Raw genomic sequence first — 72089 nt, forward strand, 5'->3', positions numbered from 1 at the left:
CATTGAAAATAAAATGTAAATCTTGTAAGTTACTGTTTAGGTACATCCCTATGATCTATGTACAATAGCAAACATTCATTTTTTAATTTCAGGCCCATTTTATGGCACTGTAAAGTGCACATAATATCAATGTATGGCATTTTAGCATTACTAAAGAGACATTTGAGTATGCCATAAAACAAACAATTTCAATAAAACATTATCTTAATAAAATTTCTATACATGGACTTTGTGATTTTATTTGACATTAATTAGTGTTTTTCTGGCAGTATACGTGCACGGTTCACATCACAAACAATCTTATAAAATATGGTATCTATATTCATTAATCTAGCGTAGAATATTTCACCGAGAAGAAATGAAAAATTCTGTATGTAAGCCTGCAGAGCAACGTACTCTGACTTTCACAGCAGCACCAGGAACTGCCTTCCACACATACCACAAAAAAATCTTGTAGTAATAGAGGTTAAAATCCACAACCGGAGAAACCTGTCTGTAGTAATTGTAATCTATAGCCATATGACCAACTTCAGAGGAGCAGAGACATGTAGAGACATCTAGAGCAGAGAATACGCAGACTGAAAAGCTGCCACTTCTGTGCACAGCTCCTAAATGTCTCGAGAATATGAGGTAGACCACCATTGTTGTATAATTTATTTTACAGAGAACACAAGGGCAGTGACTTCTCAATTCCCTCTAATGGCTGCTCTGGTGGGAAATGTTCTTTTTATGTCATTATGTGTATTTATTCCTACATTCACTTATCCAGCCAAGAAAGAGAACTACCTCTATCTAAATAAGCTATAAGTCAGGTTAAGGAAACAAGATGTCAAATTCGCCGTGCTATAATGCGATATTGTTTTATGGATTTGGACTTACATTTCGAGAAGTGTTAGGTTTAAAAAATAAAATCCTTTCACAGTAAAACGTTGCCAAAAAGCTAAAAATACTCTAATGCTGTAATTTTTATTCAAAGGGAAGCTGTAATGATTTAACGTTATGTTTAATTTTGTTTTTTTTTAAATGTTTAGTCACTTTTTATATCTTCTTTTTAACAAAATCTTTTTTTAATTAGCTTTTATATCCTATATCCCATCACTATTTTATAGTATATATATATATATATATATATATATATATATATATATATATATATATATATAAATAGTTTTTCTTTGCACCACTTGTTTTGGGGAATGCTCTAAAACTTTAGATTCTCATACACTTTTTTCTGGGTGACAAAAGTCACTGATCTAACCATTCCCCAATCTTTCAAAAACTAAAAAGAACATTTTTGCCTAGAGACACACTTCAAATTTTATCCCTATGTTGTTAACTTTGAAGATGATTTATTCCACAATTCCTTTAGCTATAGCGGTGAATGAGTGCTTGTGTGTCAGTGTGCTTTTACTGCTTGTTCAAAATATCTAAATACTTTACTTTGCATAGTTATGGGCATATAAAGGTATATTTTACATCCTTTGTCAGTGTCTCAATCTGTTGCTGATCATCTAGCAGGTCAACAGAACATTTGTGTAATATTCTAGGTCTGTATGCTCTCTGTTCATATTCACAAACACTTTCCATCTTCACCCAAATACTTCCATCTAAACCATCCATTTTTTTCTCTTTATTATCACACTTTATTTTGCTGTATAGTACTTTAGCTTTCTCAACAAATGCCCTGAAAAAGCCTGTAGGAAAAACGAGTCGGGACACAAGACGTTATACCTGCCTCTATTTAACTAATCAGGAATTCCATTGTTTAGATAAATGGTCTTACTTCCAACGAGGTTCATAATGGGAGTGACCAATCTATGAATGTATATCACAATGTGATGTGTGAATGTTAATGTATCACAAATGTATGCTTAAATGGACATCAAATACATTTTTGAATTGCCAGAACTAAAACTTTCTTATTTATAAATGTGATTGCTCTCTGTGCTTGCCTGTTAAATGTTTTAGCTGAAGGATTCCTATTGTGTGTAAATTCCCCCACCTACTAGATTGTAAGCTCTTCGGGGCATGGTCCTCTCCTCCTGTATCACTGTCTGTATTAGTCTGTCATTTGCAACAGCGCTGCGTAATATGTTGGCGCTATATAAATCCTGTTGATTATTAATAATATTAATATTAATAATAAAGGATTAGGAGCTCCAACTTTCACATACATGGCACAAAATCTAATCCCAAACAGAAAATTTCTGTGTTACCCAAAGAGGAAGACATTGCACCATAGCCAGCTGTAGAGAAGCAAGGCAGCTCAAAGGAGGTAATCTTAAACTGCCAGTTCTTTATATAGAATTCATCTGTAGATTTACACAAGAAAACAGCTGTGTGCACCAAAATATCTTACACCATAATCACAGATTAGCACATAATCTCATGTTTCCTAAACTTTTATACATTTGTATTTATCCCTAAATTTTCCTAAAAATGTTACTACTTAGGTAATTGAGGAATTGGTCCGTTTGCAGGGTATGCATTAAAAACTGCCTGGTCAAAAAAAGTCCTATACGCTAAAATCTTGTTGCAGTGTTTTTAGCTTTGATTACACATTGGCCATGATATCATTTCAATAAGCTTGCACAACATCACAACATTTTTTCTGACCAGAGCTGCATTACTTTACCAAGTAGAATCATACGGCTGCTTAAAGTCTCTTCCATAACATCCCAAAGGTTCTCAGTGGGGTTAAGGTCTGGACTCTTGCGGCCAATTCATGTGTGAAAATTATGTCTCATGCTCCCTGAACCACTCTTTCACAATTTTAGCCTGATGAATCTTGGCGTTGTTATCTTGGAATATACCCAACAATCCACTAATGGAAAAACCTGATCATTCTGTATATTCACATAGTTAGCCGACCTCATTGTTTGGCCACATAATGTTGCTGAACCTGACCAACTGAAGCCACCCCAGATCATAACATTGCCCCCAGGGGCTTGGGGACTTTTTGTGCCTAGGCAGTTTACATTTGAACTAATTATACATTTTTAGGCCTTGTTGGAAGTGACCAAAATTGATATATGTATGACTTGTATGTAAAGACAATTCTGCCTTCTTGGAAACAAACCTCATTATCTGTGGAGACAGATGCAGTCCCTCAAATATCAAAGGATTGCTTAACAGAGACAATGATTGATCTTCCATGAGTGGATGCCTGAGGATCATTAACACCTCGGCCAGTTTGACCATTTGGTGGCAGTTTCTGCCCAAACCAGTTCACTATACAACAATCCCAAGTCTGGGACAAGGACAATCTGTGTGACCTCTTGATCAAGGCTTCACCAAGGATGAAGCAACAATGTGATTTGCTCTGGACCTGGAGCGGGGTGTGGTTCAAGGAGAGAAAACCCTGGTGTGTATGGTTGTGCAAGAGATTGACCATGTGCTAGAGATAGAGCTAGACCCCTTTCCTTCCCCTTTCCTATATACCCCTTACCTTCTTCCCTTTTGTCTTGAAAATCATATGTAAATAATATCCTAAGCTGTAAATAAACCTTTCCCTTTTGTAAGATCTATTGGTCCTTCTTTAAATCCAAGGCACCCCAAACATAGCACATTCTACAGGCCTAGCACAGCCAAATTGACCACGTTCTTTTCTTCCTGTCCAGAAATCCTTTGGAAGAACACATTAAATGTCATCATGAGACTAACATATGAAAAGTGTGCTAAAAATGTTGTCCATGGAAAACAATCATCATCTGTCATTTCTGAAATGCTGAGTTCAAAATAAACCAAATATTCTGCACGATTGCTATGGACATTTACACTTTTTTTATATAATATGTGAAAAAAATCCATTTGCTTCCTTTTACTTCTGACAGCAGCTTTTGTAAAACTATAGACCACACAAAACTAGCAGCTTTTTATGTAATTCATTTGTTTTTAGTTGAGTTATATTTTGTTTGATATATTATAAACGTTTATGGATCTTCAGTACTTAAAGTGTAATTAAACTCAACATTTTTACTTTACATAGAAGGGTAGACAACCCTTCTATGTAAGGAAATAATGTTGGTGTTTTTTTCAGTGTAACACCCTTTTAAAAAAAAAAAAAAAAAGGGTGCAGAACTGCGCCCTTAAGTCTTGATCTTGATCTTAAGTCTTGAAGGGGAAATCATGCATGCCCAGTGAGATCGGCTCTCTTTTTTTTCACCCTCCACGGCGGCTACGTCGGGACTAAGAGGAATTCCAGCATGACACAGGACCCGATCGAGGAAAGGACCAGCGCCATCGAGGGACCTGTGGGATTAAAGGTAAGTGTGATTTTTTTGTTTTCAGTTTAGTTCCGCCTAAAGTTTGCATGAAAAGTCTGAATACTGCTGAGTTCATCAAAGTACATCTGTGACAGCTTCAGCAAACCCAGAAGGATATTTGAAGTATTTGTTTTTTTTCTCTATTACCTTATACAGTACACAGCCTATTTGTCTGACAGCTTTCCTGCAAGTCACTCCAAAATGTGTCATGTGAACATGTGATCTTCTCAGCTCTTTCACAATCAGTTTGTTTTTGCTGGAAGAGTCAGAGAGACGTCACATCCCCGCAGCATGGGGATCAGTAGAGTAACCAGCACTCAGGGAAAATGCTGCATAATACAAGGCACTGGTAGCAAGTTATAGGACAACTAACTAAACAAAAATCTTACTGGTGTCTCTTTCCACGTCATTTACAAATTATTCCTACAATTTGTTGTGTAACTGATGACATTAATAAAGTGAGAATTACAAGGCTATGATAAAGTAAGAACACAATGACATTCACATAAACATTCCTTAGATGAGAATCAATTTCTGCCAGTAAAAAAAAAACACACAGGAAGAGTCTCCTTTAAAGAAAGTTTCAGTGAATGTCAGATTCACAGCTTTATAAATGGCCCCTATGAACACTTTACTATACTTGTCTTCTGAGTTGTCAAATAATTTTAATCAATCCACTGTTTACTAACTACTTAACATTTCTTTTTTTTTGCACGTGTCAAAATGTACATTTTACGTGAAAATTTCTTGAAAATTCCTTATATTTTCTAAAAGCAGAGCAGGGTAGAATAGTGGTAGTTGTAGAATTTTCATCACACAATATTGGCATTACTGCTCATCCAATCCAAATGTTGAGATAACATACGTTTAAATGTGAGACATCAAACATGTCAAGCTTAAAAACTGTTTAAAACTGCAACAAACTATGATTCCCAATATTGTCCATAATTCTTTATAGCTCATTAGTTTTGGGTTAACCCTAAAAAATATCCTGGAAATGATTCTCCATTCAACATCCATTGTGCAATGGTCATTATCATACATTACAGGTGTTTGTATTTTTGTGTCTCCCCCTTGTCTTAAAAGATTGATAACATTTCTGTAATCTATATTATTAACTATATTACAAACTTTTTTTTTTTTACAGCTGTGGAAGTCTGTGGCTGCCATTACAAAACTTTCCTCTGGACTGCTAGTTCCCTGGCTGTCATTCTAATGCTTTAATTCAGTGCTATCTGATTTGCTGGCCTGGAACAAGTATGGTTGTTTTGAGACTCCTTTGCTGTCCAGATCCTGTCATTGCTGCGGGGGTGGAAGCCACCATATTCACCACGGGCTCCATGGAAGACTTAAACGGAGACAATGATCCCCCTCACTGACCGGTTGATGTGCATGTGCAGGAGTTACATTATCTCTGGCTGCAGGCTCAGCAACACTGCACACAAAGCTGAGCTCCAACAAAAAGACATCAGGAGCTAGGGAGTTAGTTATTTGACAAAGGAGACATTGCAAGTAACTCATCCTTTCAGTGTGGTACTAATACTATCAGGTTAAAATACAGAAACTGTTCTTCAATCAGAAAGTTTATCCAATTTACCCCCACTAGCACACACTTTTTCCTAAACTTTTTGTTATAAATTCCTAAAACCTGTCATCTGTCACTTCCAGATACTGCACACAAGTCCCTTGCTTCTGATACCCCATTCAGCCAAGTGAGTCACATACAGAGGAAGCATACTTCCTTTCCCATACCTCTTTCACTTCCACTATAAAGTCCTGTTGTGCCGTTTGTACAGTGACAGCAGGAAGAAATCTATAATCATTTCTCTTTTACTGTGAATTTGTTCTGTGGCAAATGTTATTAAGAACAAAAGTGTACAAGCCCTGATCATAACAAAAAGTATGGTGGAGGAATAGCAATCTTTATCATATGTGTCCAAACTATTCTATCAAAGTGGTCTCACAGCATCAAATGTAATAATAAGCCTTCTTACAGAAAACAAGTTTAAATGTGTATTTCTGTATGTGGACACTCCTCTTCCTCAGCCTGTCATTGCTAAATTTAACAAAGAAAACAAACTCAGTGTACAAGATGCAAAAAAGGCTTCCTATTTTATTTTTGTATCGCTCAAATTAACCTGCACTATCAATCTGCATGATATAATAAACAGGATGGACATAGACACAGGACTATAACACTGTTATACACAATGCATGGCCACCTGCACTGATGTCTGCTTTGACAACGACCCTATTTCATATATTGAATGGGCCAGCGCACAGAGACAGAATGTAATGTGCCACAGTGTGTTATAGCAAAGCAGATCACAGTAAAACATTTGGGGGAATGTTTTCTCTGCAATGTCTGAGGTTCCCGTACATCACACAGTATGAGAGGAGCACTGTGCCATGAATAAGGCCTTGTAGTCCATCAAGAGACCCAAACATGAGAAGTTTCCAAAGGCCAAGTTCAAACTAGTTTTTGCAATGTGTTTTTATTAGTTTTATGACTAATACCATCTCCAACTGAAATAATGTGGTGTTTGCAAACACTTAAAATTGTTTGTGCAAGTGTATTTTAAGAGCAACTATACTGAAAACTCAAAAAACAAAACAAAAACACACTTACCTTTAATCCCGCAGGGCAGTCCGATCACTTCGGGGGTGTCCGGCATCGGGTCCTGCGTCGTCTCGGCATCTGTCCCGGAGCTGGTGCTCCAGGCGCTCCCATCTTCGTCTTCCCTTCTGGGTTCTTTATCATACATCACCCGACCCATGCGCGAGATCGGATGACTTGGGATAAAAGAAAATTTGCAGATCCCACTGCGCATGCGTGAGATCAGCAAATTTCTCTCTTTTAGCAAAAAGGCTCCTTCTGCACATGCCCGAGATGCTCAGGTATGCTCAGAAGGAGCACCCAGGAGCCTCCCGGGATGCCTGACGTAGGTATCCCCGGAGGCTTTACGCTCTCATTCATTCTCAACTGCCTAGGCGGCCGAGAATTAGGGGGTGGTGCTGCGCCCTTTTTTGTTTTTAAAGACTTTAGATTTTAGGCATTTGCAAGCTTTTACAAGTTGTTACAATATAAAAATGAGTGTAAAAATGGAACCAATCTTCTAGGCTTTTGCAGGCATTTGCAAATGCATAATTAAACAAGAAGATAGCACTGTTACCACTACCCAGTGTTTGACAGTAGGTGCCTGAGGGTGGTAAATGTAATATTAAAATACCACTAGCCTGAACTTAGCCTAAGAGGACTGTGTGTACGTTCATGTTTCCTGTATATTGCACCTTTCTTATAACTTTTTTTTATAAAAAAATAATAAAGAACCAACACCTTCAAATATATGAACAACATAATAAGAATTTGGGTAGTATATGAGAATCCCAACTACTTTTTTAACATTCAGACAGCATGGACTAGTTAGTTAGAACCAACACTGCATGTGTAGGGCCCATTCACATATCCAGACTGTGCTGTGTGAATGACTGCACGTAGGTACATCATCATTCCTCATGCAGGAACTGAGAAGATTCACCATGGTTTATAGAAGAAGAACTGGCGACAAAGATGGTAGCTTTGGGGGTTTGCATGAAGTTAATATTTTTATGTGCATTATTGAGCACTGCTTTGAATTATTTATATGCAGCATGCCATAGCCCATTGATGTGCTGCAACACTTACCATGTTTGATGGTCCATTAGAATGGCAATCAAGAATATTGTTACATATTACTGCAATGCAATATTATTAGGTAGCCCCTTAGTGCTAAATATATTTCACCTGACTTTTTGTTCAGTGTTACTCCTGTCACAAAACATGATTCATATTCCAATAGTATGCTAGAAATATAAGTGCAGTGAAATAAACATTCATTGTGCACACATTTTTTTTATTTATTTCCTAGCCAAATATTTTCAGTTTTAAAAAGAATGATGAAAAAAAGTCAGTAGATAGTCGGAATCTGGTGATTGTAGACAAATCAAACAAGCTTACATTTCTAAATCAGTCCCATAGACACTATATCCTTCATTATTTTTAGTAGTCAGTGGAAAGCATATTGCTGAGTCCTGCACATGTTTTCCATGCTGCTGAGAAGTAAAGTGATCTTTTTTGAACGATCAAATTACACTGCATTCCACCATGTGGTAGAGTAACATAACCGCTGCATGAGGACTTGTTTGTGTTTCCAATTGTCCTCAATTCCTCTTAGAGCTCCTTGCATTAAAAAACCAGGCCTCCCCAATATAATAGTTTCATTAAAATGCATACACCTATTTATTTACATTACACTGTTTTCTGGTGATGGTAATTAAGGTTTTCCCATGTTGACTCCTGAGCAGACCATCACAAAGAAGATTTGCAAATGTGGCTGGTTTGAATTAACCCCTTGGCAAAGCGCCATATCCTTCTAAAATGTTCACTAACAGCTAGACTTTTATATGAGCCCATTGCTCTCAAGTCTTGCAAAGCTTTGAAAAGTGAGCTATCACTGGTTATGTATAAAAATAGTTTACCTGTTGCAAGCCACCAAGGGTTTTTACAGCTGTGCAGTCCTAAGACAAGAGGTCATGGGGGTCATTTTAAGTGGTTTTAGAAACCCATTTGTTTTTCTTTCTGTATGGATACTTGATTTACCATGCAGATGGAGAATGTAAAGGGCTGACAGGTCTGTCCTGCCCCAAGCAATCAATTAACACAGAACAATATCAGTGAATTCCTAGAGAACAAGTAAACAGAGTAATGCTATGTATACACTTTGCATTTTTTTCTCATGTTCAAGATGTACCATCCATTTGTTCAATAACTGATCGCTAGTAAAATAGGATTGCCAAAAATGCCCAATTAACATTCTACACAAATATTAATCCAAAATGATTGAAGAGTGATTCTTTTGATGGATTTTCATAATCAATTTAAAATTTTGTTTAGCTAGTATAAGATGTACAATGTACGCTGATATGACAAATCAGTACGTATATAAATATTACCAGCATAAATGTGCTCAACATGAAAAAATTCTAAACAAAAAGCAAATGCTAGAAGTAAAATATGCTTAGAAAATATATATTTACCCATAGACATGAGTTACCCATAGACATGGAGTGACAGTCTCCCAGTCCATTTGGTTTATGCTGAAGTGAATATTATTATTATTATTATTATTATTAATAAACAGGATTTATATAGCGCCAACATATTACGCAGCGCTGTACATTAAATTAAATATGGAATGCAAATGACAGACTAATACAGACAGTGATATAGGAGGAGAGGACCCTACCCCGAAGAGCTTACAATCTGAATAGCGATATCATGTCTATGAACGTTGCACAATGAATAACATTACATGGTGCCAGCAATCCTGCTACCCATGATGAACTATGGGCAATATTTGGTGTTAGATGTCAGATATTAGTTGTTCTAACTCTTCTGTAGTTTTACACTGGCTCATAACAATCTTTAGCATCATAAAAATCTTCCTGAAGCTTCTTCCAGCTTAAACCCCAGTTAAATACAAAATTAGTACTTGCACACTGGAATACAACTATTTCATTCCATCCTTTAGTTCTGCCAGAGGGAAAGTCAATTACATGTGACTACATGACACCCAAAGTAGGTAGAGCAGTAGACACCAGACTAGAGTTCCCAACCATATGGAAACCATATGGAGGTAAAACCTTTAGCTCACAAGAGGTAGATGGTAGGCAATTGTTTGTTAACAGAAAACTAAGAGGCAGGAGAGGTCCTGACTGTATAGATAGCTGAACAGATATACAATGGTTTTTGAATTTGAAAAGGTAATGCTTTTAAATTATACTATTCATCATGATCGGTGATAATGGTTTCACAACACCTGAAAACAGACAGTAAGAGCTCTAAAGACTGCTGTGGAATTTAGGTGAAATTCACACTTGTTTTGGCACTTAGGCGTTGTACCTAAATGTTTTTTCGTGGCATTCCGATGCCAAGATTGATTAATTGTGTTATTATGCATATTTTCTAAACAAAGAGCATGACCATATTCCATCCTGGACATCTGTGACTTCCCTAATGCTCATGTTCTTCCCATGAAATCTACATATAGTATATCTATTTCTTGTTAGAGCCGTATCATCCACAAGGCAACCAAGCAAGAGCCTAGGGCTCAGCAGGAGACGTCAAGGGAGGTTTGGGTCAACCAGGTTTTTCATTCCACTGTCATTAGAAATATTCACATAGGATTGTTTCCAGTGACATCAATTTCAAGTCTGTACACAGCTTTATGCGGTTGGTCTCATTGTCTGTTACTTTCTCCACCTCTTAGACTGTAAGCTCCTTTGGGCAGGGTCCACCCCTCCTCTTGTGTCATTGTTTCTGTCTGTCATTTGCAACCCCTGTATAGCACTGTGTAATATGTTGGTATTTTATAAATACAGTTTATTGATAATAATATTAATAATATTGGTCAAAGATGTGAATCAGCTTGGCCAGGGAGGATACATCTGGAGACAATTGGTATCTGTCCGGGCCTTGTCAGTATAGGCAACTGAAATTGGATATTTTTTCTGTGAGTATGACAGCCCTTGTTAATCAAAGAATGGGGCAAAACAGCTATCTTACATAGAGCCCCATGCTGCCTTAATCTGTCTCTGTTGTAGATTTTGGTAGTGAGCCATAATATAGTAAGTAGCTGGACACTTTCATGTCTATTTAATAACATTAACAATAACAAAGGTTCATTAGCAAAATGTGATATAAGAAAATGAATTTCATAAGATGACAAGTAATTTGAAAAGCATATTAAAAACCAGTAGCTCTCTCTCACTTTTTTCACTTATCTGACTACACTTAATTGCTAAAAGGTGAAATCTGGCTTCTTTTTTATTTCGATTATGTTAATGAAAGGAATCTGTTGTTTATTATGTTTGGGATTTATCTCTCAATGTCAATGCCTTAATGCAAAACTAGTCCTTTGTAAATCATATCCTAGGGCTACATTTTTTATTACTCTCTAACTCCTTTGTATACTTTCCTGAATCTGACCCTCTATGCACCCTCTTCTGGGATAGAACGAGGGCTATCCATTGCTGCTGTCCATGTCTGCCGGTCGAGATGACTAATAAACACCAGGTTTAGTATGGTCAACTTCACTGCTCGCAGTTATTATTATTACTACACAGTATTTATATCACGCCGGCATATTACGTATCACTTTGCAAAGTCCACAGTCATGACACTAGCTGTCCCTCAAGGGGGCTCACAATAAAATGTCCCTACCATAGTCATATGTCATTAACACAGTCTAAGGACAATTTTGGACATTTAACCTAACTACGTGTTTTTGGAATGTGGGAGGAAACCAGAGTACCTTAGAGGAAACCCACACAAACACGGGGAGAACCTGCAAACTCCATTCAGGACAAAGCGCGGCAAAGACTAACCTCTGAGCCACCATGATCCTCAGTTCAGAAGTTTCATGTGGAGACCCATGTCCTAAAGAAGCCATAACCCGATTGCTGTACAGGATGTGATTGCTGCCCATCTTTGCATGGTTGCATCTCTCATAATTATAAAGTGCAGAAGGGCTACATATTCTCCCGAAGAACAATCTCTGTGAAGAAAATTCCTGCATGTTCCTGTTGAACAGAGGAGTCTTCTCCTCGCTTAGGGACAGTGCAATTATCTTCCCTGAGGGAAATACTAAAAAGAAAAAAATTGAATGAATCAGCAGTTCACTATTTCACCTCCTGAATATGCAAATTAAATAAAGTTGTTCTTATTTTTAAACCTAAATTATGAAATGATTAATACTAATACTATTGTTTTCTGAATTTATCATAAATTGTATGTTAAGTTAAAAGGTAAGTGTGTAAGGTTTAAAGAATGTGTGCTTTCTGTTAAAGGATAATAAGCTTTTCTAGGTGAAAATATTAGAAGATTGTCCAAAAAAAAGAAGAATTTACCCATTTTTGTTGCATTGCAGATTTGCAAATACTGCAAAAAGTGTAAGAAGTGTTAGAGAAGCCAAAGGCTATAGGTGCGTACACACTTCCAATTTTTATCGTTCCAATCGAACGACGAACGATCGATTGGGCAAAAAATCGTTCGTAAAAAAGTAACCAACGACGCCGACGAACGAGGAAAGTCGCTGGAAACGAACGACCGGACCGGCGGATCGGATTGGACGACGATCGTTGAACATCGTTCGTGTGTACGGTCGTTCGTGTGTACGGTCGTTCGTTGATCGTCCATGTTCAGAGCATGCGTGATGAACGAACGTCCGTTCACTTTCCTGTCGTGCACATAGTTCCTCTATCGCTTAAACGATCGTATCTATTGTGTGTACAATATCTACGAACGATCGTGTCGTTACCTCTATGTGCAGGATCGGTGCTATACGATCGTTCGTGTATATCGTGCAGGAACGTTCGTCGTTCGTTTTCCGACGATAATAATTGGAAGTGTGTACGTAGCTTATGACTTCCCAATAATATTTTCCCTCTTTATCTGAATTACAGAATGTGCTTGTGGAAAAAATGGTGATTGTATAAAAAGTGACTTTTAGGTCAAACATTAACAAAATATATCTTTCTCCATTAGGTGTGTTGGTCTGAATCTCTTTAGTTTGATAAGATAAGATACTTCTGTCTTTCCTTGAGACAGGACTTGAGACAAGATTACATCTGGTGCTTTTGGAACCTTCCACTAGAAAGAATCAAATGAGGTGAAAAGAAAGGACAAAGCCTTTTTCCTCATTTTTGGAGCCCAACATTCTGAACATACTGCCTTCCAAGGATGATAAAACTGAGCAGATGAAAAGAGTGGACATGAAAAAGGGTCATAAACCTGTAAACATCATTCTCATTCCAGATAAACTCCTATTTGCTGAAGAAGTTGACTGTTCTTCTTTAGGGTCACAGGTCAAGGAACATTACTTTGTTACTATGTACACATGTGCAAACAATCGTGAAAGATCCTTTCCAAGGACAACTATTGCATGTGTGTACCCAGCTTTAGACCCTAAAGTAACATCCATTCTGACCCAAGATTTTTTTTTACTGTGGTGGAGGACAACTTGAGGTCTCTCAATGATTTTCTAGCACAGTAACTGCTTTTAAGCTTCTGACAAATGCCAGGACCAAATAAAGTGGAAGACTCAAAATGTGGTTATTCATGGGACTTTAGTTAAAAATCTGCAATTCCAGCAGAGGTACTCCAATTGACTGCAGGGAGCTTTATGAAGAACCAAAAACTTTTAGGTATATGGTCAGTAGCAATGTCACCTTCATGTTCTGCCCTAATAAAAAATATGGGGGCATGCAGCATCATAAATGTATTTCTCAAGGTTTGAACTACCAGATCCTCAAATCAAGATGAACACCGATAATGGAAAGACAGCCAGGGCCTATTTCAGGTACTAATATAGCTTGCATGTCTGAAATGTCCATTTCTCAAAGCAAAGTTGTCATCTTTAGCAAAAGGAGAACAGAATGCTAACTGGGCAAACGTAAACACTTTAGAGGACTTTAGAGAGTGTGTCAAATTCAGCAGCACATGTAGGAGGTTGCCACCTAGACCACCAGCTGGTGTGAAGTGTATGCCTGCCATAGGACAAAGCACAAGAACTGCAGTTTCCCTGATGCAATAAAACTTTAGTTTAACATATGTACTAAAAAAAAACATGTCATATATTGCTTTTATCCTAAAAAAATACATAATATTTTTTTTCCTAATCGGTATACATACAAGGCCTATTTGATGTACATTGCTGCGTAATATGTTGGCGCTATATAAATCCTGTTTAATAATAAATAATAATAATAGTTTTGTTCAGATTACTACATAAAAGCAATGTCTCTTGCAGTTACTATATTTGCATTCCTGCTAGACCAAAAATCAGACAAGTAGTAAAAGCTCCAAGTTCCCAATTAGGAGAATGGTGGGGGCCAAGAGGGGAGCAGATGCCCCTAACTATCATTGTATGCCCATGAAGTATCTTTCCTAGACATTAAAAAAGGATGACTTTTTATGCAATTCTTTCCACTCCTTAAATAGATGTATTACCAGTCCAAACATTTCTATATTTCTTTTACAACTTTTTCTTTTTATTTAAAGAGGGCTGTGAGGAGGAGGGAATTACTGGACATGTGTGTTTTATCCTTCTGTTCTCACCTGCTGGGTTTATGAGTCACTAGATTAGTCAAACCCAGAAACCAAATTCCCAGGCATAGCAGCGTGTCACCCTAGCAAACTGACAAAAAGCCACTGCTTTCAAATGAGTACTAGTCAGATGGGGAATGCATGGAAACTTTTTTTTTTTTTAAGTGTGTTCTCTTACATATAAATGTCATTACATGGAAAGTACAAAAAAAAAATTAGAATCAGAAAACTAAATTACAGTGTATTCTCTACATGTCACTGACATTATCACATGCATGCACCCAGTAGTAAAAATGTTACATTTATTTATAGACTTAATGTTTAAATGGATTTATTATTTGCCTTTTATAGGCAAAAAAAAAATATAGAAAAACAAAATAACAATTTAAAAAATGTACCAAGGCAGGAAGGGTTTATTCCTATTGTGGAAGTTATAATGGAAAACAGAGTTATTCTAAAAACATGTTTCAATGCAATGTTTTCATACATTCTTGATAGAACCCCATTGCACCTTACCAATGCACTGCAGTACAACATGCAGCAACACATGCATTGCACTGCATTTCTGTGTGATCTCATGGTTTGTCCAGCACATTCAAATGAATAGGTTGTCTGACACAGGTTGTTGAATACATTACAAGGCAATATGTTGTGTGTTTTAAAAAATATGGTGTACAACTGTAGTCAGAGGGATACTGTTTTTTTTTCTTTGTGTCACATTAGAAAGACAAGCCTTATAGGAAGAGTTCCCTTTCTATCAGCCTTTCAGCGCTGATACTTCTATGCACAGCGTACTATGGCCGGTTCAACTTTATGCTGTGTTAAGCTGCGTACACACTTCCAATTTTTATCGTTGGAAATGAACGACGAACGAACGATCGATTGGGCAAAAATCGTTCGTAAAAAAAGTAACCAACGACGCCGACGAACGAGAATAGTCGCTGGAAATGAACGACCGGACCGGCGGTTCGGATTGGACGACGATCGTTTACCATCTATCGTGTGTACGGTCGTTCATTGATCGTCCATGGTCTGAGCATGCGCGGTGAACGAACGTTCGCTCACTTCCTGTGGTGCACGTCACTTCCTGTATCGTTCTAACGATCGCATCTATTGTGTGTACAATATCTACGAACGATCGTGTCGTTATCTGTATGTACAGGATCGGTGCTATACGATCGTTCGCAGATATCGTGCAGGATCGTTGGTCGTTCGTTTACCAACGATAATTATTGGAAGTGTGTACGTAGCTTTAGTGGAGTAAATTGTGCAATTGCAAATAAAGAAGTCATTTGTTGTAGTTCTCAAGAAGCCAGAGTGAGGAAAGAAGGAGAAGTAAATATTAATGTAGCACATATCTAATGAAATCAGTGTAAGAGGATAGTTCTCCAGGGCACTGATAAAAGGGAATATCTCTCTATAGATAACAACACAATGGCCATGTCTCCTCTGACACAGATATATTAGGGGGCTCTCCACTGACACCAATATGAGGGGCCTCTTGCGAGCAATGTAAAGGGGGGGGGGGGTCCCTACTGACACCAATGTAGGGGGACATTCCTCCAACGACACCAATGTATGGGGGTGGGGGTTCTCCTTATTATTATTAATATTAAACAGGATTTATATAGCGCCAACATATTACGCAGCGCTGTACATTAAATAGGGATTGCAAATGACAGACTAATACAGACAGTGATACAGGAGGAGAGGACCCTGCCCCGAACAGCTTACAATCTAGTAGACACTACTGGGGGGGAGGGGCTTCTCCAATACTAGCAAGTTAGGGGGGATTTCTACAATAACACCAATGTAAGGGGGGTTCTCCATTGACACCAGTGTAGAGGGCATGTCTTGTATTTCTTTAATGGCATCAATGTAATGTTGGAATGTCTCCACTTATAACTGATGTAAGGAGATACTTTGTACAATATTATTATATATTTTGTGGGTTTCTGTGTGCTATGTAGTAAGCTCAGGTTTTAGTTATTTTAGCCCCATAATCCCTTCGTCCCGTCAGTGTGGCCGCACAGCTTCATAGTTCTTGTAGCACTCAGGATATCTCACTGCTTAGCAAAATCCCATTACATTGGACCGTGCGACCCATACTGCCCATCTGGTCCTCATTTTGGGGGACTGTCCCTCTCCCCTCCTCAGTTTTTGGTCTAATTTATGATGATGGACTTTGTACAACGCTGCGTTATATGATGGCGCTATATAATTTCTGTAGAATATGTGTCATCTGCCTACATATGGTTAGTGTTGTTGCAGATATCAGTTCGTTTTACCTCCATATGATTTGTTTTTCTTTTTACCAGTTTTCAAAGTATTTAAGTGGAATCAGGAATGAGCCCTGTTTCTTGAACTTTATTTTGCCAATGAACCCCTTCTGTATAAACAGATCTATCACATTGGTGCCCTGATATAACTTTGTGTCTGTGTTATCTCTGTATACAAACACATGACAAGAAGTCCTAATGATATAAAATGTAGGCTTCCCCTGTGTGTGAATGATTCACCCCCCTCCTTGTGTCTGGTGCAGGCTCTCCTCATGTGTTCAGTGAATAGAGCACGGGGGGGGGCTGGCTGGGAGGAATGGCTCACTTTTACAACCCTTGCAAGCTGCAGCTTGGCTGCTGAACAAAAGCAGTTTGTGTTATTCAGCTGCCAGTGAGCAAGTAAATGAGAGGAAGAGGCGGGAAACAGGCAGAATCAGGGCTCCCCTCCCCCGGCCATACGAGGTGCAATGAGTCAGCCCCCCTCCCCCTCATGAGGCCGGATATGAGCCACCAATCAGCCACGTCTGCCATCACACACAACAAGCGCTCCCCTCACTGCTGCATGACTTCACCAACTGACATCCAGCCAATGTCTCCGCCCACTCAGTGTCAGTTCTCAGTGTCCCGCCCCCAGCGGCTTTTCCCTTCACTGTCTGCTCTCAAAGTCTCCGCCCCTCAGCGTCTTCTCCCTTCACAGATTCCGCCCCTCCCATCTCAGACCTCGCCTCCCATACGATTCTCCTATTACAGACCCCACCCCCAGCGTAGTCTCCCTTATCAGACCACGCCTCTTAAACGGGTTCTATCACAGACCCCGCCCCCGAGCGTCTTCTCCCCGCCCCCTTCGTCTGCTCCCTTCTGTCACAAAGGAAACTAACGCCGGGGAAACGAGTTTGTGTGAGGAGAATACAGCAGGAGGAGCTGACACTGCTGAGCAATGTGTGCAGTCATAGCCCCGCCTATTGGCAGGAACAGAACCTCTTACAATAACAAGCATGTCTGATGAGCAATAGCTGCTGTCATGAAATCTATGCAGCCCGCAGCAACAATGCGTCATTTTACCAGCAGGAATTATGACTTGTCTTACAATAAGACTGACCCGCTGATTTATAGTCATTAGGAAATGGCGGCAGAATGTGACAGCTGACATGAGAGGTGCAGATAGCGCAGCACTGCGTCCTAGTTCTATAGGCAGGTCACGTGCTCGGCAGCCGCACGGTGCTGATGACGTCATCGGGCGCTTGTAATGTCAGTGAAAAGTGAAATCTGTGCAGCGTTGTATAAAATAAAAGTATATTCCGCTAGGATTTATATCCAGATCACATGAATACCAGATAAATACAGAATAATAAATGTGATGAGCCTGTTATTATAGAAGGTGGGGGAGGCAGCAGCTGAATGCCATAACCATGTGATCCTTACATTGGCATCATGCTGGGATACCTGGGGCAGGTGTGATGGGGCAGGCAGGGAGAAGCAGCTGTCAGCAGACAATCAGGAGCCGCCTCTGCAGCTTAATGATCAAACGTCTGTCTGGGAATAACAGGAAGCAGCTCGGTGCCTGGCGCTCCCCCTGCAGCCTAGGAAGGGAGAAAAGGGGGCAATCCGGGAGCTTTGTACATCTCTCCTCCCCCTGTGTGCGTCTGACAGTCACTGGGAGGGTGTGAGAGCTGACAAACCATTAGTGCTAGGAGAGGGCTACACATCTACCTCTGTCTTCCCTCTCTGGGACTAAACTTTTCCAAGTCATTGTGCTCAGGACATCCCAGGACACACCGAGCTTCACAGATATCACATGAAGATGAAAGCTAAGAAAGGTAAGGTTCTGCTCACAGCTTCCTCTGTACGGATGGCAGACAGGGAGCAGTCTGTTATCTCCATGTTTCGCTCATCATTCACCCAACACTCTCATCACACTCTCTGCTAGCAATCAGCTCCATGTTTAGCAGTCCAAGGGGAGTTTTGAAGCTTTCTGACACTTTCATTGACTTTTTGTGTCTTCCTGCTATAAACACTTTATCTTTGTGTTTTGTTTGTAATGTATGCTGACAGTTCGGCGTGTTGTGAGTACGCCACGGTGTGTGTTGCTGATATGGGACCATGCGGGACAGCGCTGCACACAAAGGAAAACTAGCGCATGGCTGAGCCTCACTTGTGGAACAAAGAAACTTTCTGCAGGAGGGAGCTCACTGAGCACATGGGCTGAGGACAGGGGGAGCACCACCCCCAGCTACCTGCTGATCCCCCACATATCACACCCTATATAAAGATACATAGACATGTCACCGGTCACTGCCTTTGTTTGGAACACAGCCTGACATTCCTGAGGGGAAGGGTACATAACTTTTTAGGACAGATATTCTGCTGATTCTGTGATAAATCCACTTCCTAACCACTTTCCCAAGAGTTGGATGGAGTTGTAAGCTGGAGCCATGAAGTCCTGAAACTTTTCAGCAGAGTACATTCCCTGTGGCTGCTGAAGTTTGAATTCCTTTGTTCCTGGAGTACCATGTGCTCCATCTGCACTGTGACACTGTGTACATGCTTGCTATTATTTCCCATATACTGATGACGTGTATGGACTGCAGCTTCTAATGACAGCACCTGTCATACTTATTTCTCATGCACCATGAATGGAATCATTGAAAGGTCACGAGAACTTTCGCTTGCATTAAGTTTTCCCCATGACACAAAAGAATTTTGGACACAAGTTGCATGAGGGTTCCAACTTTAGGAAACACATGGAGGGTGGACATGCACATTTCTCAGACTTTGTGGGGGCATTGAAAGTAGTTGTGGGTGCTTAGACCCCCTCCATCTGTCCCATTACCTGGGGATCGCTTGGATCTTTTCCTCACCATTCTCTATATTTATTTTATTGGGCAACCAAGCACTTCTTTATGAGCAGCACCAACATTCACCCAGTGGCCCTGATTTATTAAGTGCAACAGCAAACCTGGAATGGATTTCATAAGTCATGTGCTATTTGTTGAATCCTGGACCAGATCCATTCCAGGTTTGCTGGATCACCCAGCTTCACTGATGAAAGTGTTTCCTCTCCAGTCTTGGAGCGCTTTATGAAATCAGGGTCATTGCATCTCCCATTTTCTTATCCATTGGGAGTGAAGAGGTTGGGTGCCCATCATGGAGTCCTGAAGGTATTCTCATTTCCATCTCTCTATACTTTGACTTTGTAATTGTTGGGCAGTAGATAAATTCTGGCCCCAGGAATTGTTCTTCCATAGGGCCCTTTGGTGACTTTGAGAGAGCTGGCTTAGTATGTGAAGGGGATTGTGGTGTCAGCATTGTTCAGACAAGACAGCAGGGCACGATGGAAGCAGAGCAGCAGGGTGACAGGAGGGGGCAGTGCTGCTGACAGATCAGGATGTGAGAAAGTGCTTGCAGATGCTTGAAACTTTTTCAAACCGTTGAAACAAAAGACCTGCCTCCCCATCCCCCTACTATTTCGACGTGTTTGGATCTTTTGTCCAGATTGTGGCTAGAGAAAGAATTTAGATTGCTCCTCTTTGTGTGAAACTAAGTGCAATAACGTGGATGTGTTGTGTAGAAAAAATCCCTGATATGTTTTGGAGAATCAATTTTATATTTTTTACTAACAATTTAAACATGTGATTGATTCCATAATCACCTCCTGGTAGGAGGCACATTAAACTATGAAGGGGAACTTAACACTGCATGGAAAGTCCCTTTAATTCCTTGTGAAACTTTTTCCACAAGTTGCCCAATTTCATTCCGCTTTGTTTTAGCAGCGACATTTCAGTAGCATGACTAGTCAAGTATGCTAGGAAACCAGAATCTTTTGTTCTGTGCTCACCTAGTACTATATCCCCAAGCAACCTACAGAAAATCCCACTTTATGCATTAAAAGCCAGTGTTTGCTGCTGCGGTGACACATTGGAACTTTTGTTTTTGTTCCATATTTCTAATCAGAGTAATTATGATTTATGACCACACACAAGCTGTGACTAATCTTATCTTTTTATTTTGATCTACTTTTACCACGCTTTGGTAAGAAGGGCAGAAGTGTACAAAGTTTCTGTACATTGGTTTGTAGTTTAGTATTGTTAGCAGATAATCTGTGTTGTGTTCCTTTGTCAGCAGCACCACGTGTTGCCTTACCACTTCCACCTTCACAACTGCAATATGACATCTGTCACTGTCACCTTTGTGTCTTAACTACATTTAAACATATTATAGAAATCAGTGTACTATATCTCTGCTTGCTTATTTTATACAAAGAGACAGCTGGTGCAGCAGAGGCTTGGGATTTGTCTTTGAAGTTTGTGGTTATATTGCGCTTCCATGGGATCCTCTGTATGCAGAGCAATGCAGCCCCTGATTACCTATTCACTTGTATAAAATCAACAGTTGCTTTGTGGGTGGTAACATTTTTTAAAAGTATCCCAAGCATATCGGTGTATTTGACAATCATCGCTAAGTTGTAGTCATTGGACACATTATCTGACATGTGTCATGAAGCTTATTTATGCATGTTTTTTTTTTTTTTTTTGTTTTTTTTTTAAACACCAATCACCTATTACATTTTTAAAAATCTTTTTTTTTTTTTTTTTTTTTTTTTTATACAATCTTTTCTTTTTATACAAATAGACAAGTTTTAAATAAACAAAGTTTAAAATGTAGCAAAATAAATACCGTTTAAAACTGTTAAAGGGTATAGTCTTTATAACCTTAGTATTTATGGGCTCACTTTTTTACCTTTTGTCAGACTCTATTGTACAAATGTGTTTTTTAAAGAAAGTTGAAGCTTTTTAGTCTTTTACACAGCGGCCCCTTTGTGCAGAAACTGTTAGCTATTGTGAGATCTTTCAACTAGCGGTAGATAACTTTTAAGACTTGTATCTGGCAGCATAAGTATCAATTTAAAAGAAGACAAATGTACTTCAAGGGAAAGGGCTTTAACTGAACTGTTTACTTACTCACCTGATAAGAACTATGACTACTGCTGTTTTTGGTCTGGGCAGTTTCCTGTTGGGATAGACATGCATAGAGCCCTTGTTCTTTTCACACTTGTTTACATATCCTGGTGTAGTCATATTGTTTGGCATTTATCCTGAGTGGCAGCCCGCGCTTTATGAAGGTCACAATAACTCTTATAAAGCAACAAGTAATGATAGCTGCAACTTTTATCTTTGATCTGTAAAGCAGGAGGAGCAGATGGCAGCTAATGGATTCCCTTTGCTTCAAAACATTTGGCTTGTAGCTGCTGCAGTGTGATCATTATATTATTATTATTAATATTATTATACAGCACACACAAACCTGGGATCCTGTGCCATTGCTTGTACTCAATGTTTTCTAGGCACTCTGATATGTTACTCAACCTGCATTTTGTTTAAATGTCTGGAGTGAATTGTCAGAGCAGCAAGTTTAAATGGTGAAATAAGCAGCCCTCAGGTTTCTGTTTTGCAACAGTGCTTTATGAGTCATCTGTCAGCCCTGTGTCAGGGGAAAATAATGAATTAACAAGGTGATGTCAGTGTTGGTCAGATACACTGGAAAAGGAAATGGCTCATTCCTAGAACTTACAGGACAATGGGACAGTGGGGGGAGCAGGTGTCGGCTTTATTACACCAGATTCGCGTTCAGGACAGCATTGTGTTTTTTTACAAATTAAAAATTGTAGTGCTGTAGGACTTGTGGGGTTACAGCCTAGCAGGTCTGTGGTGAATTGTGAAAGTAAAAAACACATTTGTGGCTTTCATCATCCTCAATGGCCAAGAAGCGAGTACCACCACTGAGGAGGTGCGAGGGTAAGAAATGTTCATTTGTGAGACACTGTGACAGATTGATTCCACCACGCCACTGATATGGACCTTTTCAGGAATTTGCAGTGATTGATAACTGTTTAATCGGCTTTGTTTACTTTTTCAATGCTGTGTCAGACTCTGAGAGTACTAAGGGTTAGATGTACACTTCTATGCACATTTTAGGCTAATTTAAAGTGTGGGTATAATAAATCTACTTGCCCCTTTATGCCACAGCAAGTACCTCCAGCTGGATGCACAGTTGTCAATTTTTAGGAAGATAAAGAGATTTTTTTATTTGTTAAATGTCTACATGTGATACCCACTTTGCTTTTTATTTTGTGTAGGGAATCAAATTATTTAAGGTCCAAGCTAGCTGAATAAAAAGTGTGTTTTGGTGGTGGGGTGTGGGTGCTGTTAGGACTTCAGGCTAGCCTGCATTGCCCATTGGGATAATTTTCATGAAAATGTTTGCTGATTGGTTACCCTGATCAGATGGCCTGAAGTTGGCACCTGTTGCCTAAGTGTGTCTTTGTCACCCCCACTATGAATATATAGGTGTACAAAGTATTTTTATTATCTGCTTTCTCATTCAATACATGTGTTAAACATGTTTTACTATATCCAGGTCCAAGTGTAGGAACTAAAAACAATAACATTGATCCAAAGTTCCAGCTGGAAATATTTCTTAACTGTTTTGTTGTAGATACCACAAAAGGTCATGACTGCGTTTGTTTTTATCTCTTTTATTGTTTAGATCTTGGTATTGCTTGCAGTCCTGTGTTAATTACATATCCCCCCCCTTCCTTCTAGGTTTAATTCCTCTGTCAGCCAGTGAAACTGAGGATGAAGAAGTTATGGATATCCCGCTAGACCTCTCCTCCACTTCAGGATCAGGGAAGAGAAGGAGGCGTGGAAATCTGCCTAAAGAGTCGGTACAGATTTTACGAGATTGGCTGTATGAACATCGATACAATGCTTACCCCTCAGAACAAGAAAAGGCGGTTCTGTCCCGCCAGACTCATCTCTCTACATTACAGGTATGTTCAAGATATTTTTTTATTCAGACAATTCTTATGTCTGAAGGGCAGAAACTATAATGCACAAACTGTTTGGTATTTTACAAAATATTTCAAGAATGCCTTAAATTGTATAGCCTGGAATTCAAACTTTTCTTTCGACCTTTTGTCACTTGGTCATGAAAGTACATACATTTGTTATTTTAAAGCTGACGGATTTGCAGATGCATAAATACAACCGGCAATAATATTGACTGTCTTGCTGGCTTTAGGGCAAAACTGCAGGCACCCCAATATTTCAAAAGCACAATATTTATTTATTAAAGTGTGGTGCATTAGTTAAATAATTTGCTTGCCGTTTTTAATAAGTGTATTCATAGTAACACATGGGACAGTATGTACAGTACAACACTTGAAAATGTTCTTGCATTTTATTGCGGAAGCCAGATTAGAAAGTCATTATTGACAGCTGTTCTTTATGCAAAGTTCCTGGAATCTTGTGTTCTGAATGGTTAGCTGAAACCACAATGACATGGACATGACGGTACACAAGACTGCTAAAATAGTGCTTTCATTCTGAGACATAATGAAATCATTTAGGATGCTCAGGCTGTGTCAGTCGTCTTGTACTGATAAATCTAACATGATAGTACAATACAGATGTATTCCACTTGGAACAGCTGCTATGACAGTAATGCAGATTGGAGACATTAAAAGCTGTAATCCCAAATAAAGCAAATGTTTGGCTTGCATTATAAATCAAGATGATTCAGTTCTGACTTGAAGCAGAATGTAGTAGTAGTTGTTCATACCATTTCCTGATAAAGTACAACTTCTCTATTTTAAAACCCAATTTAGGTTGCAGTTTCTGATTTGGAAAGTGAACAGTAGTATCTGTTGCTTTTGTGTTTAAAGCAAACCTTTAATACGACTGAGTATCAACTGTCAGCTTGGCCACTTGCTTGCTGTACTCATCTAATGGCACATAATTATTAGTCTTCCATGTGTTCCAGTAGTATTTAGCAATTCTGCAAGTTGGCACATTTCTTCTCCCACTCCCAAGCCTAGCTATGGGGTGACTTACATTTGTAAACACTGCAGCATCAATTTTAAGAATGCACTCTTCCGCTGCTGCTTTTAATATTTGTGTGAGCTGACTTCCTGAGCTCAGCCCTGCACAGTTTATCAGAGATGATTACACATGTGCTCAGTCAGTAAGGTTAACAATGCAGTCTGTTGTGGACTGACATGAAAATCCATTTTTTTTTCTTTAAAGTTGCTTTTTTTGTAAGACCAGTTTACGGTTTGGACTTGCGTTTCATTGCTGACTTTGGTCACCAGGATGAAAAGTATGGTAAATTTCCCAGGCAGACTTACTGCCACAAAGACAAAGTTATGAGAAATTGAAAATTGTAGTTGTCATGAGACCTAGAAATACTCTATTTTGTACATCAGTTCTATGACCGCTTTGATTTTCTCCTATTTTTTGCGTCTCCGGGAAAGCACAACAGGGGTAGTAAAAAAACAACCTGATATTGGCTTTAATGATTCCTTCATTTAAAAATAAGTTATGTGTACACCTTTTGTGTTGTGACAGTTTGCAGGCTGATGTGACTAATAGGTGTTCTAGGAGATTAGATTCATTTAGTGTGTCCAGATGTAAACTAGATTAGTTTAATAATTTCAAGAACATGGCTTTAAAATGTTTTGGTTCAAGTCCAGTAATTCTGAAAATATGTTTCTGGGTTGTTAAGTTTGGCACTGTATTCCGGTCCCAAGAACAAGACTGCTTTGCAGTGCAATGGTTAACACCGTGCACCTTGGAATGAGGTAATTGAAGACATGTTTTGTAGAACAGTAAGTTCAGCAGTATAGTGAGTCATCATACTCTCTGCAATAAGACAAACAGCATCTTGTTTCAAAGGAAAATTTCCCACCATTTGCCTAAGGTATGGGAAATGACATGTAAGGAACAGTTAAAAATAAAAGCATTGAGCCTGTTCATAAATGTATCCCTCCTCAGGCTTTATTAGGTAGGGCTTTGTATGTGTATTTTGACAACTGGTCCTTTGTGTCAGCACTGGCTGATCTTTCACAAGCTCGATTCAACAGATGTGACCATATTTGCAAGGCTTTTCTTTCAGCTAGTGAACCTTAAAATCACTTTGATGTGTCTCCGTTATTTTAATTCCAACTCCATCTCTGTGCTTTTTATACAATGATCTACATGTTTAATAATCATCATATTATGATGCATTAGAGATAGAACGCTGAAGCTTATGGGAAGTATTTTGCTACATAATACTTTATAAATGGAAGATGTATGCAGTGAAGCCTTTGTCATGTTTGTTATAAGAAGTTATCTGCTTCAACTTGGTGTGGACCTCCATCAAAAAACTAAATGATGGATGTGTCAATATTGGGTCCACGTGATGTGAGTTGAAATATTTAAATGCCCAAACTCTAATTAAATTTCTGTCAGTAAGGAACCAGGATCAATTATGTTTGTAAAACACACACACATCTTGTGTGTAAGCATTAGTGTGTTAATCAGTAATTTACGTTACACTGGGCTGTCTTCCTAAATGCATAGTTTTGCATGGGTGTAACTGGGAATGCTCCTAAAAATCCAGCTGCTTTATGTGATGCGAATTCCTACAGTACGTCTCAATCTCAGAATTACAGCAGGGGCTGGGCAGCATTTTATCTCCATTCATTAATGTTCCACAGGATGCCTAGACTGCTTGTCATTGTTCAGAACAGCTGAAGATCCAAAGCTCTTAGAATTATTGTGTGGGTTAAATGCACTTAAGTGATATCAATCTTCTGTTTTTTTTTCTCTGCAGGTCTGTAACTGGTTCATCAATGCAAGGCGTAGGCTTTTGCCCGATATGTTAAGAAAAGATGGCAAAGATCCGAATCAGTTCACCATTTCTCGAAAAGGGGCCAAAATCACTGATGTGATCCAGATGGACTCTCCTTCAGGAACAAAGCCCTACGTTCCCACTATAAACGAAAACTCTTTTCGCATCAGTTCAACAAGATCTAACCAGAGCTCAGGGAAGTTACTGGCCTCTCAACTGTCTTCTCGGCAGTCTCTCCTGGCTCGTCCCTCAGTCATCTGTCATACCACTGTAACATCACTAAACGATGCTCCTTTCAACTTCACCCATATGTTGAATGCTGGACAGATCCTAGACCAGCAGCAGATCGAGGCAAACAACCTAACGGAGACCTCACTTGTATGCTACGAAGACACTACTAATCTAGAACAAAACGCAAGCCCACAAAGCGGACTTTTTAACACTCCTCCACCAACCCCACCAGATTACTATCAGGATTTCAGTGGCTTCCAGTTATTGGTTGATGTTGCCCTCAAGCGAGCAGCTGAGATGGAGTTGCAGTCGAAACGATTCTCCTAACTTTTCCCCACTTGCAAAGCGTTCAGAACATTTCTTTTGAACTCCTCTAGTTGATATGTCAATATCAAAAACCCTTTCGCATTATTTTTTTTTATATAAATATATATATTCGTGTTATTTGCACACGGGATTGTCAAAGTGAAGCTTTCTTGACACAAAGAAGTCTTACTCCTTTCAACCTAAAAGACTGTTTATTTTGTTTCTCGGCCCCCTATAAATATAAACTGTGACTACAGCTTTTGACTTTTGTGAGAATTTTCTGTAGCTGTCTCTAAAGGATGTTGAATTTCAACACTTTCCATGGGCTCATTCAAACTTTCAGTAACTTAAACTCAGGGGTGAAGGAGTGCTGATTGCAAGTATTTGTTTGTGTAATTGTATATATTATACAGTTACAACAACATCAACTATACTGTATTTTCATTCCAATGTTTCTATAGGATAGAGCTACTGTAGAAACAGGCTTTATGTTTCTTGGTAGATTTTGCTTAAATGTGAGATACTTCCCAAGATTGTGACTTTTTATGAAATTTTTGGTACCTTTCAGACTGTGCAATATTAGAAAAACAGACATTTTATCATTCCAGAGCAGCAGATAGTGCTCACATACTGTCTACCACATTTTCGTTTTTCCATTTTTTTCAGTATATAATAAGATATTTTGTTTAAAATGTAAAAATGTGTGTTTTTGTTACCTGGGAACGGCATTAGAATATCATGTAACTGGATACTGTTCCCTTTTGGACTATTAACTGCTATGTAAAGATTTTTTTTTCTTTTGTCATGCATACTTTTTTTTGTATGTTTCTTTTGTAATATAGAAATAACAAAGAAGTGTGTAGTGTGTCTTTTTGTTTTTTTTTTAATGGGGAAAAAAAAATGTATTACAGGTCCACAAATATATAGGGTGACATCCATTTTCTCTACAGGTATTGAAATACAACTGTAATAGTCCCACAATACTGGATACCATATTGTGATCTAGTGTTGGATAAGAAAGTATAGTTGTTTCTAGGTTCGGTCAGCCAAAAGCTGGGTTCTCTTATCTCTGCAACTTCTGAAGTAGTATTTTACAGCTCTAGTTCCTTACGAGCCTCGCTGTTTTGCACTTGCTGGAAAATTTTGTCTTCATTATGGAGAGTGAGAACTCATTGTAACCCAAAACCAAATCAGTCTTGTAAATCATTCATATTTGAGGCCAAGTTAAAAACAAGTTTTTGGTAGACTGACCCTTTTAAAATGTAAGAACTTTAGTGCCGGGAATCAGTTTCAACTACAGGATGACATTCAAAAATCCAGACCTGAAGAGTGACAGATTTTAACAAATTCTAAGTTTTTGAAGGTTATATATGCTGTAAATATAGAAATTAAATGACACTAAATGAAATTTTAATGTTCACTATCAACATTATCATGTTTTGCTATCAATTTTTTTTTTTCCATTTGCATTTTCACTTTCTCTGCAATTGACAACGCACAATGTTTACGTTTTACACCTCTTTTCTTTGCTGAATCCATACAGCAGCAAATAAATGAGAAGGAATGAGCTGGTAAGCACGTGCAAGCAAGACCAACAGCTGATTCTGGAGTATGGCGCCTCCAGAAAACTGTAAATTTGAAAATGCGCTCCAAAATCCATGCCGGAAATCTGAAGTAACCAGATTATCGATGGCTGGATTTTTGAAGGTCAACCTGTACTAATATTCAAAAAAATGACCGCAAGTATTCTTTAAATATTCAGAAATCTACTACTTTTAAGTCTGACAAAATATGTTCTATTTTAGGGTTGAAACTTTATAATGAATTAGCATCTTTAGAATGAAACAGAATAAATATGGTAAAACATGATGACAAACTCATTGAAAGTGCTTGGATTTTCCTGCCATGATAAGTTTTATCCACTCTCCATGCAGTCTTTCTATTTGGTATTTGGTTGCCCTGCAATTTTGTCAAAAATGTTTAATTACACTACAAAATCGCCACATGTATGTATCATTAAAAGGTAACACATGCTACTGGGTCCAGATGGTAAATGTAATCATATATGGAAACATAAATCCTCACACGTCAGAGTTTTGTCTATAATGCAGGTATCTATCCTTTTTAAAGACATGTCGGAGGCCTGTTTTTCATTCATCATCTAAACCAGAGGAATTTGGCCCCTTGGCCATTCCCTGGATGCTTTCATTATACATCAGTCACTAACTGGCTACCATGTCCCTGCAACACATTTAAAATCAGAAGCCTACATGTATACAATTAGGAAGATTAGAAATGTATTGTTAATCTGCAAGTTAACAGATCCAGGAGTCTATTATAAGATTAGCATTAGACTTTTCTTCAAGTTCTGTTTCCGTACAACATGCTTTCAGTTACCCGAACAAATGCTTCCAGGCAAATTTTTGTAAAAATATTGATGACATTCTTTATTGGTAGTTCTTTTTTTTTATTGGTTCTTTCCCACAGGATTTCTCTCCTCACTGATTCACAAAAATTTCCATGCACTACTGTTTCTGTGCTACTGCCTGCACCACAAGAATTCTATGTCCTTATATTGGGAAGAGCGAGTGGCATAAAGAGAGAGAATGCATACTCCATAGGCTTCTCCTCGTTGCAGCCTCCTCAATAAGCTACTTTGGGCTGCAGTCATAGGTACTGACATCAGCTGCTATACTTGCAGGACCAATAGTCCTCTAAATTACAAGAATTGGATGGTGAAAACCCATCCACAACCCAGAGGTCAGATTAAAAAGGAGCCACACTGATTTCTGAGGGAACGGCATATGCAAGTGAACTTCCTCTTTACGATCCCACCTAGACATAAATGGGCATTTACCTTGCCTTGCAGGGGTAGCCTTAGTAGCCTGCTTTAATAACCATTTGTGTGCAGAGTATGTGCACTTATCTGTTACATATGCCCCCCCTTTCCTTTTTATGGCTCTTTACATAAATCTTGTATAGAGCTCATAATTTATCACTTTATGTGATTGTTACTGTGTTTAATACACAAAAAATTATTTTTCAGTAACTACATGCAAAAGTATAACTGGATCCTTTTTATTACATTCAATTAAAAAGTAAAAAATGAATATTGGGCTTTATGCAGAAGGGGTAATACTCATAGGCCTACCAAGGGGTTGCCAAAAATACCACCCCCAAAACCTGAGGGGATATGTGCAAATTGAGAATACCGCTGGAGGAGCTACATTTACTGTACTCTGCATTCACAACTCAAGACTTAGCTGATGCTGTTCTCTAAAGAAACCTCTCCCCAGCAAGGTGTCATTGAATATTTATCCAATGAAGGTTGAGCCTAGAGTAACCATCTCTGGTTGTTGTGGGGTAACAGGCCTTAAGATACCCAGTTCAGCATGGTGTGTGCAAATGCTACAGAAATGTATTATATACTGTATATTCACAGAGCTTGCACAAATGCAGCACTGAAAATTTTCAGAGAGGGGCATATAGCTCCCTTTCAAGGTACAGGTACATCCCTGCGTAGGTACTATATGTGCATTTCATTTTGAGGAAAAACAAAAGAAAACATCTCTTACATGAAATCACATGCACCAACAAGAATGTTACCGAAGTTCTAACATAACCCCACTCCATTCAAAACTCAGAAAGAATTTTGGTTGGAGATGAGTTTGAATGCCTCTCAGATAATTTTGCTATTTAAACATGCATCTAACACATTTTAGAAATGCAGCTGTTCCTTTACCTGGTGGTATGCCTGGACATATTTAAAAGTTTAGTTCACAAAAAAAAAACCCAATGTAATATCGGACTGTATGGTAATTGGGAGTGCTCTGACAGTTGTTACTCCTAATGTTAACTAAAGTATTCTGGTGTTATAAAAATATACAGCACAAATGTGACCTGAAAAATAGGCTTATTATTTTACAAGTCATGCTGTTAGTAGTTAAGACATATAGTTTCCTGAGGGCCTCTTAGATATTGCCATTCCTTCACTGGGCAGTTTTGGCATTTTCTTGCAGGCACGCTCAGTCATAAACATCCAGTCTTTCATAGGCATTCATTAATTTGCTCACTCCTTGGCATTCATTCATTCACAGCTGGTAGCTGCAGTAGCAGCAGGATTTTGGCATGTGATTAATCTTCCATGTTCTTCAAAATCTCTAAGGATAAATTATCCAATTACCTCAGCAGTCTTCATGCCAATATAGCCCAGTTCTTCGCCAGGAATAAGAATGCACATATCTGTAGAGCTATCCTGGGCTGACCAATCCATGTTAGCGCAAATAACTCTTGTTTTATGTATGGGAAAAATTCTCATGCTTAAATCAAACATTGATCCTAAATTTGGCCAACCTAGAAAGGAAGGATTTGGATAATGAATGCTGAGTTTGCACTGATTTTTAACTGATGTTTATATAAGAGATGTAATCATTAGAAATATGCATAGATGCTGATTTACTAAAGTTGTTGAGAATGTTTACAGAAATAAAGATATACTTCTTTTATTTCATTTCAATCTGTACGATTGGATAATTGAAATGAATGTTCACTCTTTTTTTGAGGTGTGGACATTCTTAACCTTCTGTCTATAGTCTAGAGAGGATGAAATCCTATTCTAGTTCCAACTCAAAAAATCAATCTCACAACGAGCCTACTTTTAAAATGTATTAACGCAATCCCCCAACCCTCTGAACTTTTTATTTGATCTGAGTGAGTAAAATCCTTAGAAAATGTGCATACTTACTCTGTATTTAGCCCACCATGTCCATTTAATATTGAATTCAAATTGTTGGCCATATTGAAGCCTCCAAACCTTTTCAGCTATAGTCAGGGTTGGCTGCATGTCATTGCTCTGGGGCAGCAGCCTGATTGGAACAAACAATGGTGGACCATGCATGTGCAGTGTGTGTCAGCAAGGCCGCTTGTAGTCTTTGACAAGGTAAAAACTGGGAAAGAGTTGTCATCCCTTATCAGAAAATTCCTGAAAAGACCTTAATTGCAGTAAAAAAAAAAAGAAAGCTGCAAATTTAAAAAGATTGAACATAACCTTTTAATTTGGTTAACATCTACTTTAAAGTGTTTTGTCAAAATGAATAAAGTATGTATTCAGTTCATTTCTGCAATACATTCTCATTAAAATTCAGTAAAATTAATTGGCCTTATCCAATTTATAAAATACATTCATAAATTTTATTTGTTACGCCAAGAAGCCACCTAGGTAACAGGTCTATAAGAACTCTTGTTTGGCATTCCATTACACCTTGTTGGCTATATTTCAGATTCCACAACTGGCCACCTAATGAGATCCCTAATGCAGACTAATTTAGGCCACTTACAAGCAATGTTTTTCTGAGATCTATTGTAAGTGCAATATATACATTTTTTATGTCTATAAATTATTAACAATGCTCTAGATCTGTAAAAGTTTTGTGTTTGTTATATGTATTGCATAGATGTCATAAAAATGTTTTTACTTACCAGATGTTACCCAGATCTCACACTTTAATCAAACCTACCTGCTTAGAAGATTTTTTCAATCGATGGAATAAGTGAGAATCCCCTCAATTTATACCTTAATCCTGTATTAAAGTACTACTACCTTCTATTATCTGTGAATAAGCTGATTTCTGGAAATTTAGAAGCAAATATGAAGCTACTTGGATCATTGAGCTCATGTAGTGGCATTGTAACAAAACTGGAAAATAAAAACAATCACACCTTTAATTCTGCAAATCCTTTGATTGTACTGGACCTTACTTGATCAAGTCCTGCATTGTCCTGGAATTCTTTTCCATCATTGGTCTTCTTCTTCCTTCTGGCTATGTCATCCAATCTTGCACTGTGCAGGCACGAGATCAGGTGTCGTAGCCCGATGTAAGAGGCAAAAGTGCCAATCCCACTGCGCAGCCATGAGATTGGCATCTCTTTCCCCTCAGTGAAGGAAAATGTTCCTTCTGCACATGCCCGACATTGGGCATGCTCAGAAAGAGCAGCAAAAAGCCTCATGGGACCATAGGTATCCAGGGAGGCTCTGCACTCCTATTCTGTCTTGATTGCCGCTGTTATCAAGACAGAAAGAGGAGGTGCTTCACCTTTTTTTTTCTTATAACATTCTTTATTTAGTTTTTACAGAACAAAAAACAAAATTAACAAGGCAAAACTAAAATACAAATAAATAAAAAAAACAGGTAGAAAACAAGTATAATGCGATACATAGCTTTACAGTTACAGGATCAAAAGAGAAGTGAACAGTACATCTTAGTACAATAGAAGTCCACCTAGCACACAAGGCATTTTGTAATGAGAAACCACATATGAGGCAATAATGATCACTTTTTTTTTTTAAAAAGGGTGTTACATTAAAAAAAAAAAGAATAATTTTACTTGATATAAAAGGGTTGTCTACATTTTAGGGTCCGCCTTAATTGAAGTATGTTGTCCGGTCTTTAAACAGAGGAAGTTAGGAGCTTTCACTTTTTTCCTTAAAGCCTCAAGAACAAATAGTTATTATACTAACAGCAATTTAATAGAAATTTACATGTTGATTTATCTATAAAAATGTTTTTTTGAGAAACAACTAACAAATTGTGGGTTTTTACTGGTTTTGGTTGAAAAAAAAGCTTTAGACCTTCAAGAATACCCTTTTTTCAGTTATTTTTCATCTAATGACACCATATGTTCTCCAATAATGCGTCAAGGTCACCAGTGATAAAGTTAAATGTTCCACTGAAATCTTGTGGCTAAGCAAGTTATATGATACTCATCAACAGTAACTTACTGAGATGGCTGTTAAACATGTTGGTTTGCAGAAGACCCCTGACAGAGCTTAAACGGGAAAAAAACGTTGTATCTGCCAAAAGAGTGTAATGTAACAAAATGCCAGTACTGCCATCCAGATCCAAAAAGCCTCTGGGGCCAGCTAGAGAATGATTCCATTGAGGTAAGTTGAAGGTTTTACTACAGGCTGGCAACATGTTACAATGGCACTGGACAACACCACAATTTACCTGGTCAGCTTAACAGCTTACAAGTTAATGGAATGTTCTTTGTAGAACAAAAAATATAGTGGTCATAATAGTGTACTTTGATAAAAAAGCACTAAGAATTCTGCTGGTGCCACAATGTTGGATATAATGTCATCAGTTCCAGCAATGTGATGCAAGCAGTCCCTGCAGACTCAGTGCTCCCAACCTTTGCAGACACACCCAAGTTTACAAATCTTGAAGAAATAAATAATCATCTGGTGGGGGGGATTTTCAGATAATTGCTACTGTTCCACAGTAATAGTCTACAGCGTATAAACATGCAAGCCCAGTCCTGAATAATAATTTAGTCATTGTCCTTTATAACAACTGCACAGAGGTAAGATATTTGAAATGCCATCTGTTATTTATAAAACTTACTAAATAGTGAAGCACTTGTATAGTGTACAAAACTTGAAAAGTTGACAGCATCTGGGTCCATCCATGTGGAATTATGCCCAAAAACTTTAATATTTAGATATGTTGAAAACATGCTTGGCAAAAATACCTGTTGTGTGTTCGCTTATTTTTTACTTTGCTGATTTTAGCCATACGATTATTGATAATGTGCCTCTAAATTTTATGTTGTGGTAATGCATTTCTTGTATTATTTGTATGTTTCCTATTCATCACATTATACTTGTGTGCAAAGAAAAGAAAGATCACCACCATTACAGGCAATGCATTAATATTTTTTATTTCTTTTATTTCATTTAGTTTCTTTTTTTGTTTTCTGTTTTTTTTTTTTTTTTTTACATTATGGGAAACATTTATTTATTTACAGTTTTTCAGTCCACGCACCAACTTGGAAGTTAACCCAGGGAAAATTCTTTGCCGTAAATCCATAAAAATGCTCATTCGTATCTATCAAAAATCTTTCAGTTTTAAAACATTAGCTAAATTAAAACAAACACTTTGAAAATCACATCTGGGAATGCAAATATGACACTTGTCACATTCCATGTATGGTTTTATTTTAGGCAATCAAATACAAAGTTCAAATAAAAATAGAAGAATTAATGCACAATTTTAAATAGAATTCAGTAGTGCACATTAGAACATTGACAGAACACTGTGGAAATCAAGTGACTTGTAAATAAAACATTTTTCCCAGTTAAATATTAAAAATCTAATATTTTAATTCATTAACATTCATTACAAAAAAGGTCCAGAGTTATGGCGACATTGCAAAAAAATAGAATACTTATTTTAAACAAGTCCCAATCCCCAGTACAACTCGTATATCCAGTCCATATATATGTATTTAAATATATGTTCATAATGTTATGTATGGTATATTTTTGGAAATGTTATATCTTTAAGACTCATTCTTAGGATAATGTAATTATGATATATATATATATATATATAATAAATGTATGTTAACCTACAGCGCATTACATGCTAAAAATTAAAAAATAAAACTCCAAAATTTCTTATACCAAATCAGTATGTTGTAAGTCATATGTGCCAGAGGCAGAAGTTCAGCTTAACTCCTGTCATATGAAGGTCTGAAAATCTCCAAAAAAGAGGATTTTTTTTCTTTTCAATATAGGAAACACATTTTCTCTTTGCAAAGATAGCAAGGTGTGCTCACATCAGTTTGTTGTATACTAAGCCCAGATTTACCAGAGGTGTAATTTCATTGACTAATTTGCACAAGTCAAGTCAAAATTGATTGTCAACTGGTTACTACGGTTTACTGGATATTTCAAACATCCATTGTATTAGTGATGCGGGTTATGTGGTCAATGCACAGATGCTGCAGGCAATTACTAAGCAGGAGAAGACCAGGGCACGTTGAATAGTTATTGTCAGAAATGTTGGTACTTCATTATATCAAAAGACCTTGTAGTCATTTTGTCAGTATGCCTCACATTTGCTTTTACCATTTAAAACCAAAAAAAAAAAAAAATTTAGGATTATATTACTCTAGACCAGTCTTTCTCAACCTATTACCCCAAGGAACCCATAAAATAAGTATCAAGTATCTTAAAACCCCTGCTATAACCAATTTATTGGGGCTCAGAGAGAAAAAGCCACTTAGGTTGTTGGCCAAATAATAGAATTTTTCCCTTACAGTGGTAGCACGAAAACCAACAGTTTGAGTATCCCTTGGCAACCCCTAGAGCAGGGGTCAGCAAAGTCGGCCATTTATGGGGTGGGCGGGAGCACACTAGGCCGTACCAGCTCTAATGGCTCTGCCCGCCACCCGGGAACTCCCACTGAAGTGAAAGCCCTCTTCTCCGTATGCATTGCGGAGGAGAGGGATTTACCTTCAGGAAGTTTTCTCTATTTGCCGCGGCGGCGGAACATAGCAGCTCCAGCTCCGGATCAGGCAGGGGGCGTTAGGCCGGAACGAACTACCGGCTAGGCCGTATCTGGCCTAAAGGCCTGGAGTTTGGCGACCCCTGCCCTAAAGGAATCCAGGGGTTCCACAGAATCCTGGTTGAGAATGGCTGCTCTAGACTTTACAATTAAAGCTAACCTCTAAGAGGCATTAAAAAAATCCAATGAACTTTATTATGCATTATGAAAAAATCATTTAAGGCCTTTACACTGAAGTGCAGCAAAATGCAGTGCCATTAGTTATGAATAGCAACTCAATGCATTAAAACAGTAGCAAGTAATACTCCTGCACTGCAGGCACACAACAGCCCCATTTGTTTTGGTATACTGCATTAAATTCAAGGGTTCAATTCCCTATTTTAGTGTGATAGGGTACACTACCAAGTTTTTAATTCTAATAAAGATAGAGGGATGACTCCATAATTTTGTTGCTGCTTTTTCACAGTCCAGTCAAATGCTGTAGGCAGGGACATGACCGAACCATGTTGTTTTACTGCAGTAAAGAAATATGAGGTCACCAGGCTGGCTTTGCTGTGTGGCAAGACTGTAAAAATGTTAAAATCAGAAGGGCAGAAATACAAATTATTTGATAGCTAAGTTTCACTTGTTGCTAGGAGGTTTGTAAATGAGAATCTATCAACTACTAAGTAAATCCATAATTCATGTTCAAGCAGTATGCATCTTGGTATCGTGTGATGTGCTTCTAATGCAGAAAGACCATACATTGAGCAGTGGCATTCCTCTGCAGCAGACATTTAGGGTCAATAAGTTGTGATGAGGCTGGAAGCTGAAATGAAACTTTTATTTTTAGTTTTTGATGGAGTAGGGAACCAGTTTGTTGTCTTGCTGTGCCTTAATGACATACAAGAAGAGAGAGGAACTCTTTCTCACAGAAGGAATTACATCTTAGACAGGTGTCACCACTGAAAGATCTGCCTTTCCTTGTAATAGTAAAATGTAATGGACACAGGCAGCCATAATAACCTGACCACTAGATTTGGATATTGGACAGTAAAATGTTTGTTACCACTGAGACAAGCCAGCCTGTTCTCTCTATCTTGGTATTATCCAATAATGGCAAACCTGATGGAATAAATGGGGTTTTGATTGTCATCATATGTTCAGTTTAACATCAACAACCTGTCTGGTTATATAACACTGTACATGAATAGGGCAGCTGGGGAGTATATAATATAGTCAGTAGAGTGATATAAATACATTTCAGTGAAGGAATCAAGAATATCTCTGTGTGGGTGTTAGAGGCAGGGACAGCTGTAACAAGCAGGAAAACATCATTAATATGTCAAAAATGTCATATGCACTTGAGGCTCTCATTCTAAAACAAATCCAATCTACTGACATGTACACTATGCCAGCTCATAATGCATTGCAAGTGACAGGCTTCTGGCACAATCATACCTAGAATAAAACTAATCTAACAGGTCGCCTAAGAGCAGGAACAGGTATATCCAAATGAATTTCTAACATCAGTTAATTTTTTTTTAATTATTATTAATACAATAATTTAATGGTATCTGTATCATATCTTGCTATAGGAAATGCATTTGATTGTATCTGAATAAATGTAAAACTCTACAGCTGTCATCTTTTAAAATTGGTTTCTTACTGTGTGCAAAAAGAGGTCCTTTATTCTATAATGAATATTTGATTGCTGTGCACAAATGCACAAATAGACTTATTAGTAGTTTGGGGACATCATAAACTTTGGTTTATTTACACATATAAATAACTAAAACTATTTATTGAGAATGTCAAGGAGGTTAGAACTACTGTCAGGATTCACTCTCTAGCTCACCAGTGTCACCAGGAGTGAAAGTTAGAGTAAACCCAAAATGTTGTCTTCTAAGCAGAAGTAGGGGAGAAATGTACAATTGAGCACTGTCTAATCAGGTGTTTTCCCTGATGTTGAAACCCTGAAAATGTAGTAAATGTAATTATTTTAGGTTTGTGCTTTGTGCATACTTTGCAACTGTCCTGTTTCATATGGATTTGCATTAGAAAATCAACTACTAGATGTAGTGCAAGGATCTGTCTTTTTAAATGCAAACTAGATTGTTTAGGTGGCTCCTCCGAATATATAAGGTTGGTGGAATTAAAGGAGATTTACAGCAACTGTGCAATCTGATTGTAGTAAATATGGCTGGTTTTAATGATGCCACACTGAAAATAAGCTTAACAAAATATTAATTCGAATTTACTGGGGCTTCTTTGATTGTGGCAAGAACAGGCCTACACTATTCTTTAAAATGAGATTATAATTGTTTGATCTGTCATATAACAGATTGGAAAATTTATAAATATAGCATTCATGTGGCCTGTGTAAACACCCCAGGCTGATCAATCATGAAACAATAATTTGGTGGATGCAATGCCAGTACAGGATGATCAGTGCTCTTCCCGACTGGCTTTGAGGCTCTTGGATCTAGCATTGGAAGATCACCTTGGAGGATCTTCCAACAACTACATGTCTATGGCTAGAAGAGTAATAAGTGTGTATGTCTGTTCTGCTGAGGAGGTGATACAATATTAGAAACCCTCCTGCAGTAACATGACATATGGTGCACTACAAATCACTTTAGCTGCTTTTTACACAGATTTCCCATGCAATACATTATGATAAGAATGCTATTAAAATTAAACAAAATCAAGAAATCAAAACATTTTCCCTTTCAGTCTTCTGTTAAAATGTCCGAATAGCGTTTGACTTTTTTTTTTTTTTTTTTTTTACTATTTCCGGTACATATGTAATTTTTGTATATACATCTAAAAATAAATTATGTTGACTAAGTAGGACCAAGTTAATATCTTTTTACTATTTGTGCTAGTGGTTTGTATTATTTGTTTACAGGAAAAGGCCAGATATAGTAATTTCATATATATTGATTCTATAATATTAATGTCATATCAGGTCTATCTTTCCCAAGCATCTATTTGTTCTTAAAAGGTAAAGTGCATCGTTATAAATATCCTATACAATACCCACCCCTATTTTTGTTAGGCACCTTGAAAAATATGAACAAGTGAAGAAGCAAAAATGTTTGAAAATCAACTGAAAACAGAATAGAATACAGGTTAGGAAATACTGAAGCTTTGAAAAAATGATATGCAAAAGGGTTCTAAATTAAAGAGATTTCAGTTTGCTCTAGTGAAATCAATAAAAGATTAATTCTCTCTGGTTTCTAGGAGTTGCTGCTTACATGATAAGTCTGCAAATGTCAGGTTGATGTCATCAATCCACAAAAGACTACATTTACAAACATAACCCCTATTATATTTCTAATATTATTTTAGATACAGTTAATCTCCTATTTTGTAAAAGGCCAGATGTTCTTTGAGTCTCAATGTTCCACAATTGCTCCATTCTGTCTGTGATAGTAATTAAAAAATGATTTTTAAGGAGAACCTGTGGGATATGCAAAAAATGTCCTTTTTTATTAGGGCTAGTACAGATATTCTAAAGCTGGAAATACATAAATAAAGCAATCCATATTAAAGCAATCCAAAGGACCTTTTTTTAGGCTGTGGATGACAAATTAGCAGTATGGATGCTGATACCCATAAAGACAGAATTGGTTTTACAAGAGCTGCATATACCAATGCAGCCATCTTCATCCTAGATGTTTAATTTCCAGATATCAGTCTTAAAAGTTGGAGGTGATCAGCTGATTGAGCAGTTACCGTATTTTTCGGACTATAAGACGCTCCGGCCTATAAGACGCCCCACAGCATCGCGGTATCGGGTGAGTATGATTTTTTTTAATTACCGGTATATTTAACATGTATTCGGTGTATAAGACGCACCCACTTTTCCCCCCCAGTTTTGGGGAAGAAAAAGTGCGTCTTATAGTCCGAAAAATACGGTAATATTAAGTTATTATTACCCTTTCTTCTCTGTTATTAGTCCTGCTTTTGTCAACTTTAAATGTCAGCAACAACATCTCCCATATTTCTAGCCTGACCTGCTTAGAAGGAACCTTGAAAAATACTGGCACATCGGAGCTCAATTCATAAAACTTTTTAACCAGAACAAGGATCTCAGTAGGGAACATTTATCAATTCTGTTGTTGAAAATAATTTAATTTTTTTTTTAAAAAGTCACCTTATCCTGATGTGTTAGCTTTGGGAATTGAGCCTATTTAGGATATTTGTTAGCATCAGGTAGTGTTTGCATTCCCATACTGGTCTATAGGAAGGCAAAAGCTGCTTGAAGCAGGTCAGCTGCACCCAGCAATGTACTCTGAATGGTGTCGGAAATGTCTTAACTAATGTCAAACTGACACCATCGATAGAATCCATTGACACTGCCTCTAAACCTCTTGATAATGCAGTTTTTAAAAGCAGGAGTCTAGGTCGTAAATAGTTAAAAAGAAGGAAGAATACCTAACTCTCTTCCACTTTTTTAAAAAAGGGCACAAAATCAGGACTTTGGTTGTCTTTTAATGAATACCTAAATTTATTCGTTCTTATTGCCTTTCTAATAAATTTTTCTATTTAAATTTTAAAATAAAATCTTTTTGTTAGCATTTTGAATCTGTATAAGGTTGCATAATAAACAATGTTTTGATAGTAATAGTATAGCATATGGTATGAATTTGTATGGCAAGACATCATAAAGGCAGGTGTGAAAATCCTTGTGTGCACAGATCAGTTACCTGCCCTCTCTGCCAGCATTTTTTACTACCGTAACCCAGCTTTTCTCCTTTGTCACCTGTTGCCTTTGGGGAGAGGTGCGTCTGTGGCCTACAATAAAGTGCTCCATCTGCTCTACATAGAAAAGAAGTGGGAATTCGAGCCCATGCTTTTTCACATTAAGAATAGGAAGACATCAGAGTCCACAGTACTGTATACCCTACAATTTTCTATTGCTGTACACTAGATTACAGACTACTGTAGCTCTAGACAAAAAGATTGTGAAATGGGGCACTGTAAGGATTTCTATACAGAGGATTGTTCTTCCTTTATTATATCCACAAATAAAATAAAAGGAAGGAGGTCCTTGTGCATAGGAGATAGCACTGATTAGTGCCCACAGACTGCTATAAAGGTGGGTATGTGGGGAGGACAGGATCATAGCCTCAGAAAACTGTCTGCTTACACCACAATTCAGGAAAATGTATGATAGCAGGGTGGGAATGACAGAAAGAAGAGAAGAAGCAATATAAACAGAATACAAAAAAAATCATATACACATGAGTGTGGTTCCAAATCAAACTAGAGGATATATTATATACGTTACTCTGTGTCATAAATATATATATAGGTATATATAATATTCCCCCAGTGTCACTTGTGATGGCTTCATAGCCTGGTTTGAGCCTCTGGGATGTAGATCTCAATACTGTCCGCACTTTCGGTAGCTGAATTCTGCCGGACAGACGCAGCCCGCTTTGCAGACATCAGCCGCTTCCGGGCCTCGTGCCGCTGTCTCTCTGTGCTTTCCAGAGATCTGTCCCGGACCAGTGGGGCCTGACCTTTCGATGGCTTCTTTGGCACGGGAGGAGGGGCCCTTCTCTCCTGATTAAAGCAGAAGGTTTATTGTATTATACAGGTTCTCCATACAAGCTGTGAAAGCAGCTTTTCCATCTCTCCCTATGTCCTTGTCTCGTTAGCTAGTTAAAGCAAAATATGCATTAGGATGTCATCATTTAATGTATAGCTATTATTAATCATGAGTGTTTTCAAACAATGGGGTAGAGTTACTAGTACAAACTCCAAAACTTATAAAGTAGCCAGAGGATGAAAGAAAAGAAATGCATAACTATAGGAGAATGCCAGGAGAGGAGGACATTTTTTTCTATCAGCAGGGTCTTCCTTGTTATTTGATTGGGTTTCATCTCATGAATTTAACAATTTAAATGACAATATGGCCCCAATAATTTTATAGATCATTTATTATTCTATAATAAATGAAACTTTCTGATGTATTGTGTTATTAAGATTATCAACCGTCTGTTGGTATAAATGCATTTTTAGAAAAAAATATGAGCTAAAGAGACTTCGTAAATAAATACATTTTAGTAAATCGACCCCAATGTTTTTGTTTTATTTGTTGATTGTGTAAACTGGCACTCAAATGAAAGAACATCAAAAGGAAAAAATACTGTGATTATTGCCATGTAAACCTATAAAGTGATCATTTTAAAAGTTTACACTTTAGTCCAAACCTGATTTTCCTCCTTAGACTGGAGTGGACCAGGGTCATTTGCTGCCTCTGTTGCCTTTTTAGACTCTTTGGTCAGTCTTTCCCTTCCCCACAGCATAGCTTTGACAGGCTAAGCTCAGCATTTCGGTTCTGCTGTTGTTTGACTAGAGGGTTGAAAAGTCAAGCTTGTCTGGTCACAGCTATGCTGGTGGTAGGAAGACCATCCCATAGACAGCAATGCATTTGTATCACAACTCCATTGAAAATGAGGAAACATATTTCAGGTGCTGTTGCTTGAAATGTAATACCTTAAAGATCACAGTTGAGTAATACACTCATTGTTATAATCTCACAGTTCCTCTTCTTGCTAAGTGAAATATTTACATTAACCTGGTCTGTTACTATTTATCTATCAAAGTTTTTATGTTTATCTAGTGTCAGATTTCTCTCCCTTTTCTGATAAACAGGAAGCAAGACAGTCATTCGGAGCTGCAGGGAAGAATATTGTAATGACAACTTTGACAGCTAGATTATCAACATGAAAAACAAAAACATGCCTTTTAAATACAATAACAGCTTTTATTTTATTTATTTATGGAGCAATGTTAATCTTTCTTTTGCCACAAATCATTGTTTTCAATCACTTAATAAAGAAGGGGTATTTCACAATTCAAATAATTATATCTACTATACTTATAGTTTAGAGTAACACCAGTGCTTTAATGTTTGGACCTTTACAAAGCATTATGGCTTTTTTAAAAACTCTATATTGTTATGCAATATTGGGAATTTTTAATAAAAACCAAGTGTGAAAAAAATCTATATTAATGAAACACCGTAAAAAAAAAACCCTTTTTTCAATGCTGATTTGTACAAGTATCTATTACAGCTTGAAAAACAATAATTACTTGAGTGGAATAACTAACAGTAGTGGCAAAGTAAGTACCAAATACATAATCCCTGTCTGCCTCAGGTTATAGAAAGAATAAAATTGGGTTTGGTTTAAAGCCCAATCATGTGCAAGAAAAATAAAAAAAAACATGATTTTGCTTGCATGTGATTGGATAGCTGAACAAAACTTCACCAATTGAACGAGAATGGGAAAGTACCATTTTCTATGTGAATGGTCTCTGCTCATAGAAGAAATCACCCCCTTCCTTCAAATTCTAACATGTAATGTAAAACGTACACCTTTACAATAAACACTGGGCAGCACAAGGCTCAGAGGTTAGCACTCTTTTAGTCTTTTCAGTGCTAGGTTCCAGGTTCGAATCTTGGTCAGGAGACTATCTGCATGGAGTTTGCAGGTTCTTCCCCTGTTTGTGTGGGTTTTCTACCTTATTCCAAAAACATGGAGTTAGGGTAATTAGCTTCCCTCAAAAATTAGACTGTATTAAATATATATGACTATGGTAGGGATGTTAGGTTGTGAGCCCCTTTGAGGGACAGCTTTTGACATGCCTTTGGACTTTGTAAAGTGCTGCGTAATATGTTGTTGCTATAAAAATACTATGTAATAGTATTCAGATCCAATTCAGATCCTCAGTGAGCTGCTGTATTCTGCCCTAGACTCAACTGCAGTCCCAACTTCTCCTATTCAAGTGAATGTGAGAGATTGGGAGCCTTCTTTCCCCACAAACGGTAAGCTTTTACCTCAGCAGTTTTACACTTCGGGCCTCAAAAAGCCCTTTGTAGTCAAACATTGACGCTATAAAGTTGTCTTGGAATTTTTTTTGCTGTTAAATTATTTCAAAAGTTGATGTTCATTAGCTAAGTGAATAAAGTTAGGCCATTTTCTATTTTACTCATTCAGTTTAATGTCAAAATGATTTTTTTCCCCTTTACACATTGGATATGTGGAATTATTTAGTAGCTAAGTAAACATTTACTTTTTAGGTAAACAATTTTTTGTTCCTGTGCTAAATCTGGCCAAAATATAGTGGACCATTTTTATTGTATCTTGTTGTATTTTGTGTTCTAGGATTCCATAAGGTTGTGGTTCATTGCAGACCACAGCAAAAAGAATGTCACATCTGTTCATTTGGAGACCCTGAACATTGACGTACCCACAGGTTGTACAACTCTGCTCTATATCACTAAAATAAGTACTTTGAAGACATGTGGTCACATTTTGTGTGCTGTACTATATTTGGAACTCCTCGTAGGGTTCATTGACCTCTGCTGGGAGCTCCAATGTTTAGAATTCACTCTACTTGAAATAAGTGGTGGAAGTAAAGGGATCAGACATGTCAGGATCTAACAAGAAAGCACATGTGCACATTTGCTTTTATTTTCCTGAAAGTAATGTAGCTTTCATGTCTGTTAGGAGACTTGTCTACAACATAGACCAGCTATTTCTGTATTGGACAGGCTTTTTTTCCAAGTAATGAGGCATTGGCTACTTGTTTCCATGAAATTTTGTGCAATGCATTAGTGTGCATGGACATTTACAAACCAATAGTATTTTATCACAGAATATTAAATTAATAATATTAACAATATTCTCCTATGTACTCTTATTTTTTTATGTTTTATGTTGTGCTGTTTTTTTATTTATAATGTTTACTTATATAACTTTACTTTTAGCTTGAATCCACTACAAATAAATGACCTATAGTATCCAAGCCTTTAACTTTTAGGGTCAGTATAATACAGCAATGTAAATAAAATGCTTGTGCTGTGCGCCATAACAATCTAACATGTTTGTCTAGCTGTTCTAGACTACAAAAACCTGATCTAAGGTTGTCTTCTAGTGCTGTGTTACATCAGGACTTGTTTTTTGGTTTTCTAACGTGGTCTATTCAAGGTAATTTTTCTACCCACAATGTAACGTAGCAGATGACAACATTTTTAAGTATAAGAATTAATTCTAACATTATATATTTCAAAGTTTCAGCAGTGCTCTGTGCATTGAGTGGCCAGCTTTAAATGTTTCTGCCGCTATACGTCCAACTGAACCGATACATTAGAAAAGCATATATTTGGGAAAAAAAAAAAAGATTAGGCTAGAGATCGGAAAACATCTAGAAGATGGCGGGCATGTTTTTAGACTTTCCACTCTTTCTAAAAGCACTAAGTCAATATCCCAAGGATGACAGTACACACAAATTGGACCAGTGATTAAACTGTTTGCTCACATTCTCGTGCATCTTGTTTGAAAACAAATCCAGCACATCAAGTAGAAATAATCTCACAAATGTAATTTAAATGCATTTCAAGTGTTGAAGTTTTGTTTTTTTTCTAAATGTAGGTATTCTGATCACCTTTTTGAGACTGCAGTTGCTATGTACTTTCACTTTCACAGTGCCAAAGAGTCCTGGAGTTTAGTTTCTTCCCGTTTGCCTTGCACAGAATGTGTAGGTGTAAGAAAGTGATTGTTTTCTTAAAATTCTCTGTGCACCAACTTTAGAGTCAAATGCCCTCCCTTCACAAAATAAAAAGGTTACAGGGAAGGGCCTGTAAAGCAGGAAACTAGGGCAGTCACACTAGGATGTCCTGTTAGTTAGCGGAAGCAATAGTATCTAAAATAATACATTTAAAAAAAAAGTTTTAATATATAAAATTAATTTAAAAAGAACATCTTTCCATGTTAGGTAGATTGGAACTGTTTTCTGTTTCCAATAAACAGTAACACTCGGCCCTAATGGCAACTGTAATATGTCAGACTTGTGTTGTTGCCAAAGGTAAGCTCCCTTTTTTTCCCCATGAATAATCAGTTTAAAGACAAAGGGCTGAAGGAGTGCAATACTATGATTAATTAATAGAATCTCTATTACAATACTTGAAATACTTAAAGGTCCATGACACAAGCAGTTTGGCCAAATATTACCGTCACAACCTGTGCTCATTTTGCCAGAGGGGGAAATGTTGTTAAAACTTCATGAGGCGTCGAGCCAAAGCATGCTCCAACCAAAATAAGAAGTCCACTTGATCTAAAATCTTCTCAATAAGTAAGTGATTTATAAATTTAATTAATACAATCAAGTGGTAGAGGTAGTCATTGCATTGGCTTTTTAGCTTAAAGTATGAGATATAAAAACCAAGAGAAAGGTGCTACTGTACACTACACATGATAAGACAAATCACATTTATGTCAACAAAAATCTCTTCTAATAGGCTTTCCAATTGCCTATGCCATTAATAAACTTTGGTTCATTTGAGCCCTATGAAAGGTTGGCTACAGTAACCTTAAATAATGAATTCAAGTATATGGAAAGCTATTGGAATGTGGCCTTTCTGACATCACTTTTCTAACAACTACAAATGAAGTCCTTTTGAAAAAAATAAAGAACAAGTAAAGGCACTATATGGAAGGGTTTTATATTACTGAACTGAATAACCTGCATGATATACATTACTGGAGTGATGAAGCGTAACTAAGTAAAAATATCAGACACTTATGATTGAAAGTATTTGAAAGAAGGGCTGCTCTTGTTGCCAACAGCAGGCAGTAAAGTTTTTGTTCCATGGTCTAATGCATTGTAAAATACAGATTCATTGAAAGAAGCAGCAAGAGAAGTTCTTCCCTAAAACTGACTACATTTAGTAAGTGATTAGTATTTACATTTCTAGCATGTAGAAAGGGAATCTGAAGGTCTATGGAGGCATGCTATGTAATAATGACCTTTGAAGATTGGTTAAATAATGTTCAGAAAGGAATAATGTCAAAGGTCACCAATAGTAAAGTTATTACAGTAAAAATAAAAATAGAACTAGGACATAAACATTTAGCTGTAAGAAAGTTGATATTAAAACTATAGTCAATGTACCAGTAAACTTTTATAGAGTCATCCTAGACACTTCTATATTTCCTTATTCCAAAATACATTACCTGTATCTGCAAATGTGGATCACTTCCTTGTGTTAATTTGTGAACAGTGGAAAGAAGATTATTGGATAGTATTTATTGTGGATAATTGCTAACTGGTGTCTAAAATACACTTGATGTGCCGTCAACAACTTTTTCCAACATTATTTTTTTTTTCAATTTGTGCATGCAAAAATGACAGATTCAGCCTATCTGGCTCTCTACTTTTTTATTATATGCATTTATTACTAAATGTGCTTTGCCCGAGCTCTAGGACCTGTTTATTAGTTTGTGGCTACTCAGTGACTGTTATGTTTCCTGCTAATAGTCATAAACAGCTAGTAAGTAGTTTTATACCACATGATTACCTTTTTATAAATATATTGTGCATTGTTTATGCTTTTTGGCAAAATCAGTTAACTCTATTAGTAGGATTTACAGATTGAATAATGGCAAATTAGAAAACAGAGCTCATATTTTTTCTTTTATATGAATATTTGAAAAAAAATCACTGACCATAGGCAGGACCAATTTATGGAAATGTTAACTAGTTTTTATTTAAAATAATTACTAAATGGATCAAGGCTATATAAGGTAAATATATTTTTAAATCTTGAAGGGTGTTCATTGGATCATTTTGAACCCTAATGCTGTTTGAGATTTCCATAATTGCCGTAGTAAATGGGCAGCATAAGGCTATGGGAATTCAGCAGATTTCAGAAGACTAAAATGAAGATATGAATTTAAAATGTATAACTTTATCCAGAATTTTTAATTTTGGCTAAAATGAGTATTCATATTTTTGTCAAATTCCATCCCCAAATTTCAGTAATGTTTTACCAGAAGCTATTTTAAAGCAAGTAAATACAAATGTAGAGTTACATAAGTATAGCCATGGCATTATAGCAAGGCAATTATGTCATTGATTCAACAGTTTACTTTAGGCAGCTTACTAAGCTTCTATTTAGATCATTGAAGCATGTGTACATATTGCTAGTATTGATGAACTATGACTAACGTACACCATAATACAGGAATACAATGAGAATGCATAACAAAGTAAGTTTGGCAAACCCTATTTCCATTAATGCATGTTTAATCTTTTAAAAAGTTTACCAAGTTTGACAAAACTCCCTCAATACCTTTTCGTCAACAGAAGCAAAACAACGCCCAACTGAAGTGAATGTAGTGTGATGTTTGGGAAGGCTTTGGTAAGCAGCTGTTTGGCCTCTGTGCCAAGATAGCACAAGACAGCATATTGCACATAGAATAAAGAGTGTGAATGTGCACCAAGCCATGGAAGCTTATGGCAGGATTGTGCATTAAGGCTAGTAAAAGCTATTTTCTGGTGCTTACAGATTATGTGCACTATTGGACTTTTCACCATGTTACTATATAAAGACACAACTTGTTTTATTATTGTTAGCTGAATGTGGCAACCTTAACAATGATTTATGTGTACAGTGGTTTATGTGATCTGGTATTCTGTAGCATAATGCAATGAACTGTAAAGTTGAACTCCAGACAAACAGCCAAGAACAGGTGAAATAAATATAGCTATTTTGCCTGGTAAATTATTATTTCTATATTCAGACCTGAGAGTTCTGCCCGATGATTCTAATCAAAATGGTATCCTTTCTTTCTTCTACTCTGCTGACTAAACAGCAAAACAGCAATAATCACCCCTTTGCTTACTTTACACTTCTTCTTCCTTGTCAACATGTTTGTACGCAGCATTTTTGATGGGCTCATAGATATATAGGGAAGCCTTTCTCATCCAGGTTATATGGAACCTTAGGTTTCCTCTTAACAGTTTTTAGGGGTTTATAGTGACCTGACCAATGTAATTAGCCATTTTCATGGATAACAAATGTTCTGGGACCCTTCTGCACAACTACCAGGGTAACGTGTCTCTTCTTACCTGTCCATAAGGGCATAAGTGAGGACAACAGTTTTTACATTGAGCTTTATTTTGATTGTTCAATATTCAGTAGACCAAAACGGACTTGGTGTTTCCCACATCCCAAATGAAATTTATACATTTTTGTTTGACCAAGAATGATAAATTAGAACATGATTTTATGGGCAAATATACTTTACTTATTAAACTCTTATTAACTCTTAAATCTGGGCCTCAGGTCATTGTATGATATTTTCAATACTTTTAAAATAAAAATGAAGTGTTTTGCCCCTACAGTTCTGTTCTAATTTATAATTCTTGGTCGTACAAAAATTTTGTACTGGTCATTACTGGCATTTATTTGGACTTAGGCATGATTTTGTTGTATAGAATAGGATTATTCTATTGGTGATAAATACTCTAGGTTTTATAATCATGCCCTTCTACAATTTAGCAGAAGGAGATAAAATAAAAGGATTTTTAAATACAAATAAGTAGCTACATTGAATTGTGCCTTTTATATGTGCCAGGAGTTGAACTTTACCAAAATGTAGAGGTATTCCACATAAGGATGCTAATGAAACTAATGTAGCAAAGCAGCAGTCATACAACGATTGCAAACATGCTTGGATTGGACACGATTTTATTGACCACCTTGACTGTTCGTTACTTGTTGGCCTTAAATGCAGGGCCACCATTAATGGGGGCGACCAGGGGTACTTCATGTAACGAACAAAAGACTTTGACTTTTGCAATGCTGGAACTTTTGAGTTGGGGCCCAGGAACTTTACTTAGTATGGGACCCAGAAATTTCTGCTCAAATGAATGAACTACTGTATACATTAACTAGTAACATGTTTCATATAAAACTAGCTAATCTTTGACTTGATGGACTACTTTAAGGATTACGTAGAGTACAATAAATAAGTATACACAAGAACATGTTTCACATCACATAAAGCCCCACGAATGTTATAGCTCCACTAAGTAATGTTTTTTCCACTTCAATCTTATGATCCATAATGGTCAAAAATGTCTTTATAACCCATATCATATCATTTTATAACTTTCTGCAGATAAGTCACCGTTGTAAATATAATGTTTGCTTAATAGATGTTTCTCTTAATAGATTTTTCTCTTGATACATAAACCCAATGCAAACTGTTTTATTGTAGATCAACTACTCAACAGTTAAATATACTCTGCACAGTTGTATATTAGGAAGAATATAATTATCTTATAGTATGTTAAAGCTGATGTACAAAAATACAGCTTAAGTATATAATCTAAATAATTTGTTTGGAACACTAATCAGCAAAGTAATTATATTGGCACTTGAAGAGTGTCCAACGAAGGTCATGTTAGTTCACCAGGAAGGTTGCAAGTAAACAGAGCAGTCAAGCTGCTTATAGAAATCACTAGGTAACTTTAAAAAGCTGAACTAACACAAAAAATCATAGGACAGAACACAAACATAAAAGACACAGGTCTTCTATACCTATCATTGTTAATATAGAACTTTTTTTAGTTTTAACCTTTCGGAAAAAAAACACTGAAAAAGTAAAGGGAAACATTTACTCACACTAATCAGGTTTTATCTTTAAATTTTAGAAAATGCCGGCAAGGAATCTGATTGGTCACTATGAGCAAGTTCCCCACTTTTATGAACTTTTTTTTCATCTTTTCTTAAAAAGACCCCTTGTATATAAATTAACTGCTAATGACTTTGTTTTAAACAAAGAGTCTAAAATTTTAAATTGAAAAATGTTGTGATAAATGGAGGCACACAATGTTTATTTAAATAGTAAATTATATGTATGTTTATACTAAATTAACCATATTGTTGCTATAAGTACCAGCTGCAAATTTCGAATAATAATTATCAAGTTAACATAAATGTGAAATTTTTATCTGGGAAAACTGCAATGTGTTTACATAGTTCTCCTTGGTTATCTTGGTATTGGTACTGCATCTGCCCAGTCTGACCTTTAATATTGCAGTGAATATTGTAGATTTTTAAAGATATTTTACTACCCAATTTAATTGAAGCTAGTGACAATGTGGAATAAAATTGGCCACACTGGTCACATTCCTGACTTTTCTCTATATATACTCATGTTTATATATATCCATATTAATTTATACAATCCAAACTGCATAGTGCTTGGTAAAGGAGTTTGCGAAGATGGCAATATTTGTGGCTATTTTTTTTACATTGAGACGGGGGATGAACATGCTTATCATTGTCTATGGATGGCCATGAAAGATGCTGGAAACATGTAGTGAGAGGATACATTGGTTTGTTCACAGTGTTCACTTTACCAAGTAAAAGTTTCACATAGCTTAGTAAAAGGTAAAGCTGTATCCAATCATGCTAGGATAAAAACTTGTTTTATTTTTTTGTAACATCAATTAAAACCAAAATGTCTTTAAAGTGAACACAACTACAACTTTATTTATACCTCATTGCAATGACCTCATTATCACAAGATTTAGTCTTATACCTGGCCTAAAAAAAGAAACTTTCTACTGTGTTGTTTAGCTGACCCTAAATGCTCTGGAAATCCTTGGTCATGTATGAAATTGTTAATTGTAGAACTAAAGTGTACATACAAAGAAAAACAGATATAAGACATCATTTTAAAATGTATATTCTTACAAAACAAATAAAATTGACCAAGGACCAGTATTCCTGCTCTTTAAAACCATAGTTATCTTCTAAAATGTAGAATGTCTGACAGGTTCACTTTAATGTTTAATACATATGTTTACTGGTAATTGAGGTAGTGAAACAATACTTGTGTTACAAGACAAAAATTGTATTTCTTAATTTCCACCATATGTACTAGTTCTAACTGGGAACATAGCTTCTCTATGAGTAAAGTTAGTGATCCAGAAGTAGTTTGTGGCACAGGAATAAGGAAATATTTTTGAGTAATGTTTTTACATTTTTTTGTTCTTAACGTCTTAATCTGTGTTCATTCTCCACACCCAGTCAAATGCAGGGGAAAAAATCGAGATTACTCTGCATTTATAATCTAAACATTTAATAGTAAAAGTTTAAAAAGAGGCAGATAAGTTAGGTAACAAAGCACTTTAAGATTGTAAGTAAGTTTTTACAATCACAAGAGATGGGGACACCGCTATAATATTGTCGGGGATGTCAGAGCGGAGGTACACTTGGGGAAGGTTTGCAGATAGTGGTCCCCAACATGCCCCCCCCCCCAGCCATGTCACTGCCTGATCACTGCCCCAGATCTGAATTCAGTCCTGCCCTAAATACAATTTTAGTGTATGCTATTCCCCAGAATAAAATAGGAAACATGTATTCAAAACATTTGTTGATTTTATTTGGAGAATTCATGCACAGACAATGTACATATAAGACAAAACCATTATCTAACATGTACAGTCATTAGGTAGAGTGTGCATTTAACAAGAGCTTAAATAGCCTTTTCATGTGTGAAAGTACTTGCTAACCATACATGTAAACAAGGTTTAAACAATACCTGTAGTGGATTCATATAAAGTAATCCAATCTTATATCCTGGATTACCAGCTGTTTATTACCTGTATATTCAGGATTCATTCAGAGAGCCTATTAAAAAACCTCTCTAAATGAGTTAGCACATATAGAACATTTCAGGAGATGAAAGACTTCACCACTATATTCATTAGTTCATTTACCCAAGCCAGCCAGTAATTATACACTTACTAGGATTCTTTTTGTCCTCCATCTTTTAGCACCCCTGCTTGGTGCACAGCCACCTAGTCGGCAGATCTTGCAAACCAATGAATATAACCACTGACCTGCAGCTGCACATGCTCTGTTGGATCACTTGTTTGGGTCAAAACACTCAAGAAAACCCAAAGACTGCCCAATCCGGAGCAGCAGCTCTTGGCTAGGTAATGTAGTGGGGATAAGGAGAGTGAGGAAGTGAGCAATTTGGGGGTCCTGAGGGATAGGGGACAGCTGCCACCAAAAAAAAGGACCTTGAGGGCCAAATTTGGGCCTCGGGCCAGAGTTTGACACCCCTGTTCTACATAGAGATAAAGGGAATGCATGCAAAATGCAACTGTGTGTAAGATGTATCTAAAACGCATCAGTAATGCAACACAGACATTGTGCACAACTCCTAGTGTAGCCTTGGATGTTCTATTACCCCCAGTATAAGTTTCCAAGCTAGTATGATTATGGTATGATACAATACGGTCTTGTAGAACACTATATTATCAGACAGTTTTGTAAATATAACAAGGGCTAATAAGTATTAAGTAAATATCATACCAATCTGTAAGAGAACACAAGTGTAATATAAATCTCTTGCTATATATATACCTTTTTTGCAGTACTTTACTAATAATGGAAGACAGTAGGTTGTAGTGAGGTAGATAACAACGTTACATAAAACTTGAAACTTACATAAGAATATATATGCACTTTTAAAAATAAATCTTTAATGCTTTGTGAGACTTTAACTTCTGTTTATTATAAACCAGGATGGATATCAAGTTTGTATGTATATGCACACATGGCACCTGGTATGGTGTCCTGCAGATGAACACTCACTGGAAAATGGTAACAGACAAACCTGGTGTGTAAAGGCTATGACATAGCTTACATTTCTGTGGTATCTTGGAAATTGGTTTGTGCTTTAAAGCTGTAATAATATATATATATTAAAAATAATGCAGAAATAGGAAAACCAGGTATGAGGCTTGATCCAATGGGGTATACACTGCACTGGTATTAACTCAACATATATTTTTAATGTATTCTTTAATTACATTTTTTTTAATAACAATATTTTATGTGCAGCTTTATACTGGGATATGTCTTAAAAATGTTGACCTAAATAGTATAATAAGACCTGCTGTATATTCTTTAAATTTCAAAGCATCACTTATCAAAACAGCACCACAATAGCACCTATTAGACAGAATTATATATCCTATTTACACATATTAATATATTTAATATTTCTTAGGTGGTTTAAGTTTATAAAGATTTCTTAATGTATGGGGGATGAAAATTATTTTATGATAAATGTTTTCTGTATGATAAGCCAAAAAATCATCACCAATGTTTTATTACAAGATGGGAAGTACTTTAAAAGTATCCAAACTATATTTTTCATTTTCCATTTTGTAAGAAAGTCAATTTTCTGTTTTGGAAAGAGCAACCAAGGGCAAGGGTACGAGCAAAATAAAACCCTATCAATCTTTTTCCTACTGTCTGTGTGCCCATTGTAAAAACTTTTCTCATTTTCTGTATCAAAGTCATGTCAGAAAAAGAGAGGAAATTGAACCAAATTCTACCAAATTAAAAGCTGGAACAGGTTTCCCCATTGGGAGTTGTTTTCTTGAATTCTGCTCTGCTTAGATCTTTTAACTAATAAATTTTGCAACTCAAACAATACCAAAGAACTGAAGATAAATTCATCCAGTTGGAACAGAGACAGCATTAAGAAGACTGAGGTTTAAAAGGTAGCCTTTCAGTGGGCAATGTTCAAATCAGATGTTAGATTTAAAAATCTATTTTCAAATCTAAGAAATATCAGTTGATAAGTATGGCATTCTAGATCGATGGTTTATCTAAAAATCAATGGTAAACTGGAATGCCTGTGCTTTTCCTGATCAACTGCTACTCCATTCTGGCATACACTCCAACAGGTTTATTCAAATTGGTGGGGAATGCATCCTAACAACCAGCTGCTGCTTATTAGAGAATGCTCAATGCTAAATTTGCATTAACCTGTCCGAGTCGGGGGTTAAGTGGAATGAGGCTGGTCAGTGGATGCATGATGGTTATGACAGGTATATGAATGATATCAGATAGATAACAATAGTTTACCTGGTCATATAAACATCGATTAATGTGTGGCCAACTTAATATCATTATTATTAACAATATTAAACAGAATTTATATAGTGCCAACATATTATGCAGCGCTGTACATTAAGAACTTTAACCCTTTACTGCTCTTTCCAAATCACAAAATATATTTTGGGAGCAGTTCCTTTAAAAATACAACAATAATAAATGTATTGTGAAATGGCTTGTAAACACTGATATATTTGAGATGAACTAGTACAGAGGCAGAAAATGATATATCCAGCAGGGCATTAGTAGCCTAAGGGCACAGAAGAGACCAGGTAGATAGCCAAGGCCTTAAAAGCTCTCGATCCTGATAGTGATGCACTAAACTTAGCTTGTATCTTGAGGGAGATATTAAATGTATGAACATATTACCTGAGAATGAACACCCCACCAAAAGATAAAAATAATTACACAAAGTTAAAGGGTTTATTGTGTCCTAGTTTTGAAGGATGGCGGAGGTTCCTTTGTAGTTTTTGTTGCTGTTTTTGTGGTGAATACCAGGTTCAGTGGTGTTTTCTGTGCTTCCTTAATTTCCTTGGTAGTAACTCCTGGAATGTGCAAGTAAATTGATAATTTTGCAAACCAATTTTGCTGTTTTTTTATTATGTTTTTATTCAAAATATTAAAAAGAAAATACCAGAATAAAAATGGCTTGGTTACCTGTCTGAGAGCTAATCAACCTGTTAAATACTGTAAGATAGAGTCCTATCAGTGCTGAACAGGTTAAAATTTCTGTTCTCACTGTGTGTGCAATGGGTTCATTTATTCTCATTATTGTTCTGATATTAGAAAATGTGAAAATAAGCTATGTCAATTAGCATTTCATTGTCCTGACAAATTTAGAACAAATATGGCTGACTTTGTTCTACCTACCTTTTTATCAATGGGATCCATCTGTTTCCAGTTGTTGGCTTTTAGCTGATGAAGTTCATCAAATTTCATACTAATGTTTTCTATGGACAGCTGCAGCATGTCCCAGAACCCTGCTAAATCCTGAGATGTTGGCCTAGGGTGAGCATTGGGATTCTGCAAAACACAGTCAAAACAAGGATTAGTTCAACATTTAGAAACAATTAGTTCAACGATTAGAAACATTCCAGATAACCAGTCCAAAAGGTTTGTACTGGACAAATAAATTATTCTATCCTATATTGGACTTATGTGCAGAACAAAAATTTTTTTTCAAAAATGAATGAAAAAAAAAAAGAACAAAAGTCATTTTTAACTTACCAAACATACTTATATCCAGTAGCAGTGGTAAAACATTATAACTCATAAATGTTGAGTTCATTCCATAGAAGGGGGGGGGGGGGGGGGCATTTTCTATGCCAGGTATCCTAAAGCAAACCTTCAAGCAGAACTAAAGGCAAAACATTTTTATATTTTGTGCAAATGTATTTTAACCTATGTCAGGTTTTAATTGCTGTTGGTATACCCAGTGGGGAGTGTCAATCTCTGTAACTGTCCTGATCACCAATGTTTTCCAAAGTAATATGTCATGAAATAGTTTCAGCTAGTCTAATTATTTGATAAATTTGTTTATGTTTAGTTGTCTGTAGACACTGTGAACCCCCATTGGTTAACAGGGTGCCAAAAAGTGGGAAGGAACCAGCTTCCAGCTCTACCACCCTATTGTTGGTCAATAAGGTCCCCATAACTTTTTGAAGTCAATAAGTAGTTTGGGAGAGCCAAAAGAGACATGATGACTATTACAGATCTAGTAGCTGATGCCTAATGAGGCTATGTTTACACTGGTCATTAGGTTGCAGTGTTGCTACCCCTCCTCCATGCCAGTGAACCGATGGCTCTATAGAGATGCTATAGGTGGCTATTCCCCACAGTAGCCCATAGAGAATGAATAGGGATGGCCCCAGCTGTTAAATGTACCTAAAATGTTTTTAGGTATCACCTGTGGGCTAAGTGCCAGCTTACACAAAGGTCTGAACTTGCTTGAACACAAAGGTCTGAACTTCCTTAAGTTTCAATTTTTTAGGAAAACAAGGTAATTTGTAAATATCAGTTACATGCGTACATTTGAGCAAAAAAATGTCTATTTTATAGTTGCTTAATTAGCCCACATGTGCTATTGAAAGTTAAAAAGGCCTTAAATATATATTGTGCATACTAATGGACAAATATTTCAATGTATGATATTTGAATTTATTTGCTCAATGTTTCAACACTTTTTTGGAAATGCATCATTTGGGCTGGTGAGCATAAAATATTACTAACTTCAGCCTTTTTTATTTTTCCTCAACTGAAAAAGCTATGTCATTCACATTTCCTTTGACATGCTAGTGGATAAGAAAGAAAATGGCACGCAAAACCATGTTCACATCAGTGCATTTGTAAAATGCATCAAAGTTTTTGGTGTTTTGTGATATGTTTTGGTACATTTTAATGTGTCTTAATTAGGAAAAATTCACACTGGCTGCAATTATTTCTTACTTAACAAAATGGGATGTGTATCTGCTATTAAAGATGCTTTGACTCTAATGACACTATGGGCCTGATTTATTAAAGCTCTCCAAGGCTGGAGAGGATACGCTTTCATCAGTGAACCCGATGAAAGTGTATCCTCTCCAATCTTAGAGAGCTTTAATACATCAGGCCCTATGTTGTGGCATTGCATAGACTGTCATAATGACTGCTACAAGATTATACACCATTTTAACTAAAGTCAAAAAACAGTTCTCAATTCTTAACCAGTTATTAAGGTTCCTGAGTATCTCCTGGTTTATCTTGTCCAAAAATGACTATCTGAAACACATCTGACACTAATGAAATACAGGAAAATGATTTTTATTATCTTCCGATACTTTAAGACTATGAAATCAAATACATTAGAGATTTGTTACTGCGTAATAAAATATTTGTTTTAAATCAACTATAGCATGTTTGATTCCATGATAGGATTACATTCGAACATAAATTGTGGTTGGTAGCATACCTCAAGCTGACACTGTGATTACTCATCCACTGACTAACCATTTAATGGGTACAAACGTTGCCCATCTGTCTTGTTCACGATTGTGGGATGCTGTGTCAGTTTTCAGAGATATCTAGAGCAAAGTTGGAGTCACAGCTTACAGCCTGTACCATTTTCCCATTATAAAATCACATATGACAGATGTGAAGTGAAGAAGAATTAATCCAGCAATTACCGGGATTTAGGTCATCAGAAGTGCTAATACCTAATAACTAGAGAGGCATGTTACATCAGTACATAAATAAAATACAATTACACTTGCTAGCACTGGTGTAAGCATGTCTGGACATTTATACACATGGAAACACAAACAATGTGCTCCATGCAATGCGAGTCATTGATGTTTGCCAGGGAATTGTAATAGGAGGGATTATAAACAGGAAAACTTTTTGTAATTGTAGAGCATGCTGAACCAGACATGAAGATAAGGGTGTAGAAAATTCCCTAGGCATGAACACCACAGCCCAGCTGCATATATCACTTCACATATTTTAGGAAACCAAATCTGCATGGAAAGTGATATGTTTAGGAAGGATATAAGGTTTACGTACCAGGTTTTCCTCACACAGCTCTCTGAACTGGTAGAATTTCTGTGACATCAAGAGCTGGGCACAGCCGACCGCACTTCGAATCTTGTCTAAGACTGCAAATGGAAAAAATACCAACTGAATTTGAGTTTTATAACCAGTTACATATGTATATGTTATGTATCTATTTACAACAGTGAGAATAATTCACAAAATGCACTTGACAGATATATAAGATACAAACTATTTCAGCTTTGCATTAATTAATACTTCATTAATTGTACTGTTCTTTTAAACATAGACAGTGTAAATAGTTGAATTAGACTCTTAGATTATTTAGTGATCATTCACTTAGAAAAGCTTAATATATAAGGTAAGGCTGTGCCCCTTGCAATCATTCAATCCCGTGTGATGGTTTAAATGCTATATTTTTTTGTATGGCTTGTAATCCATGGCTTTGTATACATGTGCATAGGGGTAATATATATACAGGTTCTGCTTTTGGCTCAGTAGTGCTACACATGGATCACGTCTTACTATTCTTCTGTCTTGATGTAAGCCTATCATTCTGCTCAGGCTGATTGCAGACAACAGACACTTTGTTCTTTATTCTCTGTAGTAGCTCTGCAGATATCCTGACTGGGCCACTGGCATACATCATGACTTTAGGAAGAATCAACAAATCTGACTTGAAAGAAATACTTTCAGGTGACCATTACAATAGGTACCTAAAAGTGCACAGAAAACCAGAACTCCTGTTTATCTTCCTTGTTTCCTCCTGTTTCTGGGTTCTTCATACTTTGGTTTTCTTTAGATTTGGCTGCTGTGTTGTGCAGCTCTTGTGCATAGGTTGTCCTTGTTCTCAGTAAACCCAATCTCCCAGCACAGCACAGACCATCTGGGGCCAGGAGTTTCCTTAGATGCCTCTGTGGAATGTCATTTAGTAAATGCATTCCACCGAAGCATCAGGGGAAAGTATAGCTCCCATGAACTTTTATGCCTGACATGGAGGCAGCAGGATTTTAGCTACTGGCAGGAGGGCCAAGGCTGTCAATGCCAAGACGGCAGGTAAGAAGAGCAAAGACCAGAGGGTATCCATGGATGAAAGTGTTCTTGGGATGCTTTAGATTATTTTGTATTTTTGTTATTACAAAAGATAGAAGCCTCTTTTATTTTAACTTTTTTAATATATTTTTTTTTTACCCATTTTTTGTATTGAACACTTTTTACATAAGCCATCTGCAAATGTAAATATAGGGATATGAAAATATGTATTGCTACAGCAATAATAGCGATTTAATGGTTAACAGGTTATTGGCAGTGTTTTTTGACATGTGGTGTTCAAACAAAATTATTCTAACAAGAATTATAAAAAAGGAAACTGAGGGTTTTCAGGCTCTTCCCCATGAAGCTTCTTCTACAACCTGCATTATGCTAACTCATGTCCTGCAAAACATTCCTGAAAGGTTTTTCCCTATTTATGTACGTGTAATCATGTTAGCAGTATAAATATGAATCCAGTAATTCATTGAAACAATAATGTTTACAATTATTTCAAACTCCAGCAACTATAGAAGGGTTGTCATCATATGCTTAAATGCTATAAATTGTTTGCATATTATTAGGATTTAATTCATATAAAAAAATCATACCAGTTAAAAATAACTGATTCTGATTTTAAGGAATGAGATATGTGGCAAACAAACTATATATTTCTATCATCCCATTGATTCCAACAATCAGATCCAAGAGTCATTCATTATTTATTATTAATATAAATAAACTTTATTTAAAAAGCACCAACATAATACATCACTGTACATTTAATAGGAATCGTACACTTTTGTAAATTATTTGAATAATTTGTAACATTTACTTTTGAAGAAAAAGCTAAATGGAATTGATAAATATGCATTTGTGAGTTTGATATACTGTCTTCTCCTGTTGTTTTCTTTGCACAGCAATTAGTCAACATGGCAAAATAATTGATTCCCAACTTTCTGGTGGTGCACAGGGTAACAGCAAGCAAAGGTCTGGTATCTGGTCAGACATTGTCAGTAAGTCTGCCTGCCTGCCTGTGCTGTTACTAAGTAGCTAATAATGTCAGGAATGTCTTTGTCTTGCTGTCTGAGTTGACTGCTGTGCTTTCATGATAGGCGCAAGGCCTTAGCCGAAGACTTTTGCTAAAGGAAGCTCAGTGGCCAATTTTGTGACAACTGATTGCTGCGTTTCTCAGACGTTATTGTAAATGTTGAGCATATGGCAGAGAAAAGACAAGAGTAAATTTAAATGCCACTCACTCATAAAATATGGGTCCATTTTGTAGATGCTCTTAAATTTTTGGCAACAGAGCGTGGCAGACCTTGGTTTTGCAGACAAATAAAGTACTTTGGGCACAAGCCAGTAGATTCTTTTGGCATCTTTAATAATGCTAAATTAACTAATTATTTGAAATCAATCTCTGTTGGCAAAATACATAAAAAAGGTCCAGATGACTTTTGCCCTCCAAGACCTGTTCTTCAAAATAACCAGTACAACATTGAAATACGCTGTTGTCACATTCACAACCCAAAAATGCAAACTGTGTTTAAAACACTTTGAAATGTCAGACCTAACAATCTTCTTGTCTACATTATCCAGTATCTGGCTTGACCAATCACATCCATATTTAAACAAATTCAACCCATATTTTCTCCATTCATTGAATAATACTGGGCTGATGTAGGGTAATCAAGGTGTATTTGTTTTCAATTTGTATAAAACCCAGCTTTGATCAGAGCATCATGTTACAAATGTGAGCTGACTGGATTAAAGGGAATGTATTATCCTTTTTTTATCTTTCATTATTAAAAGTATATTGTAATCCTTATTTGTTAGATAAATATAAAATATTGCATATATATTATTTATATTTAAACTTTAAATATAGCTGTCTGTTGCTACTTAAGGGTTGCAAATAGCTGGTTTACTGTTGCACTGTATGTTCCGACTCCTAAATAAGTCCATCCAAGTCTACCATTCTGTATACAGGAGCAGCCAACATGTAAAGAGCTAGTGCTGGGCTTTCTTTCCATACAGTGCCACTGCACATGCTGAAGCATGGAAGAACCCTGTGTTAAAACAGAGCTAAACAGATGTGAATCACCCTGGGCTCTTGGAATACCATGCAAAGTATGCACAGCATATTTGAACATTATGACATTATCTTCCAAAGTGCCCTTTTCTAGAAATATAATGTTTTTGCGCACCCCGGTTGGTTTATCTCTGCTGATGCCATCTTATCCTGGTCTTCATGAGGGTCCAATGTCTTAAGCCATCTCTACTGATTTGCCAGGAATGACATAACTCCTGTGCATGTGAACGGGATTTACCCACAACATGCCAAGACAGTACTTTGAGCTGTAAGTGCACATTTACGAACAAATGTTACCAGATGGGGAGGGATACAGAGTCTTCTCTGTCATAAAAAACACCTACAAACAAACAAGTACTGGTACACACATTTGTCCCATAAAAAGAAAAAATAATGAAATTATTTGCAATTATTTATGTATGTAAAATATATAGGCAAAAAATTGACCAAAAAACTAGTATGATTTTAAAAATGCTATGTATAAATTCTTGTAGTTGTATATTATAAATTTAATCTGCCCACACGCTGTTTGAATAAAAGTTTCTTGATCATTAAGTGATTTTATTGTAGCACTTGGCAAGCTTGGCAGGAAAGTCCTGAATATAACACATACAATCTATTCAGTAACACAATGTATATAGAGAAAGCAACAAGGATTTTTCAGTCTACCATGAGCTCTTCTACTGAAGTTTGCACTGCACCGAACATACATAATAAAGAAAACACAATATCAAAATAAAATATAACTAGAAATATTATTTTCTATGCCATAAGAGAGAGTAGAAATTTGTGTGATCGCCTTCACATGCACTTTGTGTTTCCAGCTAGGACTACAAATATTTCATCTATCAAATTGTTTAGCTGCCAGTGAGATAATGGCACACAGATCCCTGCAGTGTTACAGGCTGTTGTCAAGTTGTAATGAGCTAGGTCCATGAAGCAGCTGTTTCACACAAGGGTTGCTTTGTCCCACAAAGGCCTGGATCAGTTTACTGGGAGTGGCCAGACCTCATGTTAGCGGCAGCAGCAGTTCAAGCAAAATACTTGCAATACAATTACCATTTTCTTAGCTAGCGACTCCCTAGTAAAATAAACTCAGAGATGATGTTTGACAGCCAGACTGATAACAATCTGAGTCTGTTATACTGCATAGGCTAGATGGATGCTTCCAGCAAAAGTAGAAACACTAAGGGCTTTTTGTTACTTAGTATATATAAGGAAAAACTAAAATAACCTAAAATAACCTGATAACCTAGCATAGCAAAACCTTAAAAGCCTACTAAATCAGAAGGAAAAAAAAAATATTTATATGAAAAGTGTTCAAATACAATCAATCAAACCATCATACTAAAATAGAACAACTGCACTTAACATTTATTTAGGATCATTTTTATCACTTTGACAGATACCTTGCCTTATATTAGCTGTCTCCCCTGAAATAGGTCCAAAGGCCTAAATTAAAGCTAAAATAATTTGTTTTGGATGGAGGGAAATATCTAAAATTCCTCCTATTTCTTGCTGGTGGTCCCACTCTCACTTTCTACCCAGTAGCACTAGGACAGGAAATGTGGGGAGCAGTTATCCCCAGGACATGAAGGTACAGACAAAAAATAGAATGATTGCCAGATGATTGCCAATAGAATGATTGCCAGAATTTGTAAACCTTTCTCCTTATTCTCCAAATATAGTTTTGTTTTTGTCCATGCTCTTATTAGAGAAATTTTTTATCAATTTCCATTCTGAAAGTGAGAGGATGACCTCCCAATAGGTACACAGTGAAAAGTGCAGGTACACACTCCAGGTACAAGTGAAAACTTGGCAGAGGCTTTACCCTTTACTCAATTTTAAAAGTTTTAGCTGGAGGTTGGCCCATCAACAAATGTTCAAAAACTACAGCACGCCCCCAAAGGTCTTGGTGTCAGTTTTGAATCTGCACTCCCCACATCCAGAACATCTATGGGTTCTGCTGCTCACACCAGCACAACATTTCTAAGATATTCCCCTTCCTATCCCCAGAGACCAAAGGAATCCTGGTACATGTCCCCCCCTAATCTCCAATAACTGGAACATACTCTTGCCTGTTATTTTACTAACTGGATTCTATGATGAATTCTGCAGCAAAAGAAACATATCTAACTTTCTTGCTATCTCATTTCTCCTATCTAATTTTATCTATATAAATTACTTCATGGTATCTTCCCCACCAATATTTCCAACCTTACAGATAAATATATCCATTGCCACCTTCTCTACATCTCCAATGACTTACTAATGACTTCCTCACTCATAACCCCTTTATGCACATGGCTCCAAGACTTCTCTAGGACTGGACTTAATCTCTGGAATTCACTCCCCTGTCCCTTTAGGCTTGCTTCTACCCTTACCACATTTGTGTACGTAGCCTTATTGCATAAAATTTTGTTCCCGAAAAACTAGATGTAAAATAATACATCAAATAGCTTTCAAATGTTTTCACCTTTTTACCAAAGTTTATCAAAGTTTTTGCAAAATTTATAAAAAAATAAAAAACATTTTTTCTAGTTTTTTAAAATTTTGCACATTTTCTTGTTGAATGCTTAGAAAGCAACAAACAAAACAAATGGAAATAAAGATAATACATATTTATGGTAAAACATAATAGCTCAGGTTTAAATGTAAGAAAGGAAGGAGTTAATTCAGAGTTTAGAGGTCCGATTAAGGTTAACTAAGAAGGATAGGAGCACATTTTATTAAAAAAGAATAAACACCTTACAGGGTTTTATACATGATGTCATCTGCACTAAATCATGAATATGATCTATAAATGAATGAAACAGTGACTACAATGAAGGCATTCATTGTATTTTCTTAATGACACTTGCAGACTATCTGTGGGTGCATGTGATTGTGCGCCTACAGTCTTGTATTCATGTCGTTGAAGTCCTACTCTGACACAGTTCATATTTATTATGTTAAAAAAATCTATTTTAGATTATGTATGTGTGTTTTGTACATTGACCATGGGTAGCCCATTCATTTAGAACTGGACAGTGCACCCTGGAGCCCCACAAACCCTTTTACGCAGCACAGTTTTTGTTTATCTGTCATTGTGCACTGACCACTACTGTGCATTGTGTTGTGGTGTCATCCAAATTAATTAGGACAGCAACACATCATTGTGCAGTAAAACATGCATTTTGTTGAGTACTTTTTTAACACTTATCTAAATGGTGTGTCATATTAAAGTCAAAATATCCACCATGCTCTAATTGATTTGCCATGCCAGTATAAAATCTAGGAACAGAAACATGTTTTAAAATACTTACCTGAAATAGTAAAAACCGATTACTTGCACTTTGAAGGGGAACCAGCACTGGTAGTGTGCTATACTTGGGCTATGTACATACATGCAATAATTGTTAGTGGAAAGGATCTTTCACAATCTTTTCCAATGTCAAAAGACTGCACAATGAATGAACGAGTGCTGTACATACAGCACCGTTCTGCTCTATGGAGAGGGGAGAACGACGGAGTGGCTCCCCCTGTGCTCTCTTCCTCCTTCACTTCCATTACAATCGCTCGTCGTTTGACGTCTGTGGATCTGCCAGGACGGTTGTTCGGACGATGGACGATGAGCACTGTACATTATTATCGGACGAAAACCATTAGTTATCCCACATCCAGAAGAGATTTTTGCTTTGATATATAGAGAACAGGAGGTAAACTTCAGATTTTAAACAAAGCCAACTTTTATTTCTCACATGTATAGCTCCTTTAAACAAGATATGACCTTATAACGCATATTTGCTGCTACCACTGATACTGTACTGTGAAATGGGAGAATTGTGTTTTTTAACATAGATATCATAAGAATCATTTCTTTAATACATCTTATATGAACTGGTAGATGTTTTTTTGGTTACACGTTATATCAGTATTATAAATAATATAGATCATGTTCTTCCATGTTCTTTTCACAAATGACACATCATAAATAACAATGTAAAGAATAAAAACGTATTATGCTGTGTGGGGCCAAAGGTCATTTTGTTAATTTCTGTTTCATTTTCAACAAGAAGCTTCTTAGCTTGCCCTAATACCTGTTTGCTTGTGTAATGATTCACACAGTCTTACACTTCTCCACATTCAATATGTTGGAGGATACAGAAATTTGATTTATACCAGTAGAGGCTTTCTGATTTACAATTATTATTATGTATTTTGTTGCACCTAGTTATTCATTATCATTCATTTATTAAAAGCTGCTGACAGATGTGAAGTGCAGACACCAAAAGGTACCACATAACTAAAGCAGCTTTCCGCATCACCAGAGTGTCACTGAGTGAAGTGAATACTGAACATCCAGAGCAGTCAGGCACTTGAGACAAGCAGGAGGTACTAAGGCTTGTGTTTTATGCTTATGCCCATGCATAGTGATGGAAGATCCACAGTGCATTGTGGTGGCATTACTTTAATAACTACCTAGTGGTGCCATTCACTTGATGTGAACTAAAAATAAAAACATGTATAACCCAACACAACACTAAATGTGATTTTGGCCCAATCAAAGCTGTAGGTAGATACATCATAGTTGTGGTGAAAAAAGTAGTGATCATAACGCCAAGCACTTACTAGGATCAGGCAGATCGTTCTCGTGCTCTTCTCTTTCCATTTGTTGGCACCATCCCTCCATCCTATCTTTTTCTGCCTGCAGAAGCTTTAAAAACCAATGTCCATCTCTGTGACAAACTGACCTATGGACTGCTTCCAATGGATCTTCTGTAATGGAATCAATCCAAGGGTCTGGAGGAGGTAGTATGGAAGGATCAAAATCAGCATCAAAGTCCTCCTCCACCGCGCAGGCATGGTAATGATTGCCTGAGCCCTGGATGCTGACTGTGGAGGTACAAGCATCACGGGAATACTGCTTGGTCAGTGGCCGACTATATTGGAATTCCTGTTCAGCCAGTTCCACTGGACATTCAAAATGCTCCCTGAGGTCCAGATCTGCTTGCACAGCAGCAGTAACACTGTTTGATCGGGTCAGTCTACGCAACCTGTAATAAATGGAAAAAGGAAACTAATAATTCAGCAATGATCAAAAAAATTCAGATTTTAGTATATACACCTAAAATCAGTACACATTCAAATATGTTTACACCTGCATTTAAATTAAGTGGTAGAACATCTCAAACCCAATTCCAGATGTTTCTTTTCTTCCTATTTGTCTCTATTTTTTAAATTAGCTTTGGAGTATTAAAACTAGCACATGAATTTAGTTAGGACTCTAGTCAGGGCAAGTCAGGTTGTACAAGTTTATGTTCATCCCATAAGTTTGGGAGTTTTTGCATTTGTTTACTGACTTCAGTTTATCACTGTGTTTTATTCATCAGTGTCATGTATACACAAAATCACCTCTTTCCATTTTTAATAACTCCACACCCCATTATATTCCCCTTTACTATTGCTCTGCTAAATTTCAATCTTTATTGCTCTATCTACATGTCTTCTTTAACCTCCTTAAGCAGAAGTGTTAAACCGTATTTATCACCAATAGATTACCAAATATATAGCCTCCCTGCCACAATGTCAAAAATCCTCACCATCATTACCACCACCAACAAACCAGTATAATGCAAATCATTTCAATAGTTTGGTTTTACTTTGATCAAAATATATTACAGAAAAACTACAATCATTTATTATATTAATTTATATAATAATGTCACAGGTTAATAAGGGCAGATCACTGATGTTAGGGGAATCACATCTTGTACACATACAGTGGATACTGTACAGCGATGTAATAAAAATTAGCTAACAAAGTTGGGATTATTGGGCTGTATTAGGATTGAATGTTTCTGTCCAAAGAGCAACACTAGTCATAGGAATCCCACACTCAATGCAAAACAAAAAAAGTTGGTTTTACATACACTTTAAGGGTAAGCTATCTAAGTGCTGAGCCAAATACTAAATAGAGCTTTCCTCAAGTTTATGTAGGGTTCCATATTAGGTTCTTTACTTCACCAAACATACTGCTAGGTTAAATGGACCTGCAATGTGTGTAAAAGAGGTGGGTTCTTTAAAAGGCACATTTCTTTGGGAACAGGGATCAAACTAGATAGACCAATGCTTTATTGTGACTTCAATGTGTTTACTTCCACTCATCCTGGTAATAAATGAAGGTACCCTGACTAGTCCTGCTGTAGTAGTTGACTTTGCAGTCTGTTTGGCCAGACAGAATTACTATAAAGGTGGCTCATTTACAGCAAATAAACATCAGCATTATCTGAACAGTCATAAAGTTTATGTACATATTTAGATAATGAAGTCTCAAGGAATAGAATAACTCGCTACACAGCACTTAGACATCTATCCTCCTGCTCCTCCTGAATGAAAGGGCAATGCACATTATGACTAGATTTTACTAGCAATTGTTAATATTTTGGCACCATATAAATACATGACAATATTAATAGAAATAATACTGATAATGCTTAGGTGATCATACAAACACCTAATCAAAGTAGACACAGAAGTCAATAGTCGGGAAAAGTTAGAAGATCTGTTGGTTTTTATATTAAACACTCATTTTTGTTGCTGTCTTTGTTGAAAACCTTCCTTCCTACATTCTTTCTCAGGTGGTGCCAGTCATCAGGGCTGGAAACTAAATCACCTCATTAGGGATCAGCAATAAAAATCCATCAAGCCTGTTGTTTGTGATCACATTGGGGATATTTTCCTTTACCACCTGCCCCCACGTTATCCATCCCAGGAATGAGGGATTGGTTACATTCTGAATAGGAAGGTGCTGACATCAATAAAAACATGTCAGATACTCTAGCCCCTCTAAGCTCTACCGTGGTTTCGTCTGTTTTCCAAATAGGAGGGATTACTTCTGAAGTTCATTTAAGTCTAACTTACTTTCCAGCATATCAGCTTTCTTGCTATGATTGATGTTGTTTTATTTATTTCGGCACTTTTTACATGGTGCTGACATCTTCTGCATCCTTTTACTGTCAACCTGTCAAGAAGCTTACAATCTACTGTAGTCATGTGTATGTACCATTTGTAAGCACTTGGTTTGCACTTTCACTGTATAATAAGGACATACTAGCTCTTAGTATACTATACTGTTTTTTTTAGTTTGGAGAGAAATGGTTGTTGTTGCCACAAATTCTGAGACGAGGCTTTGATAACATGTTTACTGTGATCTACTTTTACCGTTGAGACCTCAAGCTCTGGTGTAGTAATATTTACTGGTTGAATGGGAGTTTTATGATTTCTACATTTCACCTTTGTTTTTTCCTTGTCATAAATAAGGTGGCACCCTTTAATGACTGCATTCTTTTATTACACCATACATGTGAAGCTCCAGCAAGTTATTGAAAGTAGATCAAATATTTGCTATTCAAGCCTGAACCTGCTCAGTGTAATACAAACAGCATTCTCTAAACCGCAAGCGTTACAGAATGTGCTCAGCACTTATCAGTATTTCACTCCCCTTGTGCTCAAAGTTTTTCAAATGTATCAAACAATTCTGGCTGGATAGGGAACATTCACAAGATGTGACATCACAACTGTCTACACCAGTTACAAGTGTGCAGTGTTTGCATTCCTCTATTGATAACACAGGGCTTTCACTAACAGATAAATCCATTTAAACATCTTTGAAGGCGTGGGAACACAGGCATAGGCAATCCACATGCTTCAATGTAACCTGACCCATTGCTTTCAAAAGCTGTAGCTTGTTAAAGTGACAGCGCTCTAAAGCTGTCAAGTCAATGTGGTTACAAAACATACAGATCGGATTTAATGCAGAAAATGTTACTTTAGAGAAACCGGTATTCTATGCAGGAATACCAGTGTTATTGTAAATCACTACATGATATTTTTTATCAGTAAGTAATAGGGAAATAGAATATGGGAATTATTGTATTGACCAATATTTAAAAAAAAGGAAGAATGTGAATGCACATCTGACTTATACCTAGGTGTTTACTAAAAGTAAAGTTGGACAAGACTTCTTTAGTTTTATTACTATATTTAGTATAGGGCAAATCAGTTTAGCCACTAGAGGGAGCTTTACCTGGCTTGGTGCAGTTTATCAGTCTCTCTTTAACAAATTTTGAGATATGCAGGCTGATTTATTCGATAGATAAGTTATCCAAAACAGAAGTCATCCAATACAGATACATAGAACAAAAATAAAAAAATGAACTGCCCTGAGTAAAATTAAATACAAAAATAAATACAACTCTGTTTGTTGAGTGACTTAGTCTGGGTAATAAGCTGTACTCACACTTGCAACCCCTCTTTGTTTTTTGTTGGCACTTATTTTTGAGTGCATGGCTGCGTGCAATATGTGTCTATTTATTGTGCTTTCTTTGCAGGTTACTAGAGTATGGCTAGTGCCCTTCTTGGTTGGCGTTCATTTGTTTAACAACCAGTACATCTGCTTTACTGTCACATGTTTATTGCTATCGATTGTGTTTTCATTCACCTGGTGTTGTAGGGGGTTTCTAGAATCATGTTTCATTTACACCCTCACAACAGGACTTGATATTTATGTGGTGTAAGGTATGGTAATCCTAAAGTCCTGGTATATCTTGGTGATGCCATGTTTCTTATGTAGGTTATGACTGGTTTGTGTTCCCAAATAAATTTATTTTTTTTTCACCATCACTCGATGAAGGGTTTCTGCATTGCCACTTTTCCTTGTGACTGTTAAATGTTTTTTTTATCTATTAGCAACAGAATGTGCCAGTGAGTATGTTTAACAACGTGTTGTCACAATAATGCCAACTCTAAACACCTTTTGTATATTATAGTATACCTTTAAGTGCGCCTGGATCAACATTTTTTTTAAATTTAGAATTCTATGCACAGTGTCTGGGCCAGTGAAATTGTTGAATTTAGCAAACAGACAGGGGTCTATTATTTTCAGTGGATTTTAGTACATTCACATACTTTACTAAAGTTCTGGTGATGCCCCAATATATAGGGTTGGGTGGAAATTAAAACTTTTAATGTTATAACTAATTTTGAAGTCTGCAGAACTTTAAAAAAAGGTTGGGTTGACGTATTAGGTTTATTTATTGTCATAGTGCTTTATGTTTTTGCTCTGGAATGGATTGGGATTAGGAAAGTATTAGTGCATTGGTGCACACTGTAACCTTTCATTTTAATTTTTTTTTTTTATTTGGTATTCAAGGTTTGGTTTTTTGACTTTTGACTAGTTATCAACAATATTAAATAAACAATATATTATATGAAAATGTGCTTATCTCTTTACCAACTAAAATCTGTACTTATCTGCACTGGACCTTGTTCTCGAACTCCATTGCACTTCCATTCCACTAGCGAACTTCTAATGACACAAAACACACTTCTGCCCTTTCAGAGAACTTTACAACTGTTGCATTAACTGCCTATTTAATCACACTCTTTACTGCTACTAATCTTATTTCCTCCTGTACACATAGTTCTTTCTCCTATTTTCCGTATTGTCTTTTTCTTACAACATTTCTTTTGTAAAGCCTTTATTCCTTTTATTAGCTATTATGTTGTATATAATGTTTACTTTATTATAGGTCTGTTTAATTTTCTTTGATACATATCCTGCTGCATTTACCATTTCCACATGTTGCCATTTCCAACTCTAATTGAAGAATCATCTTCCATTGAAAGGAATCCTTTGATCCTCAGCCCAGGGTTCTTTCTACTGTTTATAAATTAGACAATAGTACTTTCTGATATACTAGGGAAGGGAGACTTGCTTCAGCAGCCATGAGATGTACACAATTAATCCTGGTATTCAATTATTTTGTAAGATTCCTATATATAATTTTATTTGTATTATCATCAATACTGTTTTATTATCACTAATATTATTATGTTATTTATGTAGAACGTTTAAACACATTTACACTAAAGTAAGCATCATCTAGATCAGTTTTTCTCAATCTATTTACTCCTTAAGAACCCCCAGAATAATGCTCATGTCTTGAAGAGCCCCTGGCTGTGCCCATATGAGGACAATGGAAAAATATGTCCTACATTGGTGACCAGTGAAAAGAATGTCCCCCTTACAGACAGCTAAAAAGAACTGCAGTTTATGTGGTCAAGGGTTAGGAAATGGTCTCTATTTAGTGAAAAGAAAACACGCTTTACAAATCAGTTTTATTGTCATAATTATAAGCACATGTATGCTGACATTGTTACAGTATTAAAATTGTCATGATCTGTACCTCTTCATTATGTTGTGGATATATGTGTTTATTTGTTTATTGTTTTTATAAAAAAATTTACCACATTTAACCATTTACCACACAAGAACTTCAGTATCATGCTACTGACTTGCATTGGACACAAAAACTTGAGGTCTCTATCACATGGAAAGTCAATCAGCCACAGCTCAAGGAACACCTAGTAACCCCTGGAGG

General features: G+C 36.7%; 2 protein-coding genes across 6 annotated transcripts in view; one reads left to right on the forward strand and one right to left on the reverse strand.

Annotated features, from left to right (window-relative positions):
* Positions 1-18091: 18091 nt before the first annotated feature.
* TGIF1 (TGFB induced factor homeobox 1) lies at positions 18092-27749 on the forward strand. Its single transcript, XM_072411374.1, has 3 exons — positions 18092-18505; positions 23288-23514; positions 26340-27749. Exons 1-3 carry the CDS (start codon positions 18484-18486, stop codon positions 26913-26915), a joined length of 825 nt encoding a protein of 274 aa, XP_072267475.1. The 5' UTR covers positions 18092-18483; the 3' UTR covers positions 26916-27749.
* A 12272-nt stretch (positions 27750-40021) lies between these two features.
* DLGAP1 (DLG associated protein 1) overlaps positions 40022-72089 on the reverse strand; it is a 303658-nt gene continuing 271590 nt past the window's right edge. For 4 of the 5 annotated variants that reach the window (XM_072411376.1, XM_072411375.1, XM_072411379.1 and 1 more), the window contains 4 exons: positions 66277-66701; positions 58557-58648; positions 55890-56042; positions 40022-41800 (listed from right to left, as the gene is read on the reverse strand). In XM_072411376.1, the coding sequence (XP_072267477.1) occupies positions 41585-41800; positions 55890-56042; positions 58557-58648; positions 66277-66701 (886 nt within the window). In that variant the 3' untranslated portion in view covers positions 40022-41584. Of the gene's footprint in view, positions 41801-54358; positions 55565-55889; positions 56043-58556; positions 58649-66276; positions 66702-72089 lie in introns of those variants that run through there. The other variant, XM_072411380.1, reaches the window with a different exon arrangement.

The sequence above is a fragment of the Pyxicephalus adspersus genome, chromosome 5 (assembly GCF_032062135.1).
Source record: "Pyxicephalus adspersus chromosome 5, UCB_Pads_2.0, whole genome shotgun sequence".
Classification (NCBI taxonomy): Eukaryota; Metazoa; Chordata; class Amphibia; order Anura; family Pyxicephalidae; genus Pyxicephalus; species Pyxicephalus adspersus.

Excerpts from the sequence above, each read along its gene's own strand:
- TGIF1 (XM_072411374.1), top strand. The coding sequence starts at position 18,484 with ATGAAGATGAAAGCTAAGAAAG. Across the intron at positions 18,506-23,287 it reads GAAGATGAAAGCTAAGAAAG|GTTTAATTCCTCTGTCAGCC; the intron begins GTAAGGTTCTGC and ends CCTTCCTTCTAG. Across the intron at positions 23,515-26,339 it reads CTCATCTCTCTACATTACAG|GTCTGTAACTGGTTCATCAA; the intron begins GTATGTTCAAGA and ends TTTTCTCTGCAG.